Source organism: Rattus norvegicus, chromosome 19 (genome assembly GCF_021556685.1).
Source record: "Rattus norvegicus strain SHRSP/BbbUtx chromosome 19, alternate assembly SHRSP_T2T, whole genome shotgun sequence".
In the NCBI taxonomy this organism is placed as follows: domain Eukaryota; kingdom Metazoa; phylum Chordata; class Mammalia; order Rodentia; family Muridae; genus Rattus; species Rattus norvegicus.
Window position 1 is genome coordinate 65,453,721 of NC_141552.1, and position 60,948 is coordinate 65,514,668.

At 56.4% G+C, this 60,948-nt stretch overlaps 1 protein-coding gene and 1 long non-coding RNA gene across 4 annotated transcripts; one reads left to right on the top strand and one right to left on the bottom strand.

Moving 5' to 3' along the window:
- Positions 1-4,420: 4,420 nt before the first annotated feature.
- Zfpm1 (zinc finger protein, multitype 1) lies at positions 4,421-60,653 on the top strand. Of its 3 annotated transcripts, none has more exons than XM_087595215.1 (10): positions 4,421-4,815; positions 28,656-28,778; positions 31,037-31,186; positions 47,534-47,667; positions 55,685-55,784; positions 57,159-57,365; positions 57,822-58,052; positions 58,327-58,422; positions 58,508-58,654; positions 58,907-60,650. In XM_087595215.1, the coding sequence occupies exons 1-10, from the start codon at positions 4,776-4,778 to the stop codon at positions 60,589-60,591; spliced, it is 2,913 nt and encodes a 970-aa protein (XP_087451341.1). In that variant the 5' UTR covers positions 4,421-4,775; the 3' UTR covers positions 60,592-60,650. The 3 variants fall into 3 exon arrangements, with proteins under 3 accessions (XP_087451341.1, NP_001229556.1, XP_087451342.1); NM_001242627.1 differs by having other exon boundaries at positions 4,744-4,815; positions 58,826-60,653; XM_087595216.1 differs by lacking the exons at positions 4,421-4,815; positions 28,656-28,778 and having other exon boundaries at positions 31,091-31,186; positions 58,785-60,650.
- On the bottom strand, positions 31,184-35,922 carry LOC120098606 (uncharacterized). The gene is made up of 3 exons (XR_015644237.1): positions 35,624-35,922; positions 34,166-34,285; positions 31,184-33,578 (listed from the first exon to the last, which is right to left on the bottom strand). It is a non-coding gene; the product is annotated as an uncharacterized LOC120098606 (long non-coding RNA).
- Positions 60,654-60,948: the final 295 nt, after the last annotated feature.

Here is a 60,948-nt window from a genome sequence, read left to right on the forward strand (position 1 = left end):
CTCATTATCCTCCATTGAAACAGGAAGTTAATTAAACCCTTCACAGAGCCGGCGCTGACAAATGTCAGCATGGCCCTTGGCAGGGCTGCCTGGTGTCTTCAGGGCCCCGGATGACTGACAGGAGAGGAAGAGAGAGAAGCCTGACCCAGGCAAGGGGTAGGGAAAGGCTTGAGCCTCTCCCCAAAAACAGCATTCAATATCCATTCTAAGGCAAAGTATGGGCATTTCTCCAGCTCTGCCCTTGCCTGCTGTGTGGCTCCAGGCAAGTGACTTCACCTCTCTGGGCCTCCGTTTATCCACCTGACAAAGGGTGATTGTATCCGTTCCTCCGTCAGAAAGCTGTTATGCTCAAGGCCTGGACAAGGCAGTGCTCAGCTGGAAGGCTGGTGCCACCATGATGCCACTGCCAGTGAGAGATGATGAGGCTCTTAGTGCTGAGGGACTGCCTCCAGCTGCCTTACAAGCTGGGGTGGAGAGGAACAGGGATTCCCTCAGGAAAGGTGAATAGGATGGGCCAGGCAATGGGAGGGTACCCACAGCACCGGGTAAGTAATACAAAGACCCGGTGGCCACAGGACTTTAGGACCCACATGCAGGACCTTTAGAAGTTAAGACAGGGCAAAAAAACCAATCAAACAAACAAACCCCTCCCCCCAAAAAGGGGGGATCTCACTCAAGGCAATACATGAACTCATGGCAATCCTCCTGCCTCAGCCTCCCCAGCAATGAAATTACAGACGTGTCCCACATCACTCAGCTAAAACAAGTGTTTGTGTCTCTTGGGGAGGTCCCACTGGCTTCAGCCTCTCATGGGGATATGAGTGGCTGTAGGGACCAGCTGGAGCCAGGGATAGCGGTCAGGATGATAGTAAAGGAAGTCAGGAGGAGACGTGGTGAAGGTCAAGTCGCAGAGTCTGAGCCACTGGTTGTTGTCGACACTGAGGCTAGGTGGCTGCAGGAGTAAGCGAGGTTTGGAAAGGACAGGGGACCAGTGCATCCTGGAGTCCTGCCATCTGGCCCACAGCCTCGTGCCCCACATCTATTTTGGAGTCAGACAGTAAAAGCCACATGCTCACGCCTCCCAGCTTCTGTACCAGACCGTCTCCCTGTACTCCAGTCTGAGAGTCCTCTTTCTCCAAAGGTCTAGCAGACGTTTCTAAAATGCACTTTGAATCCAAAACCCAGCGCAGGGAGGTGAATCATCACAGAACCTGCCCACCAAGCAATGAACCATCCAAGGCAGAGGAGCCATAGCCAGACAAGACAGAAACCTGGAGCCCCTGGGGAGGGGGACTGAGGTCTGAGGAGCCCTGGGTGACTGGAATCTGCTTCCAGCACCAGTTGCTGAGGAGGAAGCTAAAGTCCTTCCCAGGGTTCCCCGCTTCAAAACCACAGAGGGGGATCCAGGGCAGTTGGACCTGTGCCTAGAACCACCCTGCTGCTTTCTGCCTGGAAGATACCCACTTCGTAGTATAACCCTTTGAGACCTACTCAGGCTCCCAGGAGAAAACCCGAGACAGCTCTGAAGGGGGCTCAGAAAGTGGTAAAGCCTTCATCCATCCTGTGTGCCCAGAGTGGGTGCTGGCAGCCTTGATACCTCTCAGCAAAACTTCGGTCCCTGCAACCACAGTAGGGCTTCCCTGCCCTGAGCAGAGTCCTCCTGCTCCACAAAGAATCGACTACAAGGCCCTTGGCTGAAGCCATCCTGTTTCCCTGCTGACTCTGGTCGTGAACTTGCCTCTCCCAGTAGAGAGAAGCAGGAGAAATTGGGGCCCACAGTGGGAGCCGGTGGAAGACAGAGGAGGGGAGGAAGCCCAGACAGTGGCAGGACCTTCTGCTAGGCACAGAATCCTGGATGACACATCCCCGGATGGGAGGCTGTATGCTGTCATCATGCTGGACTCGTTTTTAAACGGGGTCCCATATTTTCACTTTGCTTCGGGCCCCACAAAGGATGTAGCTTGTCCTGGCCGGCAGGCTCCATGTTGCTGACTGAGATAAGTATGTCCTTCTGTCCTAACCTGGGCTCTGTATACATAGCATCATACAAGTAAATCAGGTCAGGCAAAGAAAGGCCCAAAGAGATCCCATCTCATCCTCCTGCATCCCAGGCAGACATTACTAATCAAAAAAAAAAAAAAAAAAACCACAGTTTTCTCTCATGACTCTCAAATTTCCACCCAATACAGATCTTATCCAGCACTTCCAGCCTGGGTGCTACTTACTGAGTACCCAGATTCTCACCCTACCCTACATGGCAGCCTCTAACCATCTAACCACCTCCCAGGACTCCCAGCTCCTAAGCCCCATCCCCTGTAGAGTGCCCTTCCCTTAAGAAGATACAGTGTCCAAGGAAAACAGACCAAAGTATGCCTTGTCCAGTTCATAAGCATCTTGGGGCCTCTAGACTGAGAAGACCCAGCAAATACAGGGTCCCAGCTCTAGAAGGATGTCTCCTCTGAGAAGATCCTGGCCTTGGTGTTTTCTGTATGACCAACAGAGGGGGCAGCATTCTGTCCCACTTGCCAGTCCTGCACAGTGGCCTTTGCTGAGTAGACATACATGGTCACAGGGAAGAGACAGCCACCTCTCTCTTCTTTGCAAAGACCTCAGTGTCAGAAGCCGGAAGGAAACAGGTCTCATACCCAGAATGCCCGGTAGCTAGCATCTGGCAAACTTCCAAGGGGACGGGGATGGTGACAGTTGTACCAACCAAAGACTGTCCACCTCTTTGGGTGGGGCCGTGTGTCTTCTCTGTGGAGACTTTCTGTATCCCTGTGTGCTATGAAGAGAGGCAGTAGACATCACTGATGCCATTTGGTCGTTTCATTTAGATGAGGACATAACCCCATCCCCAGCTGTGTGATCTTGTGCATGTCTCGAGTTTCAATATCCTCAAAGAACAAGTGGTGCATTCTTGACCTGGGTCTGGAGTACACTGTGTGGGCACTGGGAACCTGCCCTTAGCGCAGGGAAAGCTCAGGGTGTTGAGGGGGACACCTCCTTGGCAGATGTTCACTGTGGCCCCGGCTGTGGTTAAGCAACCAAATGACCTCTGGCTCCTCCTGGATTTCTGGGCAGTTCTGAGTTCAAGAGGGGAAAACTTGAGGTCCCTCCCCCACCCAATTAGGCACAAGACTGAACTACTTGAGGCCACAGCCATCGGAAGTTGCAAGTCTCATACTGAAGCCTTCCTTCTAGACCAGAGCCTCTGTCACATTCCAAGTCCAGCTCCAATTCTGTGTCCAGGCCTCGGGCATCTGGATCCCACTGCTGGCTGCCTGAAAGGCACAGCTTCAAGGGACAGCACAACTTAAACCATGGGGGCGGAGCTCCAGAAAGGAGGGCCAGAGTCAGACAAGCCAGGGGCCTGTGCTGCGGGGCTGCTGGGCAGAACAGGTCTCCAAGTCCTAAACAGGTCTGCAGACATAGCCTCAGGAAACTGGAACTAGCGAAGGAGGTTAGAGGTCTACCTAGAACCGAGGGTGGGAATTCGGGGCAAGGCCAGCGCGGCCCGGGGCCAGCCGGGAGGATTGGACAGACGTGGGCAAGGCCTGGGTGGGAGGCGGGGAAGGCCTGTGCACAGGACTACAGAGCAGAGGCGGGGCCAGGGAGAAGGGCGGGGCGAAAGCAAAGAAGGAGGTGGCGTGGGCGGGGCCAGCACAGAGGAGGGGTTGTAGGCGTGGCCAGCTGGGGGAGGAAATGCTGGGGCGGGCCCGTGGGAAGGAGGAGTAAGGGGGCGGGGTCAATTTGAGGACAGCTGAGACTGTGTTCTTGTGAAGAGGACGAGCAAAGGGGCGGAGTCCACATGAGAGTGTAGCTAAGGGGCAGGGGCAATGCAAACAGGTCAGAATGAGGGACAGGGTCAATGTGAGGAGGGCCGCCTGAGACGGGGTCAATATGAGCTGAACGGCTGCGGAGCAAGAGCAAATGTGAGGGCGGATCAGGGGCAGAGGCAATGTAGGGAGTACGACTGATAGGCGGGATCAGTGTGATAGTGGCTGAGGGACAGGGTCGACAGGAGGAGGATGGCTGAGGACCGGGTCAATGTGAGGAGGACGAGCTGAGGGGCGGGGTCAACGTGAGGAGGGACGCCTGAGGGGCGGGACCAATGCGAAGAGGATAGGCTGAGGGGCGGGGTCAGAGCGAGGAGGATACGCTAAGGGGCGGAGTCCGCACGAGGAGGACGGATGAGGGGTGGAGCCAGCGCGAGGAAAGAAGGCCCGGCCCAGCCTGGGTGAGAACGCGGAAGCGGGTGCAAGGAGAGAAAAGATGAGCAATAGTTTAGGGCGGGGCCAGCGGGAAGGGCGGTCTGGGGGGCGGGGCCAGCGGGGTGAGAAGACGCGGCCACAGAGGACGGACGGGGCGGGGCGAGGGGCGGGGCCGCCGCCAACTACGCGAAAGCCCCGCCCGCCTGGCCAGCCTGCGGGGAGCGCCCTGGCGGCGGCCGCCCGTTCGCCGCTCGCGGCTCGCAGGTTCCATTGAGAAAAGCTGAGCGGCGGCGGCGGCGTCTGCGCCGAAGCAGAGAAGCCGCCACCAGCCCGCCGCCCGCCGGGCAGTCCGCGCGCCCGAGCGCAGGGCCGTGGCCTCGGGCCTCCGCGGCGGCGCCGGCGGCCCACGCGCGGCGCGGCGGGCTGGGGGCGCGGGCCAAGGCAGCCGTGGAGCCCACGGGCCGGGGGCATGAGCCGCCCCGCCACCCCGCCGCGCCCCTGCCGCCCGCCGCCGCCCGCCAGGGGCTAGAGGCGGCCGCCGCGAGGGCGCACGGCGCCGGAGACATGTCCAGGAGGAAACAGAGCAATCCCCGGCAGATCAAGCGTGAGTCAAACTTTGCCCGCGGTGCCCGCCAGACCCCCGCTGGCGCACAGCCGCCCTGCGCCGCCCCTGTTCCGCCGCCCAGCCCCGCTGCGTCCGCGACCTTCACCCCGCGCCGCGCCCCCCGCGCCGAGTGCCAAGCGCGCCGTAATCTAATCTCTGCTGGCGGGCAGGGCCCCCGCGTCTCGGCATGGGCACCCAGGGGGTCCGGTCCCCGAAGAGGGTGGCGGGTCCCGAGAGCCGGAAGGAGAGTGGCTGGGGGCGCGGCTCCGGCAGAGCCCGGCCACCTCGCGGCCTGCACCTCCCCCGCATCAGAGATGGTGCGGCGATAGGGCGGCCCCGATCTGGGCTCAGATAAAGTTTAAAATATTCCATTCTGCAAGTCCCATCCTGATAAGATCGCTCTGTCGGGACGGGCTGAAATTGTGATCTTATCTGGCGCGCTTGACTCTCCCAGGCTTTGTTTGTATCTAGAGGCAGAAGGAGAAAGACCTGGGAGTAAGGGGGACTTGGGGCTGCGGGGACCGGCGGGCGCCCACCGCAGCGCTTTGGCTGCAGAGTGACAAGGCAGCGGGATAGGTAGTGGAGATTGCTGCAACCCAGGCGCTGGGTACTGGCTGACCAAACCCCCTTTATCCGCTCCGGCTCTGGAGTTTTCAATCAGACCTCTGCCTGCTGGGAGACATGTGTCCGACCCACCAACTGCCCCTAACAACGCTACACGGGCAAATGATGTATGCCCATGGGCATCTCTCTCTCCACCCCCGCATCCGAGGGGTTATTCGGAACCATCCTGGGACCTCCAGGACTCAAACGTTGTTCCCAAGAGAGTCCAAGTTTCTCGCAGGTCCTCCGTTGGGCATTTCCCCCGAGCAGGGCAGGCCCTATCCTCCTACATAACCCGTACCCCTACAGTAAGAGCCTCTTGAGCTCTGAGCCACCAGGTTGCGGGGCCTCTTGGCTGCTCTAGGAGCGAGTAAGCACACAGGAAGAGCTCCTCCCCACGCCACACCAATAATAACTTCGCGCCTCTCCCGGCAGGGCGCGGGGCTTCCTCCCTGGAGCTTCCCTTTGGCGAGAGCGACAGGTCATCTGGGCTGCCCAGGAGGTGACGGGAGGGGGGCTGGGCATCCGGCTTCCCAGCTCCAGGCGCCTGAGCTGCCCACATGACACTGCCACCAGGACCCAATGTACATTTTAGCTTGTGAGCGTACCCCTACTACTCAAGTCTGGAGCGGGGGATGGGGGTAGACGCAGGGAGGAATCTGGGTTCTGGTAACCCGACTCCCCAAATGCGAGCTGGACCTGTTTTCCGAAAGTCTCCTTCTATCATGTCAACTGAAGTATTAAAGCCACCCACAGGTCCGGATCTGTGCTGGTTCTCTGGTTTCTTTTTCCCTTCCTCGCCTGTGCGCCTCTGCCGGGTTCTGTTCTCGCGTGTATGTGTGTGTGCGTGAGCGTGTGTGTGTTTCAGTTTGATGAGAAATGAAGATAGCTAGGGCAGGGAGATCTCTGGTTGGGAACGGATCGCCAGCGCTGATAAGCCCCCGGGAGCCCAAGAGAGTCCAACCCACTTCGGTCAGCGAAACCCCGCACTCTGAGATCCAGGACGGAGACTGTGCAGGAGAGCCCCTCTGATCCCCTCACAGTGCCCCACGACTCAAGCAGAAGAGGCGAGCAGGCCTGGGGGGCGGGGCCCTGAGCCCTCTGTGCAACTCGTGGCCGGGGCCCCTCCTCCCATAGCAGATCTAAACGCGTTAAGATGCGAATGTTGATTGTCACCAAGCGGAGGCGTCTGCTCGCGGGCTCTCTACCCAAGGCCGTGCGTGAGGCCCTCACAGCTGCGCGCCTGCTGCCCTGGCCTCACCTGTGGCGGGTCTCAGGCTGCGGAGGGGAAGCAGGCTGAGCTCTAGGGGCCGACGCCCTCCACGCCCCCACCAAAGCCGGGTTGCAGCTGCCCGCGCCTCTGTACGCCTTTTGTTCTGCGCAAAGATAGATGTGCCGTGCCGATAAGGCTTGCAACCGATGGCAGCCGCGATAGCGCTTCCATTTATTAACTTCAAACGTGGGAGAGGGGGGAGGGCGAGGCAAGAGCGCGGCCTTAGCCAGCCAGATGGCTGACACGATAGGCCAGGCCCCTGGAGGGGACGAGGGGCAGGGTACAGCTCGGGACCCTCGATGCCCCGGCCCACCAGCTTTCCTCTTGCCCAGTCGATGTAAGCTCTGATAAGTGGGGGCCTAAGCGTGGGCCAGTCCGCCCAATGGCGATTGCCAAGAGTGATAAGAGGCCTTATCTACGGCCACCAGGCCCCGCTGAGTTCGAGGCAACAGCAGTGTGGGGGCGTCCGGCGGCAGCAGGGGGCCTGGGCAGCAAACGAGGGAACAACGTGGGGTGGGGGCGTCCATCTGGGACACTTTCCCCAAACATACTTAATTGGCAAGAAGTTGATCTTCCCCCTGCGGCCAGTGGTACAGTCCATCAAAATGAAAGAAAACTGACTTCTGCTGCCTGAGAGGAGGGGAGAGAGTGAGCGGACACTCCACCCCTCATTCCAACTAGGTGGCACTCAGAGGCTAGGGGCGGTTTGTCACCTGCGAAAGGTGATTTCCCCTGAATCATGCTGGGTTGCTCTTGGTTCCTGGTAAGTCTTAGGTGTGACCCGTGTGGAGTTATTGAAGAAAAACTCAAGGTGGTTTCCACCAACCTGGCTGCTTTTGCGAAGCCCGGGAGGTGCATGTCGGAAGAGATCTGTAGAGATCTCCCTGAGCAAACAGTTACTGAGAGCTTGTTGTGTGCTGTGTGTGCAGTGGAGTGTTTATTATACTCCTGCTGTATGCAGTTCTTTACTTATTAAGTACCTGCTGTATGCAAGCACTGACTCAGTTCTACCCACAGTATGAGCAAAGGAGCGGAGCCAGAGGTACAAGCAGGCCAGTCAGGGTCGCTTCTCAGCAGCCTCTAGACTATCAAGAAAAGGCCAGCTAGGGGTGTACTTCCATGGACAGTAAACCGGCCTCAGTTTCCTGCTTTGGAAAATTGAGCTGTTTGCGAATATGATGTGATGAGCTGAAAGACAAGATGGTGGTGGGCACCAAATCAGGAAGGTTTCGACATGCAGGGCTGGCCTCAGTTTCCCCCTTTGAAATAAAATCAGCTGAGATAAGCATTCAGGGCTACAGGGAGCCCCCCAGCTCAGGCAGGAGTTACTGATCCCAGATCCTAAAAGATGCAGGTCAGCAGACACAGGTTTGGAGGAGGAGTCTAGGACTTACCACATCCCACCTGGTGCAGCCGCCCTTGCCTCTGAGCAGATATTTTCACACATTCTTACAGTTCAGTTAAGCAAATTAGTGGTAGCCACAGGATGACTAATTCACTCCAGGCCCAGAAGCCATCTGCCAGCCCCTTCTAATACCTAACACCCACCCACAGGGCTGGTGGTGTTGACAGCAGGGGACAGCCCCATTCCCAGGAGAGCTAGGGTGAAGCCCCAGTAGCAGCCGGATAGTGTTTTAGCTATATTTTATGGTCACAGGAGGACAGTTTACAGAGAGCAGTCCCCACTCCCCTTTGTAAGTATAGGACATCCATCCCTGGGGTCAGGTCCCTCAAGGGCTTTGGTGGGTGACATCTCCTGGAGATTACTCTGTCTCCCTGTCTTGCTTTCCTGACTGTGTCTGCCATCTTAGAGAGTGAGAGTGGGGGACTAAGAACTGCTCCCCTGCAGCCCTGCAGACCATTAGCATCGGTCTGGTACTTGACATAATAGTCCTCTACCGTACCAGAGTGGTACTCTCTGCAGAGGGGCCGAGGCAGGAAGCACCGTGGTGAATGAACCGTTCCCTGACTCTGCAGCCCACATGGTCTCCTGCCAGTGGCGTTCCAACCTTCCTGGAGCCCGAGAGGACATTAGATAGACGTAGTAGAGGCAAAGGCAGCAGTATCACGGTCATGGATAGTAACCAAGTTCCTGCCCCGTACTGGGCCTGGCTGAACCTATGCAGGCCCGGTGTTCACACCATTGTACCTCCAGGAAAACGAGTGCTAAAAATTAACCTGTGCCCCAGAAAGTAGTGAAGCCAGAGATGGATGCGTAAAGTGGACGCTGCCCTTGCTGTTGGGACCAGGAACCTCGTCTAAGTGTCTCACCACGCTCTGGCTCCTGCCTGCTCTCGGTCATAGTCCTCAATTTTCACATCTGTACAGTGGGCCTATGGGAGGGCTGAGGGGCTCTGCTGTCCTTTCCCAGCTGCCTTGCCGTCCTAGTGTTCCTCTCTGAGATGCTTTAACTCAAGCTGAGCAGCTGGGGAAGCCCTACCCAGCCCTACCCTGGCCTGAGCCTGGGACCCAGTCCCAATGGCCCAGGCCCCTCCCTGGAGGTCACAGGAACCCAGTATGGCACCGATTTAAGTGGGTCAGTTGGGGAGAAAGGAGGAGGAATGTGATGCCATTAATTGTGCCCCTTATCTCCAGTTTCTATGCCAACCAGACGGTCCCGGGGCTTGACGGCTCGTGAATAATACTCCAGGCCGGCCTATCTGCCATCGACAGGCCTCACGAAGGCAGCTGTTGCCTCCTGATTGTTATCGAAAACCCATGAACCCAGCCCACATGGAGCTGCCTGGCCATACTCAGGCCCTGCTGACTCCTGCCCACCTGCCCACCATCCCTTTGAGGCCACCTGGAGGTACTTATGGTCCTTGTTCCCATTTCACAGATGGGGAAATTAAGGCCATAGCCACACATTGCCTTGCAGACCTCTTCTGGCTGAAGGTATGGCAAAGGAAGGGCAGCAGCGCTTTCAGGAATCATATCATACATACCCCATCCTGTCCCCTCTGTCAAGCCATGTGACCTTGGGGATAGAGATAGCCCAGTCAGGGCTTGTGCTCCAGTAGAGACATTAAGGGCTCTGTTCAGGCATCTTCAGCCTGGGTGCTTTTACAGGTCTTCTCCTGGGACAAGTTTGCTGACACCCAGCTCCTCTGGCTTCTGAGGAAGAGCCTGACTCAGCTGTGCCCCACTCCTTGGGACCACCAGAGCCAGATACTTGCTGGAAGTTCTTATTGCCTGTAGAGCCGTGGGCAGGCGTGTCATGAGAGCAAGAGCCTTGCTTTCCCACCCACAGTATGGGTGATGCCTGTCTCCAGAAGCAGCTGTACCCCTGCTCTGTTGCCCCTTTCCTCCCCTTCTCTCCATGACCCTGTCCAGCTCCTCTGAGATGGGACATCCCTGTCCCAAGATCTTCCCCATGAGATCTCAATGTGTCACCTGCAGGGCCCTGCCCGTGGCCCACAGATGTGCCATAAATGTGAGGTCCCTGTTCCTGGCCAGCCTCTCCCTCCTGCATAGTCATGCTGACTTGCTAAGGGAGCCTCTGGACTGTGCAGCCATGATGTGTTGCTGGCCTTATGTGATCTTCCTTCAGACCCCTCCGCCCTCTTCTCCCCTCTGTGCTCTCTAGTGGTGTGGATCCAGGCCCCAGGAGCCCCTTGGATCTCCCAGATTAGTGCCCATTCTACAGCCGGTAGGCTAGTGAGAGAGAGGCTTGGGCAGAATGGGAGCATGGGACATGGGCACCAGTGTGGGGAAGACCAAGGAGCGTCCGTGGCATGTAGAGTTGCCTGAACAGAATCCTCCTGCCTCAGCTGGAACACAAGCCCCAAGAAGCATGGGCTGCTTCTACCCCACTGAGGTAGATGGACACACTTGTTACCTGCAGGAAGTTAAGCTCTTACCTGAGGGCTGGCTCTCTCACTAATGTGAGCATGGTGATGGGGCTCGCCAAGGTCACATGACCTGACCGGAAAAGACCCCTGTCCAACTTCACATAAGGTTGTCTAGGCTCAGGAGCCCAGCTGGCCCCGACCAGGGCCCAGAAAACCACAGGGGCTGTTGAGACTCTGAGCAAAAGAAGCAACCCCACAATGGAGTCTGGTGATGCCAGTTATGCTGGCTAGAGCAGTCCCCATGCCAGCCCTGCGAAGTCTATGACTGAGAGGCCAGGGCCTCCCCTTCCCTCTTCCCATTCAGGTGAGCTTTCATCTCTAGCATATGGTCCTAACTTTAGGGTCCTCAGCTCCTAGCCCCAGTTTTTCCCCAGGGGCCTCAGTCAATCTTATCCTGGTTCTCAGCCAGCTTGAGTTCTCTCACACACCGAGGGGGAACAGCAGGTCCTAGCCTGGAGAGTGGTGTTCACCAATTAAGAGTGGTCTACAGGGGTTGGGGATTTAGCTCACTAGGTTCAGTCCCCAGCTCCGGAAAAAAAAGGAAAAAAAGAAAAAAGAAAAAAAAGGAGTGGTCTACAATAGGTACTAAAGGAACATCAGCTATTCAGAGTAGACTCCATCAAAGAGGCCCTTGGTGGCATGACCCCCTTTGCCTATGAACTCTGGGCTACAAGCCTAGCCCTTGCTTAGAGCCAGCAACCGCAGAGGAGGCCCCATGGAGAATGGCTCAGTCTGGCTTCTCTGGACACCTGTGTGTAAGTGGCCCTTCCACCTTATAGGGTAGGAGCTAGCAAGAACATCTCCCTTTTAGGGCCATACAGAGAGCATGGGAGGTGTGCACTGAAGTATGGGTGACTTGATACTAGGTGGACACTGCCGGTCTTGCTGGCTTTTGGTGTTGGTAAATGCCTGGTGGTCTTTCCCCACTCTTGTTATGGGTGAAAACATCAAAGCACTCTGAGGCCAACTACCCCAGGAGCCAGGGTGGAGTCTTTGAACAGAAATCTGCAGCCCACGGGCTCAGCCCCACCATCCTGTGTGTCTCTGGAGCCTCTCTGGAGGCCGACTTTTCCCCTCCTTCCTCAGCAGCCCTCTGAACAAGAATATGGCAACTTATGCAGAGTTGGCCAGGCATAGCAGCAGCAGAAGCAGCACCCCCACACACACATCCGCTGGGCTGCTGTCACTGCTGCCACCACCTCATGCACCTCAAGTCCCTTACCTGCTCCAACTGGCTGTGGCCTTGGCTTTTCCATCTGTGCAGTGAATGGTGGCTGCACTCTCTGACCAGTGAGGTATAGGCTGGTTCCCAGGTCTTGATCAAGGTCTACAGTAGACCGTGGTAGTGCTCCCCATCACTGCGAGTGCTCCTGTCTACTGAGTGCTCGCCCCGCATTCCTAAGCACCTCTCTCTCTAGGTGCTTTCTTAGGTTGGGGTTCCCCTTTTATGCAGAAGAATTAGGAGATTGGAGTTCTTTTCTTGCCCCACAAGGATTTGGAGTATCAAAGAGGCCATTCTAGAGTCTCACGGCTATGCGTGAGAGTCTCTTTATGGAAACAGCCTGCCTGGGTTGGGGTGTGCAGCCCTCTCCGCTCCCACCATACAGGGCCTCTTGGGCCTCCTGTGAGTCCAGCCTTCTGAGCTTCTCCCTACCACACATGGCACTGTGATACCTACCTGTCAGGAGACAAGGGTTAAAGAGAACTGGCAGGGGACACGTGGCCAGCTAGAGCCAGGGAAGAGGGAAACGGGCCTTTGTCCTCTTCCCCTTGTCGCTGATGGCCAGCTCTCGGTGTCTGCAATTCTGTCTCCCTGAGATAGCTTCTTGCCAGTTCCTCCTGATATCTGACTTTTAGCCCTATAGCTTTCTCATCGTCCCCTTAGCTTACCCTTGTCGCAGTTGCCTATTCTCTCACCCTAGGAGGAAGGAAGGGGGGCAGGGCTAAGGTTCTCAGTCCTTCCTGCAAAAGTCATTGCTGTTCAGGGACAAGGTATCCATCCCCACCTTGTTGGAGTGGCCTCCAGTGAGGGCCAGGATCTGCAACTATCCCTCCAGGACCCCTCTGGCTTCTGGTACACAGATTTGTGATGGGAGGGGAAACTGAGGCTCAGAGCACTGGTGTGGGTGACCTTACCCAGTCTCCCTGCATTCAGCTCTACTTCCCTGTATGACCACAAGCACTTGCCGAGTGGGTCCCAGCCCAGGTTTGTGTCTGCTCCCCACCAGCCTGAACAACCTGGGTTCAAGGCCCAGATGGAGAAACCAAGGCTTAGAAAGTTCAAAGATCAGATCCGTGGGAGAGTCACCATGTGGATGTTTGGAGTGAGAGAGAGCAATGGCCATTGATGGCTGGGGGCTGAAGTGGGAAGGGGAACAGCCACACCCTCTTTGAAGCCCAAGGTCTGAGGCTTTCAAGTGGGTCTCAACCACGGCCGGTTCTGGTCTCAATACTGCTCCCAAGGTTTTAGCAAAGATCAGAGCTGCAGGAGACTGGCTGGATTTCACTCTTCTGCTGCCTTTGTGCCGTCTGTTTTCCTCCCCGTTTCCTGGGCCACCACACCACCTCTCCCCTATCGAGTCCCACACGCTGCTTGACCAAACCTAGTTGCCTAGGGACAGGGCATCCAGACTCGCCAGGCAGCCTGGACAGTCCACAGGCACCAGGCCTTCTTCACCTAGTTGGCCAGTCAAGCCCTCTCTTGGAGCAGCTGCAACCTGGTCCTCCCTGCACTGTCTCCGGTCCCGGCCTCCTCCGGCGCAGGTTTCAGCTCCTGTGATAACTCGGAAAGTTGAACTGGCCCCATTACTGCACCGAGATGGTTGGCAAGATACAGCTCGATAATGGAGGAGATACCCACGTCTCGGTGGCCAGCAGCCTGGGCTCCCGCCCATTAACATTCCCCACCAGCGATCCGCGCTATCTCCTCTCCTTCCACTCCTCCCGCAGATAAGAATGGAAATTCTGACTTCATAGCTCACTGATTAAAGTGTCTGGATTTCTTGATAATACACAGATAAATTATGTTTTTGAAAAGGAAGGTAGGGAGGAGGGTGGAGAAAAGGGGGCCCTAGAGGGGAGCCCTTGGCTGACTCTCAGGAGATGGCCCTCCCAGCCTCTAGTCTAGGCTGGTAGCCACCAAATGTCCAGCCCCCGAAACTGCAGTCAGACCCAGTTAAGCCCAGCAGGCCCCACTCAGAGCAGATTCTGGTACAGGGACTCCCAGGCCTCCAGAACTGATGGCTGCCCCACAGCACACGCGCGCACACACACACACACCCTTGGGCAGATCTCTGTAACAACATGGCCTTGTTTGCACAGTAGACATGGTGCCTTTGCAACCTCACCAGGCAGCTTTGCCTGTGTGCCCTGCTGCCCTGCAGTGCCTGGTTAGACCATAGGTGGTTCAGTAAGTGTCAGTGTGACCATGCAAAGCCACGCCCACCAGCTATGAGGGCCCCCAACACTCAGAAGCCCAATGGGCCCCAAGCCTGTCCTCAACCATTGTGCCTCCCAGCTCAGCCCAGCTGCCGCTCATGACAGACGGTGCCCGGATGAGACTCAGGTGCATTGCGAGCTTGTCTGGATAAAGCTGCCTCCTTCAGCTGATCCATCCAAGATCCTCGCTGATGGTGTGATGCGCTGAGATTAGAGCTGCGCCAGGCTAATCCTCCTGCTGAGGGACAGGTAAGGCAGCTGTGGGGGCCTGAGGCACCTGCTGTGTGAGAAGAGAAACCAGAGGCTGTCAGCCCCAAACACCCCTTACGATGGTGGCCAGGGGACGCTGGTCTGGGCACTCTAGACACACTGGCAGGAGCCCCTTCACAAACCCTCCTGGACCCAGCAGGGTGGGGGCACTCCACTCTTTTCCCTGCTGTGTAGATATAAAATCATTCCTGAGAACTGAAACTCAGGAATCCCAGAGATAGGGAGGCCCAAGGAGGGCAAGAACTTCCTGTGTGGTCCTGGGTCTTCCAGGTATGATGGCCCCAATGCAGGCCCAATAGCTGAGGATAGCTGTTTGACTGAATTATATATGTACTCTTGGGCTCATTCTGCTTCTGACACCGAGTCCTCCCATTGTCCCTCATTTCTCTTCTGATGACTCAAGTTCACACAGCATAGGAGGCACTCTGACCTAGAGGCTCTGTCCAGATCTGAGCCTCCACCTACCTATAGGTTCTGAGGTCTTTGCAGTTACAACCCCGCCTCTATAAAGAGTCCTGGTCTCCCCACTTTAAAGGGAAGGCATGGGCCCAGAAGGGCAATGCTTAGGATTACCCAGCCCTACCTCCCGATGGACGCAGATTGGTCTCAAGGGCCTGGAATTCAGAGACCCTCCTGTCTCTGCCTCCCAGTGCAGAGAGGGAAGAGTGCACCATCACAGCCGGCTAAATGGGTGTGCTTAGTCTTGCTTATTGCTTGTAGAAATTTCCTTTGCCCCCACAAAAGAGGCTCCTTTGGTGAGAAAGTTGGTTTGAAGGGACAGAGAGACAACCGGATAGTAAGTGCTCTCCATGAAAGCCGGAGGACCTGAGTTCCCATCACCAGCCCCCATATCAAGAACCAAGCCAGGTAGTGTGAGCCTGCAGCCCCAGTGCTGAGGACACTGAGACATGTCGCCTCTGGGCGCTACTGTTTCCCTCTAGGGCAAACAGTTCCCACAGGACTTCTGGATGAGGTGTCAGGCTCAGGGTGTCTGACCACCGCCACCTGGATGATTTTAGAATGTTTGTCTTTGTCATTCTGGGTCACTATCCCCACCCCCTCCTGACTAATCACCAGAATTTCATCCCTGGACTGTCAGAGGAATCACATTATGGCCCATCGAGCTCAAGAATAGAAGAGGGGGTTGGGGTCCAGCCTACCCATCACCCTGAGGTTCCCTGTTCTGAGCCTCGGTTTCCATATCGGTAAAACGGGGCTAGAGATGCAAAGATTGCCCTGCTGTCCTGGTCCTGTTCCCCAGAACCTCTAGCTAGAACCTCTAGTATTCTCTGGCCACCCCATTGACCCCATGCCTCCAAACTGTGCCCACCAAATCCAGACTGCTAGGCTCAGATCCGTCTGGCCTGGCTATGTAACCTTGGGCCAAGCACTTCCTTTACTGGGCCTGGCTACCTCAGACAGCAAACAAGGCAGGGAGTGTCCTTGCAGGTCCTTGAGAGGCACTGAGGAGACAGCTGGGAACCCTGGAATCCTGGCAGACAGGTGGGACCCCCACCCCACCCGCCCAGGTCCTTCTCTGGGCCTGTCCCCCTTCCTGGCTGGTGCCTGAAAGAGAGGCCTCCTCCTTAAGCTCCACGGGTGTGGGAGGGAATAGGGTGGGTGTGTTCCGCCCTCTCAGGCCCCCAACCAAAAGAAGAAAGAAAGGGAACCTTGATAAAAAGAGCGATAGGGCGCCATGCGTGGAGGAGCCGCTATCACCCCATCTATCTGCCTGCTCACTCGCGGTTCTTTCTCCTTATCTCACCCCTCCAAATGCCAGGAACAAAAGCGCTGCAGACTTACACATATTGCCAAGCCCATGGCCCAACTCAGGGCTGCCAGGAGAGATGGCCCTGAACTCTAAAAGGAAAGTTGAGGCCCCTCACCCTCGTCATTTTGGAAAAGGAAGACCCCAATGGCCCATTCTTCTACATGGCCACTGGGATGGAATTGTCCAGGAGTGGATGGCTAGAGGAAGGGGATGTCTCCACAGCACCCCTCGCATATTGGCTGTGTGACCTCGGGTCAGTCTCTTCCCCCTGAGGCACCCAGGGTGGATTTAAGTTCCCAAGAATAGGTTTAGCCGGGCCTGAGTGGGACGAGTCTTTCCCCATAAAGCTCTTTCCTACCTAAATCTTCCTCAAGTCAACCAGAATCTAACAGTTTCCAGAACACCCCCAAGATCCAGTCCCACCTATGTCTCTCTCCTGAAAACTCCAAAGCCCTGTGGATTGTCTTAGAAACTTCCTGGGCTCCCCAGAGCAGAGCCGTGGTGCCCTGGCCCCCAGGTCCTACTTTCCTCCCACCGCTGTCCAGCCCCTGCTAGCAGCCAATGAAAATAGAGTGTGCAAATGAGCAGACTTGAGGCTCAGAGATTGGCTACAGTTCCATGGAGGGGTGGGGCCTTTTCTTAAACAGAGAGTGTGTACCTGTCTGGCCTAGGCCCACTGGGTGGAAGTCCTTCCCGGCTTCTGAACCTTCTTACCGAACCTGTGTTTGCCTTGGACAGGCCAGCCTTTGAGTAAGCTTTGCTGACCTCAGCCTAAGCCACACCCTTGAGCACTAGGACCTGGGCATTCCACAAACACTACAGTCAGCTCCTGTGCCCAAAGAGAATGGGGAAGTGAGAAGTGGAGCCGGGACAGGCAGCAGAGGCTGGCAGCTCCCTCCCTCCTTCCCTCCCCCCAGACCCTCCTCCTGTTATTGGCCCCATCCCCTGCTGCGTCTGCCTGCCCGGTGACTCACTAGGAATGTTGCTGACCAGGCCTATGTGGCCCTAGGCTCCTAGGAGGATAGGGATCTCCATTTGTCACACCTCAGTTTCCTAATCTGTAAAATGGAAAGGAACCTAGTCCCTCAGCCTGCCAGGATGGTTTGGAACCTCAACCCTGCCCCAGGCCTCAGTTTCCCTACCCACATCATGGGGTCATTCTAGAGTTGCCCATTCCACATTCTTTTTCAGAGCTGCTGAGATGGGAACCTGATCCCACCCTCCAGCCTCTCCGCTCCTCAGGGTACTGTATTGCAGAACTGGACCCATAGTTACAGCAGTGGGCGGCGCCCCTGACTCCCGCAGGCCCCTCAAGCCTCTGACCTAACAGCCAGGGGCATGGGTGTTCTTTTAAATGTGTAAGTGCAAATCGGTGGAACAAGGTCCACTGGAAAACTCAGGCTGAGACCTCAGGGAGGGAGAGTCCAAGTGACCTCATGGCCCCCACACTCTGGTCTGTCACCTGTTTGTATAAACTATGTGTGAAGGTACACTATCCCATCCCATGGCCTTCCAGGTGGCCTCTCAGTCCCTGCTCCAGCTTCCCTTGGAAGCGCAGGGCTGGATAAAAGCCGCCTGCTTGCTTCTAGATCAGTCTTGCTGTCTTGGGAAGAAAAGGAAGGAGGAAAAGAACAGGGTCAAGTCAGTCTGAGAAGCTGGCATTACCACAGACAGAGGAGCCTGAGGAATCCTGAGGGACCAAGTGCTCTGAAACAGAGACAGGGAAGGGACCATGGCTGAGGCACTGATGATGCGGAAGCCCCACGGTGTTGAGTCAGAGACAAAGGGCAGAGCTGAGTGGGGTTGGGGTGGTGTGGACAGTGGATCCTGCTGGTGTTGGTGAGGATGTGAAAGACACAGCACAGGGCCTCATGTGTAAGCAGGGCAGGCAGAGGATGGGATACCCACAGTGTGGGAGGGGATGGGGTACCCACAATGTAGGAGAGGATGGGGTACCCACAGTGTGGGAGGGGATGGGTACCCACAGTGTAGGAGAGGATGGGGTACCACAGTGTGGGAGGGGATGGGTACCCACAGTGTGGGAGAGGATGGGGTACCCACAGTGTGGGAGAGGATGGAGTACCCACAGTGTGGGAGAGGATGGGGTACCCACAGTGTGGGAGAGGATGGGGTACCCACAGTGTGGGAGGGGATGGGTACCCACAGTGTGGGAGAGGATGGGGTACCCACAGTGTGGGAGAGGATGGAGTACCCACAGTGTGGGAGAGGATGGGGTACCACAGTGTGGGAGGGGATGGGTACCCACAGTGTAGGAGAGGATGGGGTACCACAGTGTGGGAGGGGATGGGTACCCACAGTGTGGGAGAGGATGGGGTACCCACAGTGTGGGAGAGGATGGGGTACCACAGTGTGGGAGAGGATGGGGTACCCACAGTGTGGGAGAGGATGGGGTACCACAGTGTGGGAGGGGATGGGTACCCACAGTGTGGGAGAGGATGGGGTACCCACAGTGTGGGAGGGGATGGGTACCCACAGTGTGGGAGAGGATGGGGCACCCACAGTGTGGGAGAGGATGGAGTACCCACAGTGTGGGAGAGGATGGGGTACCACAGTGTGGGAGAGGATGGGGTACCACAGTGTGGGAGAGGATGGGGTACCACAGTGTGGGAGAGGATGGGGTACCACAGTGTGGGAGAGGATGGGGTACCACAGTGTGGGAGGGGATGGGTACCCACAGTGTGGGAGAGGATGGGGTACCACAGTGTGGGAGAGGATGGGGTACCCACAGTGTGGGAGAGGATGGGGTACCCACAGTGTGGGAGAGGATGGGGTACCACAGTGTGGGAGGGGATGGGTACCCACAGTGTGGGAGAGGATGGGGTACCACAGTGTGGGAGAGGATGGGGTACCACAGTGTGGGAGAGGATGGGGTACCACAGTGTGGGAGGGGATGGGTACCCACAGTGTGGGAGAGGATGGGGTACCCACAGTGTGGGAGGGGATGGGGTACCACAGTGTGGGAGAGGATGGGTACCCACAGTGTGGGAGAGGATGGGGTACCCACAGTGTGGGAGGGGATGGGTACCCACAGTGTGGGAGGGGATGCGTACCCACAGTGTGGGAGAGGATGGGGTACCCACAGTGTGGGAGAGGATGGGGTACCCACAGTGTGGGAGGGGATGGGGTACCCACAGTGTGGGAGGGGATGGGTACCCACAGTGTGGGAGGGGATGGGGTACCCACAGTGTGGGAGGGGATGGGGTACCCACAGTGTGGGAGAGGATGGGTACCCACAGTGTGGGAGGGGATGGGTACCCACAGTGTGGGAGGGGATGGGTACCCACAGTGTGGGAGGGGATGGGTACCCACAGTGTGGGAGGGGATGGGTACCCACAGTGTGGGAGGGGATGGGGTACCCACAGTGTGGGAGGGGATGGGGTACCCACAGTGTGGGAGAGGATGGGGTACCCACAGTGGGTTTGGGTAAGTGCTCAGAGCACTGTGCTTTTCCAGGTGGGCAGCCCAGCCTGCTGAGTGGAGGGCTTGCCACACAGGAGCCATCCCCTCCTGAGCAGCCATCTGCCTCTCTCCCTCTGACCCATGCCAGGCAGCGCCGGCTCCATTAGTGAGGCCTGCCCCCATTGCTCAGTTCTTATCACCCATTTAGAGAAAGGATCACTCCAGCCTCAGCGCCCATCTCCACCGTGCTGCTTCCTCCTCTTTGCTTCAGGCCCTGAGCTGTGGCCTCAGTTGCCCCTGCCTAGCACTTGGCCTCAACAGCCTCAGGCCCCATCCTAACGCAGGACCCCAGGGCACTGACCATCCTCAGGAAGCACAACAGCTCCGGCCTCTGAGATATCCCTGGCCCTCCCCCATGCATCCCCTCCCCCAAAGCACAGGCCATGGCTTCCCGGAGTGAAACAATCTTGTGTAATCTATCAGTGGCTATCAGGCCCATCGAGGGGAGGGATGGGAGTGGCTGGGCCTAGAGATGGCGCCAACCTTTAGCGTTGATAAAGTTTCCGAGTTCAGCTGTGATGAATGTTGAGTAAGCGCAGGCCGCAGATAGGATGTGGACTTGGCAGGCCCTAGGCTCCGGCTGAAACCAATCTCTCTCTATCAGCCAGGCTGGGCTTTCTCAGGCCCCCGGCCCTTTTCCCTCCTCCTAGCCTCCCTTTCTCTCAGCCTTGCCCCACCCAGGCCCCTGCCCCTGGGGACAGGGTAAAGGACCAGCTTAGTGACTGGATCTGTCCTGAGAGAGGAAGCAGGCTCAAGCCAAAGGGAAGACACTAAGGGAGCTCACAGAGGTAGCTGTTGAAACCTCAGGGAGCCAGGGCCCAGGTCACCCCACCTCCACAGGTCCTGCCTCTTCAGGCCTCGCACTTGGTAATGCTGCTCACTGTACTCGATTAAACCTCCGCTCCCTCCAGGGCCTTTAGACCTAGTTCTCAGTTTTGATTAAATGCCACCTCCTCTGAGAAGCTCCAGCCCCCCACCCTTACCCCATCTCATGCAGACTGAGGTACATAGGCCCACATCTGTCTCCACCCAACACTGAATCCCGTCCCTTGTCTGCACAGTCAGTCAGTCAGTCAGTCCCCAGCTAGGGATGGATGCTGCCTGGAACTTCCTGTCCCTCCAGAGCCTCTCTATCGGCCCTTCATCAGATGTAAGGTCAGATGTGGGTCCCTGAACCCTTGCAGCCCAGTAGGTCTCCATTATGTATGTCCCTGAAGAGCAGGCCAGGTGGCGGCTAGGATGGCTGCCTTCCACCTTGGTTTCCACATGGGTTTGTAGAGTCCACATTCCTGCACGGTGGTGTGATGGTCAGGCTCTGAAGGACTCCAGTGAGCCATTGAGGACAGTGTGCATGTGTCTGCAGGGAGCTGTAGATTCTAAAGACTGCAGGTACACCAGGAGGGGGCAGGGGTCACCCCCACAAAACAGACGGGTGTCCTGACTCCAACTGTGCCAGGAGCAGCTAGCAGAGCTCAGGTTGTTTCCAGGAGCAGACCTAGGAACCCGGGGTGGATGGAAGCAGAGGTGGGAAGGGATGGGGGATGAGGGAGGGAACAGCAGGACCTTAGTTCTCATCTCCTGTGAACCAGGACTGGAGAAGGCAGGACCCTGAGTGCCTTGCTGATCTACCGATAGTGAGAGCCTGTTACTCTCTGCCTCAGTTTCCCAGAGTAGCCCCAAATCGGAGAGCTCACAAGTGTCATGTGCTGTTAGAATTGGTCAGCCCAAGGGCTGAGGTGTGTCTCTGGCTACTGTTACAGTGTGAAACCATGTGAAGCCCTCAGCTGGGGTGTCGGGGTCCTCAGAGGCTTCCCGAGGCCCCACAGCTACACACAGACTAGCCAGAAGAGCAACAGAACAGCTCAGGGCAGCGAAGCCACCGCCACATTCTGCCCATTAAGTTGGAGTTGGCTTCTGTGTGAGAGTTGGAAACAGGAGGGGGATAAATTTCCAGGAGGGGAGAGCTCTGGGCTGCCCATCTGGGCTGCTAGCATCCCAGCTGTGTGAAGCCCTGGGCCCTCTGGGGATAGGCAAGGGAAGGTGACTGTGTCAGAGATTTTCAGTGACTCCTTTTAAAGCTTCTGGAACCAATTTGACCTCAGGTCGCCAGCGTGTGTTTCTTTTCATGAGACAGCGTCGTGCAGAGCTCTGCATTTTATCTGGGCTGCATGTCACCCACACACACCTTTTTCCCAGTAAAGATCCATGTCTTTAAACCTCAAGCAGCAGGAAAAGCCTGCATTTTATTGTGTGTGAATCATATCTCAATAGGATCTTTTTAGTGTTTGAATGCTGAGGTCTGTATAGGCCCATGTTTACTAGAATGTGGGTCCTGACTCTGTTAGACCCCTGCTTGGTCCTCTACTGTGACATTGCCCAGTGACGGAGGAAGGTGTGTATCACCTTCTAGGATGTCCTGAGCTCCAGATCCATGCAACTGGGGTGGCCCCTCATGATGCTCACAGCCAGGCACAGAAGCCGTCACAGGTCAGCCACCCAAGACCACACATGGTATAGAGGATCAGGCAAGACGTAGAAGGTCGTAGGGCTCAAGACTCCTCGGAAAGGGAAGTGAGCTCCCTGCCCCAGGGTCTGTGTGGACACCCTCTGTGACACACACTTGGTGAGAAACAAATTCTACAGTCCCATCCTGCATCGTTCAGCCCCTGTGCCACCCATGCTGTGAACAGGTCACAGACTCAAAGATGGTGGCCCCTGGCTACTGCCCCAGCTCGACGCGACTGTCATTATTGGGAGCTCCAGGGGGCAGACACACTTCTCCTTCTAGGGCAGGACATGTGCTCAAGTGAACAAGCAATGCTATATGGCCAGCTCTACACGGCCTGCCTGGTGTGGGCCGTATCCCTTCTGGGCTCTGTGTGACCGTGTCGCTCCAGTAGTATCCTCATCTCTACTGCCAGTTTGCCTGTCTCTTCAGCGCCTCCCCAGTAGCACCCCAAGTTGACATTGAGGTTGAGGTCAAGGTTGAGACCAACACACTGAACACCTGCCAAGTCTTGAGGACCACAAAGGTCTCTGAACTTGTAGTGTGCGACCGTGATAAGGTGGTGGTCCCAGAGGACCACATTGAGTGTGGGGACCCTGAAGGAGGAGAGTTCTTAAGTAGACTGAAGGGGTGCAATAAGCATTCAGCAGCCACTTGAGGACAGGTTTGGGCACTGGTGACAGGCGGCCTGCATAGAAAGCATGTAACTGGACATATACTGAGGGGCCTGGCCCTCCCCTCACTGGCAAGACACCGTGGGCTATGTCCAAGGCGTATGGCCGGAGGTGAAGGGGACTCTGCCCAGAGAGCCCTGCCTAGCAGTGTACAGAGTGTGGCCTGAGATGACCTTGTAGCACTAGGGTCAGAGTTGTCCCCAAGGCTACTCAGCATGTCCGTCAGTGCTTTTTGACTCAGGGATCAGTGATTAGAACTGAAAGTGAAGGCAAGTCTGAGGCTTGAACCGTGCACTGGGCTGCAGCTCTGGGATGTGAGCCTGTTTCCATTCCTTAGCATTGGTTCGAGCAGAATCCTTGCTTAGATGGGGCCTGGATTCCACCTAGTCCTGCTGACCAGGACTTATTGTCAGTCAGAGTTCACGGTGTCGGTGTCCTTAGCCATAGTCCCCACTGGGCTGAGTACTGTGATGCTAAACTCCCTAAATTCAGCCCCTCAGGGAGGGCAAGCTATCTTGCCTGTCTGTTCCCGCCATGGCCCTCGATGCCTGCTGCCCAGCGGTGGGCGGGAAAGTCTGTATCTGTTGCTGTTTTCTCTCTGCTGTCATGCTGGTCCTGCTGGAGGCCAGGGTCTCCCTCCTGACAGTGCCAAGCCATTCCATTGAAGTGAGGAAACTCTACCAAGCAAGGTAGGGGCTTCCTATTGCCCCTGATAGCCTTCCCCAGCCCTACAAGAAGCAGCAGTTGTCCCAGTAGCCCAGGCAGAGCTCCCAGCCACTCTTGCATATGGCCGTGTGGACTCCAGCCTCCACAAGAGGCTGCCCTGAGTTTCTGTGAGGGAATAGTTCTACCTTGCCTGGTGTGCACTGTACCCCTATCCCACTACTTTTTCCTGGCCCCACTGGCAGGTGCCTCCTTTGTCATCAGTCGGAAGCCTCCCCTCAACACCTCTCCCTCTTGGCCGTTCGCATAGGCACTTGTGCTCCTTTGGGGAGAAGTTTAGTTGCCCTGTGCCTCCAGCTCCTGGTCCTGAGTCTGGCACTGGGCATGGGGAAGGTTTGAGGAGTTTCTAAGCAGATGAAACAACTGTGGCTGGGGATGAGGCTGCCTGTCCTCTGGGCTCTCCCTGGAATCCGTCTGTGAGATCTGCGGCCCTCAGATGGGCAGGCAGCTTTGCTGATCACCTTTGTCCCTTCCATTATAGGAATCTCTGGGTGACCCTAAAGGAAGGGTCCTGGGCCAGGCAGGCTCCAGCGGGCCTTGGCCTGGTGACAAGGGTTTGGAAAGGTGGATGCTGCTCTGGGTGGGGTTCCCATCTCCATGTGGTAGTCTATAGGGGGCTCACCCATGACAGAATCCTGCCTAGACCAAGGACACCCCTCCATGCTGCCTGGGTGACACAGACTGGAGAATTTAGTCCCCCTTCCAGGGCCTGCAGTGACCTCCGTGTGGTAGTTTCTGAATGACCACCACCAGCCTTCATTGCCACTCCTCAAAGCCCGGAGAGGGCTGCACTCATCCTCACATACAAGGACTTGGAAGGCAGTGGGCATCAGCCTGCTGCACGGAGCCCGTCTCCATAATTCAGTTTTAAAGCATGAAAAAGGGAGTTGATGAAATTCCGCTATCAGCTCTGAGCCAATATGCAAAATATCTCACCCCCAATCAAATAGCTATTATGTTTTCATTCCCAAGCGGCGTCCGGCTTAATGAGCAGGAGACGGATGGGCGCTTGGGCGTCTGCTCCCTGTGATAACCAAGGGGCTCGGGGCACTGTGGGGGCTGCTCCCAGTGCTGCCCTGGCTGTGGGTGACCACCATGGTGGCCTGTGGCTGCCGCTGAGAAATGGAGTCTTGTACTCAGACCTCTCCAACCTGAGCAGTAGCCAGGCAACGGGGCCAGCATCTGTCTCACTATGGGTAATGGGGGGTATGGTTAGAGACTGTACTGAGGAGGGAACAGCCTGTCTGGTCAGGTATGAATGTGGTCCAAGTGCCTTTCTCTGCTTGCAGCATCCTCTGCCTTTCCTTGAGGATCATAGGCAAGCCGTTCTGCCTTAGTTGAATGGGCCTCAGTTTACCTATCCATAAAGTGGGTGTAGCCCAGACTTCCCTCTTGAGGGAGGAGGTAATGACTGGCTGCTTATGGAAATGGGATTTAGATAGGAATGGCCTCAGGTTCACTTACTTTTCTATGCCCCCACTCCATGGCATCCAGTCTGACTCACAATTCTGTATGACCCCTACATACCAACATCTAACCTAGCATGAACTCTCTGTGCCTTAGGTTCCCCACTGAGACAGGACTGGAAGATGACCTCACTAGGCTATGTTAGTGGGAGGGGTTAAGGAAGGACATTTGAGAAGTGCTGTGCTGAGACTTCTTCTTTTTTTTTTTTTTTTGGAGCTGGGGACTGAACCCAGGGCCTTGCAATTGCTAGGCAAGCACTCTACCACTGAGCTAAATCCCCAACCCCAGAGACTTCTTATATACAGTTTGTGCTTAATAACCACTTCCCTCATCACCTGGCCCTGGTCGTTGGGTCATTGTTGGCAGGAACCGGTGACAGCTGGTGTTTGCAAAGCACTGGCTCCCAGCACCCTATGCTGCACCCTGACAGTGCCAGCCAGCAGCCCTGGGAGGCAGCAGCTGTGATAGTTTCCATTTGTAGCTCAGGAGAAGGAATGCAGAGAGGTAGAGGCGCTTGTCCAAGGTCACACAGCAAGGACACAGTTTTTATCTGTCATTCTACCTGGTTGAGAACAGTGAGGTACCCCAAAGGGACCCTAGCATAGGGTATCCTGCGAAGGGACAGTGTCCAGCCAAGGTTCGCAGATACCTGTGACCTACAGGGCCAAGTTCCCCCTTTCTATTCTCCACAGTCTTCACGGGTCTAGGTGTACCAGGCCCAGTGCCAGCTTAGGCTCCACTGGAGCCAACCGAGGGCTCAGAAAGCCATAGTGGCCCCAGGCAGGAATGCCACATCCCATCTGTGGGCTCACGCTGTTTGCCAGTGGTAATTGTCTCCTGCATTATCAGAGCCATTTTAATTGTTCTGGAACTGAATTAACAACATCAGAATGAGCCGTTTGCAGCCGGGCTTCTTTCTCCACGCTCATCCACAAGGCTTTGTGAGGAGCGCTAGCCTTTGTTCTTGTACATGGAGGAACATCGCAGCTCCAGGCGCCTGGGTGTGGGAGACCCACCTGGGTGGGCACCAGGTTGGACTCCGTGACATCACTGAGGAAGGATGCTTCAGCTTGTGCCCCTCATTGGCCCAGCTCAGTGCCAGCCTCAGTGTTCCTGAGGACAGGCTTAATCCCATTTACTGGAATAGGTAACAGACTCCAGGTACTTCCCAGCCCCTGGAGAGGCCTGGAGTTCCAACAGAGGGACAGGTTCTGCGCCGAGGCAGAACAGTCTCCAGCATCCTGAAGGGTGGCTCTGCTCAGGGTGGGCCTCCATCGCAGCACTGTTTTCCAGCCCTGATACAAGGTCATAAGGGTCAACAGGGGTGTCCAGACTGCATCGAGTCTGCCACTGTGAGCCTTAGCCCTGTTGCTGGAAGGCTTGAGTCCTGCCTGCCACCCTCCTATAGCAATGGAGCTGGAATAGATTTGGGGAGGCTGGGTCTAGAACTAGAACCCACAGAACTGCAGCCAGGAAACCTTCTTCATTTCCCCTCCCTGGGAACTTGTGTCGGTACCCCAGTGACCCAGGCTGAAGACATATTCCCTCCTTTGCAGACCTCAGAGGCCAGTGTAGTGGGGTTCTGCTTGGGAGCTTTCACTCACACCCACTACACAGCATTGCTGGCACAGATTCCGTCTCCCACAGGTCACAGTCAGTCCCACCCCCTGCTCTCGCCCATGTTCCTGGCTTAGGAACCACTGTGGTGGGGGTCTTACCACCTCCAGCAGCCACATGCAATGTCCAGTGACATGAGATCCCCACACCTTAGAATGATGTCCGGCCAGTGTAAGCAGGATAGCACCGACCCTGATAATCTGGTTGGGATTACGCACCCCATCTACAAGACTGCTCTGAAATCCTGGTCCCAGCCTGTGTCTCTCCCATCCCCATGGGTCTCCGTGCTGTTGACATAACCAACAATATGGATCCCACAGTAGCTTCAGAATTGGGTGTAGGCTGACCTGTGTTGCTATTGATGGTCATATCACGGGCCTGTGGGTCTCCCACAGAACCTCCATTCCTTCTGAGAAGGCGCAGCCTGTGCCACGATTCTGGGGAGAGGCAAGCCACGAGTCCACCGCCTGCCTGCAGACACTGGGTTCCAGAAATGGCTCTGAAGTGGCGAGCCTTGCTGCTCGGTTGGTACAGAGAGCCCTGGGCTTGATCCCCACACTGTATACACCAGGTGAGCTGGTGTGAGCCTGGAGACCCCGCACTCAGGCGATGGAGGAGGAACCTCTACCACACAGTTCCAGTTCTCAACCTTCCAAATGCTGTGATCCTGTAATACAGTTCCTCATGTTGTGGTGACCCCAACCAGAAAATGATTTTCCTTCTACTTCATCCATGTAATTTTGCTACTGTTACAAATTGTAATGTAAATCTCTGTGTTTTATGATGGTCTTAGGAGACCACTATGGAAGGGTCGTTCAACCCCCAAAGAGATTGGGACTCACAGTTGAGAACCATTGACATAATACATTCACTGCCAACCAAGAATGCATGAGACCCTGTCTGAAAAGAAAAAACAACAACAAAAACCCAAAGATGGCTCTTGCATGCCCTGTCCTCCACCCTGGGGCAGACACCTCAGCCTTAGGTGTCCTCAGCCACTCTGACACATTGAAGCCTTTTGGTTTATTTTCTTTAGTCCCCTGAGGCCTCACTGCTTTGAGACTCAAGGCTCCTCCCATGCCAGTGGGTGTGCCTGAGACTCAAGCTCTTCCCCTCCTCAGTGACCACAAAATGACAGGGCAGGAGTCCCCTGGAAGCTTTGGCAAAAGAGCAGGAACTGGGGGCAGGGCTATGGCTAAAGAGCACGAACTGGGGGCGGGGCTGTGGTAAAGAGCACGAACTGGGGGCGGAGCTATGGCAAATGAGCACGAACTAGGGGCGGGGCTATGGCAAATGAGCACGAACTGGGGGCAGGGTCATGGCTAAAGAACGTGAGCTGGGAGCCGGGCTAGGTGAGGATTTCAGTAGGGCCTTGGTTCTCTGTTCCTTTGGTTCTCTCTTCCTGTCGTTGGCCATACCTTAGGGCGACCTCGTAGATTGTATCCTCTAGGTCCCCTGGTAGTCACCGTGAAATCATGGAGACTTATTCCATCCTGCCATCTCCACTGCAAGGCGGAGGCCCCCTACTGATCTGGAGGGAGGGGGAGGAAAGATTCCCAGCCCCCACTGTGAAGGACACCTGCATTCTGAGCCGGATCATGCATCTGCCATGTTTGCACCCATCATGGTTTTGCTCAATGTAATAAGCACAAGAACTTGTCCTTGAAGAGCCTTGGGCCAAACCCCAAGGACAGGGTGGCTTGACAGAGGAGTCCTGCAGGAAGCCATAAGAGACAGCAGGTGTGTCTCCCCTGTGTGGGCCTATGAGTCTCCATGTGGCCTGTGAGGCAGGAAGGCCTGCAGGGCCCTTCTGAGCCCAGAAAGATCCCGTGTTGGTTTCTGTTGGTAGTGTGTGGTTAGGGCTCTTGTGCTGGCAAGAAGGGTGTCCATTTCTGGGGAGGGACAGACACAGGGAGGGCAAGGACAGAACATGCAGAAAGTGACCCCAAAGCTTAGGAATTGCTGTGGGCTGGGAGTACATGGTGTGGAGTTCATATGCTTGGTGCCAGGGGACCCAGAGCCTTTTCACCTTTGTGGGTAGCTGGCCCTGGCCCCATCCTGTTACCCACTTTACCCAGGCACCAAAGCTCAGCCTGTGTGGCCAGTAGGAAGCCAGGGTGGCCTTATTCAGAAACACCTCACGATTTGCTGGGACTCATGTCCACAGGTTCCCTCAGAGACATGGAGGCCGGAGAAGAAGCCAAGGGCATGGACATCAGCCCCATGGAACAGGAAGCCACAGCCCCAGAGGCCCCAGCCATAGAGGAGCCCCCAAGTCCACCCAGAGAAGGTGAGTGTGCAGATCAGCAGGCCCAGAGAGGTTAAGAGGTTTGTTTGGGGTCACACAGCCCACATCCCAACAAGGATCTGACCTAGGTCTGGGTTTAGACTCATCCCAATATCATTCTGCCCCTTTGTCCCATGACCTCCTCAGGACAGACCATGGAAGGAAGCTCCACAGACCCCCACACTACCCAAACTCTAGGAGGACAGTTCAGGCCAGGTCTGCATGTAAAGCAGTGAGACTTCAGGAGCCCCTGAAGGCCTGGGAAGAGGGGCCTCACAGGGGCAGAGTACTTGGGCCACCGAGCTCAGGAGAGATGGTAGCAAGCTCTGGAGTATCTAAGGGGCACATGCATCCTGACCCAGGTATTCTGGACTCTACCTGGTTGTGAGTCTAGATCCCTGCCCGCCTCTCCTCAGCTCTGAGCTTCAGGAGCACTTCTCTCCTTACCCATAAGCCTTTCTTCCTCCTGCAGCTCCCAGCTGCAAGAGAGGGTAGATGGGGACAGCAAGGGGGGACAAAAAAAAAAAAGGCCTGGGGGAGCGGCTCAGTCAGTAACGATTGACTTGCCACCCAGGCTCTTGGGGACCTGAATTTGAGTCTCAGCACCTCTGTAAAACCCAGACGTGTGCTGCAGGCTCATTGACACTGGGAAGTAGACACAGAGCAGCCCCGGGGCTCACTAGCAGGCCTGGCCCGATTGGTCGAACCTCAAAAAACAAGGTAGAGGGCTGGAAAGATGGCTCAGCAGTTAAGAGCACTGACTGCTCTTCCAGAGGTCAATTCCCAGCAACCACATGGTGGCTCACAACCATCTGTAGTAAGATCCGATGCCCTCCTCTGGTGTGTCTGAAGACAGCGACAGTGTACTCATATATAATAAATAAATATTTTTTAAAAAAACAAGGTAGAGAGTGACTAAGAAAGGAGTTCCAAGATTGTTCTTCAGCCATCACACATGGAGCGTAACACACACACGCTCAGGCACACACATGGAGGTGGGGAGGGGGCGAGAAGGAGGTAACTGTGATGGCAGGACTACAGAGAAGACACAAAGGGAATGATGGAGAAGCCAGAAGGTGACATCAGAGAGTCTTCAGAGCCCAAATGGGGAGTTGATATTCTACACAGGCTCCCATCCCTGGACACTCCTCACCGTGCACACCACCAGTATATCAGGGTCCCTGAGTGAGTGGGTACAGGCCGGGGACCCTCTCCTTCCCCTTTTCATCCCAAGCCCAGCCCCCAGCCTAAGGTTCTGGCCTTTCCTTGGCAACAACCCCAGGAGGGTTATGGCCTGACTCCCCTCACCCCCAGCTCCCAGGAACCCCTGCCTCAAGAGTGAGAGGGAAAGGGCCAGGCCTGGCACACAGTCCTGAGAGGCGAAGCGATGGCTGCCTCAGTTTCTCCTGATGGCCTCCAGAAGAGCAGGTGCCATGCTCAGAGCTGCACCTTATCTCCTTCATCAGAGCTACCATCAGGAGCTGCACTGGTGCAGCCGTGGCCGAGCTGCCAAAGGGCAAGTGGGCTGGCGGTGGCTGGACTTTGACCCATGGCTTCCCGGGGAGCCAGCCTTTATCTGATTGGGGAGCTGGGGCTGCTGAGGGGGGTAGGCGGGTGGGGCCAGGAAGGATCTGGGACAAACAGCCAGGCCTGCACCTGGCACCGGCGGCCGTGATAACACAGTGATGGGCGCGATAACGGTGCTAGAGCATATCTGACGTTCAGGCGGGTCCAGCGAGGCTCCTCTCGGTGGTGGCTGGAGCTCAGATGCCAGCCACTTTGATTTATAGCCAAAAATAATAGGACTTTTATACCACGGGATTGATTTATTTGATGTTAATCACAGCCCTTATCGCGGTATTAATAATCTGCTGGTCCCATGACGTCACCCAAGGGGCTTTGCAGGAGCTCATCGATCGGGGGCCACACTGGTTATCTGGCCCGCCAGGAAGGCAAACATGCCCTTTGGGCTAGAATTGGGTGCGGGGCTGGTGGAGGGGCCTAGCTGTTGCAGAGACCAGAGAGCCAGAAGGAAGCCATAGGCCCTGGTGCACTGGGTGGGCACTGGGCTACGACAGACAGTAGCTAAAGAACAATTATTATTGGTATAAACAGCAGGGGTTGAGCTTGACATGACCAAGAGGAAGCCTGGAGTGCTAGAGAAGGCCAAGGGGCAGGTGACTGTGTGCCCCGAGGCCTCAGTTTCCCTCCTGGTCATAGGCTAGCACAGCGAGGATGTGACAATGCTTTCCTCTCTACAGATGTGAGCCTACCTACAGTGTCGGCACCCCCTGAGTCTCCAGACGATCCTGAGGATGTGGAGGGACAAGAGTTGGAGATGAGGCCCCAGGATGAGAAGAAAGAGGAAAAGGAAGAAGAGTCAGCCATGGCTAGTCCCTGGAGTGGCCCAGGTAACCAGTCTGACTAACCCTGTATAGTAGTGAAGTGACCCCGGCCGCCTTGCTACCGGCTTCTGGGCTAGCTGAGGATTCCGCTGTCCTGGGACCTTGGGTCCCTGGGGACCACGAGTGCCCAGGTCTGTGTTGCTGGCCCAAGCAATGTGGTCTGAGATGATCTCGAAGATGCCCACACCCAGAGCCTGTGCTCCAGGCCTTTGGAGGGTCTGGTGTGACTGGCCATGGGGCCTGAGAGATGACAGCAGGGCCAAGAGCTTGGAGGGGCCGTAGATGGATGTGTGTGGAGCTGCTGAGCTGAGGCTTCCCGGCAGGCAGCAGATGCTTGGGACGCTGAGCTGGCTGGTGCCAGGTGGGCCTGGGCTTGTGCGAGGACAGCTGCTCTTCGTGGGGGCCACAGCCCATCCAAGGTTCCTGGTTACCGTCTGCCCCACAAGCCAGTCAGGCCAGTACCTTTGCATAGACAGTGAGTGCTGCTAGTGACTCTGGCAGCTGGAGCTCAGACCTCACAGGTCCCCGAGTAGCATGGCAGTCATGGGACTCTTGCTTCTGATAAACAGACATCATGGGGGAACCATGGGCATCAGTGATTTCCAGGGCTCTTATTGAGCTCTGAGAGCCAACATGCAGGGCAAGTGGTGTGTGGTCCTCAACAAGGGAACACGGCGGTGGGCGGCATATGTGTGCACAGTTATTGCCAGCTGTGTATGAACATGCAGGTGTAACACAGCCAGACTCCTGTCTGTGGGTAGAAGGCATGAGAAAGGGATCAGAGAAGGCTTTTCCAGGGCAGAGACTCCGCCCCTCCTCTGGGAAACTTGGGAACTAATTTGGGAAGGGGTAGAAATGAACTCTTAACTGAACATGCAGTTGTTTCGGTGGGGTCCCAAGGCATTGGAAGAGTGCAGGAGTCGATTGGTGATGTCTGCTGCCAGTGACAGAGAACGGCAGGTGTGGCTGGAGCTGCACCATGGGGCATCAACCTGAGGCCATGGAGGGAGGGCTGACCTAGGAGGCCACAGCCAGAATGGGGACCTGCACCCTTGGGGAAATCGGGTCCAGCCATAGACTGTCCCATACCTAGTTATCCCAGAGCACTGCCCTCTGCCACATGTACACAGATGCTTGGTACAGCCCTCAGGGCTCTAGGTGACCCGGCAGGGGTGTATGGTGAAGATGTCCACTTGTTCTGGAGTGCCTGGTGGGAGCTGGCACTGACCTCAGATCTCAGTACCATGGTGGGAGTAATTGCACCCAATTGTGGGGGTGCCAGACCCTCTCCCACTCACAGGTCAGTGACTCAGCACCAGGAGCCCCAAAGGGCCTTGTTCCACATCTACGAGCGGCAAGTGAACAATGCTCGTGGGGCTGGCAGAGTCCCCGTGTGTCTGTGGACTTCAGTACTAAACAGGGTGCAGGCATGAATGCTCCTCACGTCAGCCCCCTACGGCCAGCACAGTGTCATACCACATCACTGGCTGAGAACTGTGTCTTGCTACAGAGGCCCAGATGTGAAGTCCCCGACAACAGTGTGGAACATTGCCCACTGTCCCCGTCCTTAGAAGGGTTATTCCTTCTCTTCTTAGATGGAGAAGTGAGGCCTTCTTTAGCCTGCAGCCTACACTGCCTGCCCACTGTGAAGGCCATGCTCCAGGGGCTGTGGTTTGGGGTCAGGGTGCACCCCAGCTTCCCGAGTTATTTGCATCCTTGGGGGCCAGGCGGTGCACTATCGGCTCCCACAGATAGGAATTTCTGCGCAGTGGGCAGCGATGAGGTTGATAAGCGGCTGCCGGCCAACCGCCGTGGTAGCCATTGCCTATCTGCTCCCGCACAGGCTGTGCTTATCACCCGGTGGGGAAGCTGCAGGAGAGGCCCAGGGGCCTCTTATCTCCAGGGCCGCCCAAGCCTGGGCTGGGGTTGTAGGGTTAAGGCCTGAAGGCAGTGCCCAGTCTGGGGACAGACCAAGTGCCACTTTTACCTTGCGGGTTGCCTGTGACTCTTGCTGGCCTCTGGACCATAGCTCCCTCCTGGCAGGTCTCAGGGACCCTGCCTGAGAGGTCTTTCATTGTTCCTCTCTAGAGAGAAGCTGGCTTGGGCCCTGAGTCTCCCTCCAGCTCTGTCTGGCTCAGGGAGATGCCTGGGCCTGATGTTCTCATCCGCTCCCCTGAGGGATGATGCTCACAGGACCCACGACAGAGCTGAGAGCCCAGGGCTGGGATCTCCATACTGGACATCCCGTCTCTAACTATCATGGGGGGCACTCATCAAACTCCTCTCTAGATGAGACATGACTTAAACGGGCCCCAGAAAGTGTCTGTCGTAAGGCGTGGTCTTATTCTTCATAGCTGCTGTACACACACGAGACGGCTCAGCTCTCGATGATCCAGGCCTAGAGCAGATGAAGAAAAATCCTTTGAGAAGGGCCGCAAAGTGGCTTAGTGATTTAAGTGTTTGCCACCTAAGCACATCGATTGGTGTTTCAGATAAATGCCAGGTGGACATCGCAGCCCACCAGTGTTCCAGGCAGACAGAGGATTCCCAATGCCATCTCGTTAGCAGTACCGGACATATTGATGACCTCTGCCTGCTTGAGAGACCCCCACCTCAGTGAATAAGATGGATGACTTCCAGCAACAACCTTGGGCCTGCACACTTGCACACCATGCATGCACTCTCAAAATGGGAAAAAGAGAAAAAGACACCCCCCCCAAGAAACCCCCACTTGGTCCCCCAGTTCCCATGCTGCAGACATGCCCAAGGAGAAAGTGAGTTTACTGCTGCAGACCTAACTATAGTCTCACTTGCTTTGCAAACACTGGAGTGCAGCCCCAAGGTTGTGAGAAACACCATCACCATCATGACTTCCTATCCTCTCCTGCTTCCTTCTCTGCCCCTGGCTCCCTCCTGCCCCTGCCTGGCACTCAGTGACGGTAGCGCTTCACCGTCTTGGTCGTGCACAGTGAGGTTTTCACCCACCGTCAAGAGGTCTATGTCCTGTCAGGCCACTCTTCAGTGCTGCTGCTGTGAGAGGCGGGAGCCCAGCTTTGTCAAGTGTCTAGGGATGGGCTGCTGACCTCAGGACCTTGGTTTCATGTTCTGTAAAGTAGAGATGGGGAGAGTCATCGTGGCCCTCCAACGTGTCACCCACCAGACGGCCTGCTTTTCCCCACATGAAGGTACAAGCGGCTCATAAACCCCCGAGCAGCTGACTGTTACGTTTACCTCAGAGCAGTGGGCAGCAATGCCTTGTCTACAGGTCTGATGGCCACACCCTGCCCAGGGTCCTGCTTTGCAGTGACCCCACAGTGTGGACTCAGTGTACCCTCTTCAGGCCAGTAGGAATGCTGTAGCCCCATGTAGATTATAAAAGATGCCAGGAAAGTGTCTTCAGAGCACATGGGACAAAAGCCCGTAAGTGCACAAAACAGGCAGTCCTACTCAGTGCTCTGTGGGCTGAGAGTGACCGAGATAGTCCTTCCAAGGCTCACTGAGGGGTTTGGAGATGCCAGAGAGGGGAGGTACAAGAAAAGAATACATGCAAAGGTCTAGAGGACCTGGAGCCTGAACAGTCTGTGAGCCAAGGGAGACGGGAGTGGACAGGTGGCCACCTGGGGCCTGCGGCTTTGGGTGAGCCCAACAGGTGAGGGGGAAATCGGAGGGATAGGGCAGGAGGGCTTATGTCCCCCTGAGGCACAGCAGGGATACACCCTGGGCCTGCTGGGCCACAGACCACTCTGTGGGTCCAGAGCTCTGGGAAGTTGTGTGCAGGGACTGAACTCTGTACACAACTTCCCGGAAGCTGAGCCCCAAGCCTGCCTTCCCTTGGCTCTTGGCTGAATTCTCTAACGGGAGGAAGAATAGAGAAGGAGAGAGTCTGAGCTGTTGTCTTCGAAATGACTTTGTTTGCAGGAGCGATGGCTGTTTCAAATCCGGCTATGCAGATGGCCTGGAAGCAGAACTGTAACCTTGCACAGCCACCTCGCTATGGGATGTGGAGACTTGTCCCTGGAGCTTGCTGCCCCCAATGTCATACTCCTCCTATTACCAGCCTTGAAGTCAGGAGACTTGCAAACACACCAGCCCTGTCAGGATACAGCTCCCATCCAACCCTGTTAGCCCTTCCCCCCACCCCTGACACCCCTCTGTCCCCTGTGTCCCCTGGCCTCCCTGGCATGGTCTTGAGCAAGTGACTCAAAAGAGCAGAAGTAAACAGGCCTGGAGGCTGCTGTCAGTCAGGTATCACAGTGTGGGTCCTTTTCTTAGGGATTCCTCCAGAGCCAGCTTCAGCAAAGGAATTGATAGACCACCCAGTTCCTTCCAAAAGACTACATAGAACTCGGGGGTTGGGGGTGGGACACAGAGGGACAATGACCTCCCCATGTCCCCCCAAAGGCTGCATGTAAGCCATCAGTACACCAGCTGAGTACTGTTTACCTGTGCCAGCAGAATGCATTCCATCTGTAATGAGTCTCTCTCCAGCCCCCTGAGGGTCTGTCTGGTAGGGCAAACTGAGTCACTAAGGTGGCCCCAAACCATCCCTGGGGTGTGCTTTCCTGTAAAGCAAGTGCAGAGGCCCAGAGAGTTCCACCAGCAGCCAATATGAATGCCCCACAGCTAGCAGTGGGGGCAGAGATCAACAGGACTTCAGCAGTGTTCTGCCCGGTGGGTGTCTTGACTGGGAGCTTATCCTGGTCACCGCTGTCTGAGAGGAGGATCCAGGGGTAGAGCCTGAACTTGAAGCAGAAAATAAAGGGGGGAAGGGGACAAGAGGACATCAGAGTGACTAGGGAAGGCTACCCTGAGTATGTTAGCACCATATGAACATGCTAGGAGATCCAAGACCACCCATTCCCAGGCAGGACCCAGTTCTCAGTTCTAGAATCCCCTGGAATGAAGGAAGCATCAGGAGAGCCACCTGAACCCCTACGGGCTCACTACCCTGAATCCATGCGAGGATATACTGTGGGCTAGATGAACAGCCCCGGCCTGGCCTTCTGGGAGGGTCTACACAGACAGACAGGCCTTCAGGCATAGGGGCCAGGGACAGAGAGAATAGACGGGCGTGCCGTGGGAGTGTCTAGGGGCTGGGTAGGGATCTGGCAGCATCCTGAGGCCTGGGGAGGATGTGGACAGGAGGACACTGGCTAGAAGTGGGGCAGCGCCTTCCCGTGCAGTTTTGGAAAAGATGTGACTGGAGCGCACAGTCCTTAGGAAGAGTTAGGATCTGTAAATCTGCTACCTCCCAGCTCAGAGACAAAGTAGAGCAGGGAAGGGAGCCCTGTGGCTCCTGACAGCTGACACTGAGCATCCTGGCTGACCCCACAGTTCTGGTCTGAGGGAGCCCAGCTGTGTGCAGAGGCCTCGAGCCAGGCTGCCCAACTAGGGCAGGAAGGACTGTGCCTCTTCCGCCCAGGAGTTTCTTGGAGCCCAGAACTCTTTCCAGGAGCTGCTATGATCTGAGTGGGAGCCAGTCAGCCCATCCCAGCTCCTGGAGGCAGGGCCAAGAAGGCTGGCCCTGTATCAGGCCAGTGTGTCCCTGAACAATGTCAGTCAGCACAGGGGGTGCCTGAGTGTCAAGGCCAAGTGGGAGAGAGCGCAGGGGGCAGCACTGGAGAAGGACCCCATCTCTAGGCTGATGACTGAAAGGCACACGAGGATGGAGGAGCTGGATGTGTAGAGGTCCTAAGGCATTGGGGTCATGGCGTGATGGAGCCTTGGGGCTATGGCGAGCTCAGGGGTGAAGAGCGGAGGGCCCAGATGGGTGGGACAGGGATCAGGATATAAGCCACAGAATTTGTGACAGTCCTCACTCACAACCTTGTCTTGTGGAGCTAAGGATGGAATCCTAGCTCTCAAAAACACTAGGAAAGCACTTCACCTCTGAACCACACCCTGTCCCAGAATTCTTGGCCGGACAGCGGAGATGCTGAAAGGCATTGGGCAGCATTTGATCACTTGCCTAGGAGAACAGATCCGTGTTAGGCATCCCAGGGTCTCAGGGTGGAAGGGGCTGCTGCTAGGGCCACAGGGGGTGGTGCTGGCTATTTCCTGTTGGAGGTCCCAGCCAGATATCCTGCCCAGGGTCCCAGGGAGCAGGAGACAGGACCCCTCCCTCCCATGGAGCGGTAGCTTGTTATCTAGACTGTGTCCGGCCGACTAATCTTGCAGGCCTGGGGTTTCTGTGTGAACCTCAAGGCCTGTTATCTGGCGGCTGAGGCAGGACGGCTCGTCCTGATGGACAGCCTGGGAGATGGGCCGATAGCTGGCTATGCTCCCCTCCCCACGACCTACTGGCTGGCATGTGTGGGTGGGAAAAATCATCCCAGCTATGTTGCGTTATCACGGGGCCTGGCGTGGCGGCTGATAGGCCTATTTGTCTAAGATTAGTCAGCGGGGGAGGGGGCATGGTAGATGATAGGGGTCACCCTGGGGTCAGCTTCAGAGCCCAGCCCACCAGCTTGGAGCCCCTTTGAAGACTCGTGTTTTTCCGATTGCTATGAACAATCCGAAGCTAGGTGGGTGCAAAGACCTAAGGATCTTTACTGTCGGGCATATTCTTCCTGAATAGTCACCGAGTTCTCCAGCAGGCAGGCATCCTCAGGGGCTGGAAAGACAGAAGGACGGCCTTGCCCTCCTGGAACGTATGGGAAACACCACTGCCCTTCAAGCCCAGAGATGATTCTAGACGGTGTTGGAGTGGGGCTTCCTGAGCCGCCACACTACCAGCCACCCAGGAATAGTCGGAGCAGAAGACAGCAGGAAGGGCCTAAGCTGAGTATACTCAGGGGTAGGGGACCCCATCAAGGGGGACTGTGGGCTAAGCAGGTGATTGTTCTAGAAACAAAGGTCAGAGGTCATAGCCTAGGGTCAGCATGGGCCATGGGAGGATGACTGACAGGTGGGATGGGCACCCTGGCTGCCTGCTGGCCCTGTCCACATGAGTCCTAGACTAGCCATGACAACTGTTCTTGAGTCTTGGGCCCCAGAAGCTGCAGAAGAGGGGGACTCTCCCAACTCCCAAACTGTCCCCGTCCCCATGCTGTTTCCCATCCGCCTTTCTTCTTGTACACTGAGCATCTAGTACATGACAGTCTGCTACAGATCTTGGGGTTGGGGACCCCATCTGAGCAGCAGCTGCAACGGCAGCCAATGACCAAGGGACAGAAAGGTGGCTGAGCGTGGGGACGTGGGTGTGCAGTCCAGTGCCCAGATTCTCACAGAGTTCCTCCTGACTCCTGATAAATGGGCCTAAGGCACAGCAGGTGTCATGGCATCAGAAGTAGGGGCCAGGCATGCCAGGCAGGTCTGCTCTGAGAGCAATCCCATTGGCTGTCATGTGCCCTGAGGACATCTTAAAAGAGTACACTCTCCAGGCAGCAGGAGGCACTGTGGTACCCCATTACAGAGGTTGAAACTGAGGCAGACAAGATGGACAGCTCTGAGGAAGACCATTACCTACCACAAAGTCTCAGCCCAAGGAGCTCTCAGTAGACACTGTAGGCAGAGGGTAAGTGGACAGACAACAGGACATCCAGTGGGAAGTGCAGATGGAGCCCTAGAGGGGGCCCCAGGCCTGGCTGCCCACCATGTGTGGCCTACTGACCTCACCCCCTTCCGGACCTGCTGTCTGTGGCTAGGGCAGGCTATCTTGGTGGCGGCACTAATCAAGTGGCTTCCTTCTCCGCCCTCCCACCGGCTTCCTGCCCAGCTAGCAGCCCCACAGCCAGCCCAGACATCATCAGCCAGGCAGGTCCCAGCCTTGCCAGGGGAGCTACAGGCATTGTCTTCCAGCAATTTCCCTCCTGTCCCCTCCCCAGTTATAAGGTCTACATGCCATTTCAACCACAAGAGTCGTGATCTCAGAATGGAGACCACGGGTCTGCCTGCCTTGCATCATGTGTGTGGTAAGGGACAGCTGTTGTTACTGGTGTCATGGTTAATAATGCCACCTGCATGGTTAGTGCTGCTGCTCTGCGCCCCAGCATTGTGACTGTCTAACGCTGCCACTGGCTAATCAGCCACAGTTACCCTAATTAGCAGAGCCCCTAACCAACTGTGGCCATCACTGGTAAATTGCTCTTGGCTAGCAACATCACCACAGGAGAGAGAGCCAGCTCTGACCGCCACTTCACTCGCTCTTCCCTCTGGTGTCATGCCCTGTCCTGGCTGGAGTCGTGTCTGCCCCAGCCATTTCTATCATGACCAGAGTAGAAATAAGTTGTGGTGGCCCTGGCTTCCGTCCCATTCCTCTCATTTTGACTGGCAGCTGTGACAGCCTCATCCAGAGAGCTGCCCTTTCTCCAGGGGATATGGACAGGACAAGGTGGCTGCTGTAAGGCAAAGCAGCCAAAGTGGGCCGATTTGCCCCTCCCCATGCCCATGACTGCGTTCCACACAGGTCCAGGGTCCAGCCACAGTACTGAGAGCACAGGTACTAGGACACGCTTCCTCCTGTCTCCTGGTCTTACCGTGCCCCAGAAGGGAAACTGAGGCAGCTCTGCTTAGTTGTGGGTAGCACTGCCCTCGTGTGAGCAGCGTTTGTGAGACGCTCCCTGCCAGCCCTGTGATATTGCTGTTCTCTGAGAGGCACCCCTTCCCCATAGCCACAATGGCTTCTTACTTATTTATTTATTTATTACCTCTCTATCTCTGTGCGTAACTTTTGATTTCCTCGGTGCGTTTTTTTCCATTATGGAGGCAGTGGACGCAACCGATAAGATCGGTCCCCAGAGATGGGACAAAGGGGCCGCCGTCGGCTCGAGGGCTGGTCATATCCTGCACGCAAGGGCCCAGCGCGGCCTGAGATGAGGCGAGATGCTATCGTACCTTATTGTGTCTCATGGGGGCTCTGCCCACTGGCCCTGCCCCCAGCTGGGCTATCCGGGTCCTCTGGAATCACCACAGGCCTTGGATCCATCCTTCAAGCCATTGAGCCTCCCTGTCCTCCTCATATGTGTGGTGCTATGGGGTGACTTGGGGACCACTAGCCAAAGCCTCTTATTTGCTGCCTAAGCAGGGACTTAAGGGAGCCCTGGGAACTTACCCAGAAAGTCACAAGTGTGGACAGCCATTGTAATGAAGCCAGAGGACACTTTTGACCTTTAAAAAACCTCTATTAGAGCTGAGCAGGGGTGGCACACACCTTTAGTCCCAGCACTTAGGAGGCTAAGGCAGGTGGATCTCTGAGGTAGAGGCCAGCCTGGTCTACAGAGTGAGTTCCAGGACATCCAGAGCTGCACAGAGAAACCTGATCTTGGGGGTAGAAAGTTATAGAAGAGAGCAGAAATCCTTCTGACAGACGCAGACTCCACAGGAGTCTGACAGGCTTGACCGACATGCTCCACTGACACAAGCGACCAAGTGGCATCGTCTCCCACCCCTGCCTTTGATTAGTTCTGCCCAACTTCCCACCCCACCCCCAGGTCACGATATAGTCTAGATCACTTGTAGATTGTGGGAAGGTGGAACAGGTCCCCAGGACAAGCTCCAATGCCCAGCCACGAAGGCTACCCAATTCCAGGTCAGCAGGGAGCTGCAGCAGGAGACATGTGTGTGTAGGGCAGGACCAGCCTGCTGTGTGCTCCCTTTTCCTGAAGGCACACTAGTCCCTCACCGTGTCATTCTCCACTCCCTTTCCCTGTTAGGGAGCCTGAGGATAGGCAGAGCCAGGCCAGAGGCTTGGGTTTGAACTGCCAGCATCCTGATGTGACTCCAGCCTCCAGGTTCGAGATGAAGTTGACAGAAGCCTTGAAGGCAGAGGCTGTCATAGAGGGCTCTGAGGGAAAGCTAACAAGTCCTAGACCTCTTTGTCTCCCAACCCCCACAGTGCCTGACTCACCGTGGGGCAGAGACTTAACACACTCAAGAGTGTCTGGGAGCCCTGTGCACCTTCGCCTGCGTAGGGGCCTCTGGTCAGTGTGCTCTAAGTGGTAGCTGTGTCCTGACACGCTGGCTCCATAGCACCTGCCTCATTGTCACTATTGGCCGTAGGATGTGAGTGCCTGTAGGCAAGGCAGACAGCTGTCACTCCAGGTAGAAGTGACAACAACCCTTTTCACCCTTGGATAAACCGCTTCCCAGACCCTCACATGCCCTCATACCCACCCTGACCACTCAGACCAGAAGCTGTGGCACCAGAGGGCAAGGAAATAAAGACAAGGTGGGTGGACACACTGAGCCAGAGCCAGTGGGAGCCGAACTCTGGGCAAGACCAGGATGTCTGTGCCATTGAGGCGGAGAGTGTGGAGGCTCAAAGCTGACAGGACTTCCTCTGTTCCTATCCTGGGGGAAGGTGGTGGAGCATATGGCATGGAGCTCTTGGAGAAGCCCAGCAAAGATCTGTGCTTCAGTGAAGTCTGGAAACCAGGACCCTCAGCCTCCCTGTGGCTGTGGGGTGTAGGAAAGAGCTCTCGCCTACGCATGGTACACAACCCATCAAGGGATCTGTGTCCTCTGAGGGGTCAATGGGTGCACGGGCCACTGTGGCTATGGTTCTTCCTGTTAGTCTGGCTGCTTTGGCTATGCCCTGAAGGGACAAAGGTAGTGTCCCTCTCCAAGAAGCCCTGTCTCCAGGTTCAGTAGGGGTGGTCAGACCTAGAATCCTGGCTCTGTGCCATACAGGGGCCATACAGGAGAAGCAAGGGATGACTTCTACCTGCTATTCCCTTGATCTATTACACTGTAGATGCACCTTCTGTGAGGGCCAACCCTTCCCCAGAACTAGCTCAATTATGCCAGGTGGAGAGAGGCCCCCACAGATCCCTGGAAGGAAGAGAGAGCCCCACCCGCCCTAGCCTGTTCTTCCCAGATGGACCCAGATCCGCCATTAGTCAGGGCCAGGGTTCAGCCGATAAAGGCTGGCTGTTGCTCCATGTCAAAAAATCAATACTCGGCAAGCACAGTCCCAGAGAGCAGGGAGGGGCTGTGGACTAGCTGGAAGGGGCAGGGCTTCAGAACCCAAGACCAGCATTCCTCTACCCGGCACCAATGTTTGGGGTTCCCAAGGACCCACCCCTAGGCCAAACTGACCACACACACACATACCTGCTTCCTGTAAGCTTGAAGTTGACTTCTTCCTCCCAAGGGCCACCAGAGTGGTGGCTGGTCCTGAGGAGGAGGGGGCTGGATAAGTAGGAAAAGAAGTGGGTTAGAGAACAGAAGCAGGGGTGCTCTCCCCCCTCTGGGACCAGCTGCCCCTTCTGGCAGGCACAATACCCTCCTGGGTCTGGGGCATGTGATAGCCAGAATATCCTTCAGGGTTAGGTGTCTAGGAAGCTAGACTCTTTCCTCTGAGATTTGAGCACCAGGACAGTGAGGTGTGAGGGAGCGGACTGAGTGAGCACAGAGAGGAGAGGACCTAACCTGTCGTGGACACTGCTCTGCAGCTGCGTGTTCCAGCATCTTTGCTGCCTTCCCAAGAGAGGGCTGCCCCTGGGATGAGTGGATCACATCCTGAGAGGACTTGAGCCCAGCTTTCTGGTGGCCTCTGGTCACCCAGCTTACTGATCCCATTTTCCTAGTGGCTGGCACTATAGGCACTCTGCAAAGTCAGAATATACCTCCCAAGGGGCAGGGCAGGGCCCCAGCCCTGGTGCCTCTGCTTCTGAAGGTGGTGCTCAAGTCTGTCACTCTGCAGCTTATCTGCCTGGTGCCATCTCTCCCTCTGCAGGATGCCTGGCAGGAAGCACTCCCATCTTGGCTGTGTCAGTGGCCACAGGCTTGAGAGCCCCTGCTCAGTTCCCTGAAAGTAAGCACGGGGCCCATGCTGGGCTGTCGGGCTCAGTCTCCCCTATTGCTGCTCACACTCCTGTCTGTAAAGGGGAAATGCTGGGGTTGAGGTCTGGCATACCCCACTGCCTACCACAGGGGGGTTGCTCTGAGTGAGCCAGCACCACCTGCGTTGGAGTCATGAGTCTGGGGTCAGTGAGAGCTGGCCATGCAACCTCTGGAAAGCTCGCTTTCAATGTCCCCCACCCCACCTTCCCTGCAAATTGTTTAGCAGACAGAGACAGAGCAAGGGCAGCCATAATACACAAGGCCCCTTTACAGCCCGATTTGTCTTTCAGTGTGGCTTGGCCCAGAGACACATCCCGGCTGCTCTCTGACCCTCCGTCCTCTGCTGTGTGACTCGGGGGAGCCATTTGCCCTTCCTGGCCTTTGTTTTGTTTTTTTTGGGGGTTTTTTTTTTGTTTTGTTTTGTTTTCGGAGCTGGGGACCGAACCCAGGGCCTTCCGCTTGCTAGGCAAGCGCTCTACCACTGAGCTAAATCCCCAACCCCCTGGCCTTTGGTTTTAGTGGGAGCTGATGTCCTCTGGGCCATACAGTTTGCCTACGCTGTCACACCTGCAGAATTTTCTAGACGCCACCAGACTGGGGCTTCCCTCCCTCCCTCCTCCCTCCCCATTCATGTCTTTTTCTTTCCTTTACTGTGACTTTTATCAAAAGCAAACAGGGTGATCCTTGCGATAGGGGCCTCGCCCCAGCTGCCCTGTGGGAGCCACAGGGCGGGTTGGCGGGAACGATGGGCTGATTAGATAAGTGGGTGCTGGTGGTGAGCCGGTGGGCACCCACATGCCAACCACAGACCCCACAGGGCATGGTGGGGGCTTTGGGTGGTTGACTTGGTGCTTCAGAGGCACTGGCCTTTGGCACAAGGGGTCTGGCCCCATTTGAGCTGTGGGAGCCTCTTGCTGACGTCCCTACACACCACAGACTCCTGCTTTAGGTTTGCGAGCCAGCCACTACTCACGTGGGAAAGCCGGAGTGACTCGTGCCCTATCAGAAGGGCACTCTGAGGGCATGGCTGAGGAGAGGCCCTACTTAGCCAGGTGGTGGGAACGCATGCCTTTAGTCCCAGCCCTTGGGAGGTAGAAGCAGACAGATGTCAGTAAGTATAAATCCAGCCTGGTCTACAGAGCAAGTTCCAGCACAGCCGAGGCTACACAAAGAGACCCTGTCTCAGGAAACCTAAAGAGAAAGAGAGAGGGCAGCAGGCCGTACTTGGGGAGTAGGAGGGGTGGCTCAGTGGTTAAGAGCACTTAATTACTTTTCTGGAGAATCCAAGTTTGGTTCTCAGCCCTCATGTCAGGAAGCTCCAGTGCCAAGGGATCTGACACCGTCTTCTGTTCTCTGTGGACACCTAGATGCACAGATGGCATATATATGTGCATACACATGCACTCTAGGTAAAATGTTTTAAAAGGAGTGGCCTCCCTCGGGCATGGGACCTTAGGGATTTGCCTAAGATCTCTGGGCTTCCTCCGCCTTCATAGAGAGGCGGCCAACACCAGCACTTAGGCTGCTGATGGGAAACACTTCAAGGTAGAGCTAGGTTAGGGGGCCTCAAGTTAGGTCTGAGGGGCTCCCAAGGCAGGGGCACCACCTGTGAGGCCAGTCTCGGCACTGTGGTAAACACAGACCTTTAGCCAGCAGACGCACGCCTCTTCCACAGCACAGTAAACAGGCTCTGATGGGACAGGAACACAGACACTAGGGTAGTGGCAGGACTTGGTAGTTTGGACACCAGTGCTGCTGCCCAGAGCACCCCAACAATGGCCAGACCCACCCCCACCCCAGCCAGGCTCCAGCCAAGGAAGTAGACCCTGGGCTTCTGTTCTGGGAAGGGGGGTGGTGGTGGTGGTGAATACCTCGAGGGCCATGCGTGACTGACATTGTAAACAGATAAATATGCATCAGGTTCCTTGAAGACGCTTCTAGGGAATGCAATTAAGTCCCAGCACGTGTTCTGGGAAGCAATGCAGACAGTTGTTTACCTGAATGAAGTAGCCCTTGACCCAGTGCTGGACCTGGAGTGACAGCCCAGTTCCTGTCAAAGGTTCACCACAGAGCATAGGGAAGTGCAGGCCAAAGCCAAAATATTTCAGGCCTGGAAGAAGGCGGCTGCTCCCTCCCACCCTCCCTCAGACGGGTACTAAGGTTGTTAAGTGAGTCACGACTCCTCCACGAGCACTTCAGACGCTGCTCACTGAGCCTCAGCTTCCCAAGTATGCTTGGAGGAGTCCTGCAAGTCGTGTCTGGTGCTGGGCTGACACAGAAATGGGGCCAGGGTTCACGTTAGGATGGTGAGTTTTAAGAGATAAAGGCATATTCTCTATTCTCCAGCTGAGGGAACAGGTGGCCAGGGCCTGGATGAGGTTGGAAGCCACCATGACCGCCCGCCATGGAGCTGCCTGTGCCCATGAGAGCCATCTGGACATTTACTTTGTTCCTAGATAGAGGCTGTGGCCCCAGTCCCTGCCCCCAGATACCCTCCAAACTCTGTGACAGTAATTGTGTGCCACAAACCCAGAGACTAGATCATGCCACACCAGCCTAGGTTTTCTGTGACCACCGTCGTCGCACCCCAGTGGCATCCCATCACTAAGCCCTAGGCTCTCTCCCGTGCAGTCAGGTCCTTGGTAAAAACCAGCTTCTTCAGACCACACTTCTCTCGTGCTGGTTTACTTGCTAGGAGCGAGTCTGCTGGGTGCTGGCTGTCTTTCGGCTGCAAGTGGTTGGGGCAGGAACTAGGTTATGTAAGTAGCTGTCGAACATCGCCAGAGCTGCTGGGCACAAGGTGCCGAGGATGAGGTCAGCTGCCCTCCCATAACCAATCTGCCTCAAGAGGCAGCCTCAGACTGGCTGACCTGGACCCTGAACAGACAAGTGTGTTACCATAGTAATTGTTGTACATCGCCACCTCTCCCAGGCTTTCCAGTCCCTGAGTGCAGACGTGGTGCTTCCCCCCTGGGAGAGGGACCACAGCCCTTATCAGCAACCAGCCCTCTCTGGCAGAGCGTGATACCCAGAGGATGGGATGGCTGCCGTGGGAAATGCCAGGCATGTCTTATCTGGAAGACTGGGCTGCGGCCGTGAACTCTGATTAGGGTGCGGGGCCGTTTGCTGGTGGGTAAGCGAGGGGTGGCACCGACCTCCTCCTTCCCCAGGGGGGCTGGAAGCAAGCTGGAGCCCAGGCTGTCTAAGAGGCTCTGGCTGCCAGGGTAGCATCATGGACAGGTATGTCTGTGGGACGGCCTGTGTCATACCACACCCTCAGGGTAACCTGCATGGACTGCCTCCCTTCCTTGTACCCCAATTTAGGAGGACACAGCCTCAGATGAAGGTATCCTTGTAACAGGGAGTTCCTGCAAGGGGCCAGGCCCCATCCCCTGAGGAATGTTCTACACACAGAGTGGAAGTGGGGCTAGGTAACCTAACTGTCTGTTTAAGGTCCAGGGACACCCGTCCCCTTGTCCCCTGACACCTGGGTAGGACTCCTGGTGGCTAAGCTGTAAGCATAGACTCTCCGGAGAACTCTCTAATTCTAGAAGGGGAGGGGAGGGAGCCAGTGGGACAGCCCTGCACCAGGACAGTGTCCTGGGTGAGCTGCAGAGGACTGTTAGCTTTTAGGAAGTGTAGAGCTTGCCTTTTGGCCTTTCAGCCCCTCTCCCACTCCCAGGCTGATAAAGGGGTGCAGGCCTCCTTGGCCTCCAGTCCTGGTCCACTGCCATCTTATCAGCCCCGGGAAGACAAAGGCCCAGTTACAGCTCTCCACGGGGCCTCCTGCCGTATTTACACCTTATCTCCACCATTAGCTGGCCAGTTATCTGATGATCGCGCCCATTAAGACCACAGCCTGCCTGATGGGCTCCAGGAAGTGGGGCCGCCACAGCACTCTGGCCAGGGGACCAGGCCAGGCCATGTGAGGCCTCCACAGGCTGGCAGCCTAGGGAGCAGGCAGACAGGGCAGAGGCTGTGTGCCCTGGGGAAGCACCACCCTTTGAGGACATGACCATGCCCCCACATCCTTTAAAGAAAATGGAGGCTCAAGTAGGGCTGGTGGCTGGCCAGGTGTCCGTGTGTCCCACAACTAACACCCGTCAGTCACCAAGGAGCTCCTCCTCCCTGCCTCAGTGTTCTGCCACAGCCGACCAAAAGTTCTAAAAGCCTCAGCCGGCACAGAACCTTCTGGTTCTGCCTTATCCATCCACTCGTCTTAGGGACACCATCTTTTATTTAGAATACCTGCTAATCCAGGGTGATCTGATCTCATGATCTTTAATCTAGTGGTGTCTGAAGACTTTGTCCCACATGCAAGGAACATTCACAGTCATGGGTGATGTCTTGTGAAGGGCTGCCAGTCAGCCTAGCACACAGTAATGGCTCACACACAGGTGCTGCAGACTGTGACCAAGGCCATGGTGTGGCCTGCCCGTCCATGTCTTCGTGGTGTTTCTACAACCCCGCATGTTCTCAAAAAGGGCAAAGGTCTGGCCCTAGAACCAGGCCGGAAGCGGGGACTTGGGGGTCACCTAGCAGCTACCTCACCCATTTGTTTCCTTTCAGAGGAGCTGGAACTGGCACTGCAGGACGGGCAGAGGTGTGTGCGGGCCCGACTGAGCCTCACTGAGGGTCTGTCCTGGGGCCCATTCTACGGGAGCATTCAGACCAGAGCTTTATCCCCTGAGAGAGAAGAACCGGTAAGAAGCTGAGCCCCGCGCTGGCCGACCAAACCTCTTGTCTTTCTGGCAGGGAACTTTGGTGGAACCCAAAGAGGCAAGGGTAAAAGGGAGGGACTTCCTGGGGAACCTCGGAAGGGGTAACACTGTGCTTTGGGGATCCATCCCAGGGGCACTTCCTACAGGAGCTGTAGTGGAGCCCAGCAGAGAAAAGGAAGGAGATCCAAAGCAGAAGGGAAGAAGTTCCTTCTGACGGGGAGCAGGTGCTGGGTGGGTGTGGCTTCCCAGCACTGCAGAAGCTTCCTCACCATCGCAACCCTGCCTGGCACAGAGTTCCTAAGGCAGCCTCCTTCCTGACACAGCCATGCTGCCTTTTGTCTTGGACTCGCTTCTGAGGCAGCTTCTGTTGTAGCAAGTCGGCCTGGCCTCCTCCTGCTGGGATGGCTGGGTTCCTTTCGAAATCATTTCAGATGGGAAAGGACACCAGGACACCGAGACCTGGGTGGGTACAACCTAGGGCAGCCGTGTAGGCAGCAAATGAGCAGGACTGGGCAGTGTCCACAGACACAAAATGGCAAAGGCCTCTTGACTAGTCCTGTCGGTCCTAAGATGAAGTACCCCCTCCCAGAGTACTGTGGTGCAGGCCCTGTTTCCTGATGTGGAATTAGAGTGTGGATCTATCCAAGGTATTCACCGGCTAGCCAGTGTCACATGCTTCTGGGGTCCTTGCTCTGAGAGCCCCAGGCTGCCTTCTTAGTGCCCTTTGTGGGGAAGGCTGAGACTCTAGGCTAGACTTCCCCAGCACCCGGAGGCCAGGACACTGCGCACATTCATGACGACGCAGGCTCGCGTCATAAATACCCAGGAGCACAGACGGGCACAGTGTCCACAGGCAGCGGGGAGCAGCAGACCACCACCGCTCAGAATCTGTGCTCACTGGGTTCAAATATACCATCTACTGGCCGCACAGTCTTCCAGCCACCAGGATAGGGCTCTTGTCCCAGACTGTCCAGTAAGAGTAGGAGCTAGCTCTGAACTGAGCGTGTCCACCGTAGGTTTCCTGCTTGCTGTATTCCAGGTAGATCCTTCCTGCTCAGAGTCAGTTTCCTCAGTCCTTGGGACCACAGGCAGGTCACCTGGAATCCAGGGGCTTCCTTTAGGCCTAGACCTGAAGAGAGGGTCAAGTCAGGCTGCACTGTGAGGTAGGAGTTGATCCCTTGCCTGCTGGCAGCGTGGTGGATTGAGAGAGTGGTCTGGAGTGAGTGGTACTTGACCCTGTACATACTTGGAAGAGCCTGAGGATGCAGGCGGCCCAAGGTCCAGGGAGGGATGTCACAGAGCAGCGGATTAAGGTCCAGGAGGAAGGAAGCCAGGGCTTTCTTTCAAAGTGGCTATGCAGGGTGGGTGTGTCATGTGTGCTGTGCACAGCAAGTGACTTGGAGACTGTTGGCACTGGTCAGTCAGAAAGGAGTCAGTATGCAAGCAGGACCTGGAACCCCCGTCTCCAGACTTCAGTCAGGAAAAGCCGCATGTAGCAACAGGAGCAAAGGCAGGTTTGCGAGGCAGGTCCTGGTGCTGTGCCTGTCTCCTCTGTATTCCTTGAGGATACAAAGCTATGACAAAATATGTCTCAGGCACACTCCACATGGCAACCTCCCCCAACCCTAGGAGGCAGGCCACTGTCCCCACTTTTTAAAATTCTGTCTCTGTCTGTCTCTCTCCCCACCTGTCCATCCATATATGCCCACACACACATGTAGAGCTCAGAGGACTACTTAGAGGAGTTGGTTTGTTCTTTCTACCTTGTGAGCCCAGGGATTGAACTCATACTGCCAGCCTTAGCGACAAGCCTCTTTACTCACTGAACCATGTCGTTAGCCCATGAAGTCCCCACTTCATAGATGACAAAGCTAGGACTCTGAGGCTCTGGCCAAGTCTCCGGGCTCCAGAGAGCTAAGGAAGAACTAGAACCCAGCCCCTGTGCTCAGACGTTTTACCTGCCACCTGCATGCCACCCCCTTTCTACAAGAGCCCCGGGCCTTGCCACCCTCTGCTCCTCGTGTGTCCTGGCGTGGCTCAGCCCGAGAAGGCTGGGAGGTAGAGTCTCCACTGAGGTGAAGAAGCTGTGGCCAGAGCAGCACAGTTCCTGCCTCTGAGGCACTCAGGGAGGGAGGAAGCTCCTCCCTCGCTCCCCTCTATCTCACAGAATTAAATCCTTGATTAACCCTTATCTCCCCAGTGAGGCACTATCTCTGCCTTGGCGCCAAGCGTCCAGACACACGGTACAGATGATTGATTTCTGAAAGATATGGCGCCTTTGCAATACTTCGCTTATTGTCTAAATATTTTTGCTAACATTCAGCGCGCTCTTATCGAGTTCGGCTGATGGGTCCCAGTTCTCCCTGCAGCCTAAGGAAGAAGTTGCCTCCTGCCCCATGGCCCTATCAGCCACCAGGCAGTTCCTCCTCTCCCCTTAGAGAAGGAGGAGGGGGCGCATGTAGATATGGGGTCGTTTCCCGGGCTTCTCTTAGGCTGGGGGGCTGCTCACCATGGGGACGAGTTGGAAGAGAACCCCCCCCCAACGCTCCTACCCACACCAGATATCAGGAAGGAAACTGAGTCACAGCTCCGAGTGGAGAGTTGGTAGTCTTGTCTTTATCGCTTGCTATGGTTTTCATGCCTGTAAGAGGACAGTTGAAAAGCCTCCTAGGTCACAGCTCACAACAGACAGCAATGAGAGAGGAGATGACGGTGCCAAAGTGGACGGACGGATGGACAGATGGGTGGGTGAACGGATGGGTGAATGAGTGGGTGAGCACATAGAGTCGGGTAAGTGAATGGAAGAGTGGATGGGTAAAGGATGGGTGGGTGGATGGAGAGTCAGACGGATAGATAGATGGACAGACAGGTGGGAGGGTGGGTGTTTGGTTAGGTGGATGGATGGACGAATAGATGGACAGACGGGTGGGTGGATGGGTGGGTATGGATGCGTAAATGTTATATGGATGGATGGAAAGATGAGTAGATGGATTTTAGGTGGGTGGGTGAATGAATAGTGGATAGGTTGATGGATAAGTGAATGGGTACTCATGTATTCATAAATGGGTACGTGCGTGGGTGGACAGGTGATCAGACAGAGGTAAGGGGGTGAGTGGACGGATAGACAAGTGATTAGATGGGTGGTAAATGGGTGGGTAAGCAGGTGGATGAATGGGTGGGTGGGAGGGTAGATGGATGGTGAGCGCATGGCCCTGCACCCCAGCCTGGCCATGCTGGTCTGCCTGCTCAGCTTGCTTCCTTTGGCAGGAGCTCACCGTAGCATCAGTGAGACCAGGAGAGCGCCCTGACTGTTGAGCGGGGTGGCGGTGATGCATTAAGAAAAGATGCTAGGGGTTGGGGATTTAGCTCAGTGGTAGAGCGCTTGCCTAGGAAGCACAAGGCCCTGGGTTCAGTCCCCAGCTCCGGAAAAAAGAACCAAAAAAAAAAAAAAAGATGCTAGAAAGATTGAGTGGGACGATGTGGGCCCAGACTTAAGTGTGGAATGGCCAACCCCTAATGGCCTGGGTCCTCTCACCTGGGGATGGAGTGAGGGCGCCTAGGCTAGCATGGCAAAGCCCAGACTCACCTTACGGGACTTCAGAGGGTGCTGGGTTTTTGGTCTTTTTTTTTTTTTTTTTTTTTTTTTTGAGCTGGGGACTGAACCCAGGGCCTTGCCCCCGGGTGCTGGGTTTTCACTCAAGTCTGTAACAGGAAGGGGAGGGTACCAGGAAAGGCATCTCCCCTCCAGGACATGCGGTCCAGCTGTGCCCACTGCTGTCCTACCCAGATGTGAGCGTACACTGTTTGAGCCCTGCTTTGCTGAAGCATTCCAAGCCCCACCTTAAAGAGACAGCAGCCCAGCCTGAGGAACCTCATCTGGAAAATGGCTGCCTGGCATATCCTGACAGCAGGCACAGACATGCCCTGAGTGCCACAACCTGTGTACTCTGTCATGGCTGAAGACAGAGACCACTGTCCTAAGGGGCAGGGTGGGTCTTGTGGTCTTTGAGGCAGACTCTGCCTAAGGCTTCTGGTGGCCCCAGGACCTTTGGCCCTCATGTGTCTCCATCTCCCTTGCCTCTTCTCTTTCTTACGTCACTTGTTATTGGGACAACCCTGTTCCAGGTAATTTTATATTTTCATAGGAGACTCTGAACTCAGATATGCAAAGTCCTTTTCTCTAAATGAGGTCACGCTCACAATTCTGGTGACATCTGTGAAGCCACCATTCTGCCCAGTCCACAGAGACTGGTATAGTCAGCAGTAACATTTGGCTCATCCATCAGACCCCGTCTAGGTCTGCTGCTGGCCTTGTGGTGGCCTGAGCACCCTTCTTCTCCGTGTTTCGTTTCCCTGGCTGCCATGGTAGGAGTTTAGGAAATATGTCAGGCTCCTCTATCTGCTCCTGAGCTGTAGCAACTATGGCCTCAGACCTGCCTGCAGCTAGCTCCATCCTCGGGCCCCAAAGCCAGCCTGAGATAAAAGGTTGGGGACCAGGAGGTGAGCAGCAGTGCCCACCCCACACAGAGGGGTGGCTGGCAAGGATGGCATGACCAGTGACACTCCCACAGGTGACGTCTTCCCTCATTGCTCTGCCTGTGACAGCCAAGCATCATCCGTGGCTCTTCTCGCAACACGAAATGCAGTTGACAGTGAGCCCAGGCCTGACGTTTGCTGGTCCCTTGTCTCCTACTGTCCCTGCCCCTTGATAGGCCCAGGTGGCCTTCAGGGACTGAGGGACGAGTGCATGGATGAGCAATGACTGGGATGAGGCAGAACTTCTCAGACTTTGGTTCTAACCCCGTGTACACAGTGTGTAGTCTCGGTGGGCCTCAACCCTACACCCATGAGGTGGGCGGTGGGCACCCGGGAAAAAGCAAGGAGCCATAGGTGCCATCGCTGTGAATGAAGGGTGGGTCAGTAGGAGAGAGGTCCTAATCAGTCACCCTCTGGCCACAGGCCTCAGCACTGGTTCTCTAACATAAGGGGGCCTGAAGTCCAGAGCGCAGTGTGGGATACCATTTCTGGGCCAAGCCGCCCACCCGAGAGGACCCACCTTCCCTAAAAATGGCTTTATGAACAGCAAGGTTTGGGAAGAGCCTCAGATAGAACTGTCACAGCCGATGGCGCTCAGATATGGGTTCTGATGGCTATCAGCCCACAGAGTCGAACACTGACCTCTTTGTTGGGGGAACAGGAGCAGGCTCAGATCCACAGGAGAATTTAAAGTGGCTGATGTCATCCTAGGCTGGGGGCAGGGGGAGTTGGAGCCAGGAGGGAGAGACAAATGACGGCTCAAGGGGCAGCAAGTGGGACAAGTGCCAGGGCTCTTCTCTGACCCAGACACACCTGAACAGACGAAGAGGAGCTTGGGGCTGAGTCCCTCCTGCGGATCCTAAGAGACCCAGACAGGGAGAAGAGTGAATGCAAAACCATGTCCCAAACCCCAACTGTCCCGATGCAGGGCAGTGACAGCCCAGGGAGCACAGGGGACCCTGCAAGGAGGTCCAGGATCTCACGAGCTGTTTCCCTGGGGACTTGATGTGATTATGAACAGCAGCCACTAGTTCCCTCCTAGCTCTGCTCCCCAAGGTTGCACCCATGCCACTGTGCTGCTGGGGGTGCGGTATGCTGTCCCCTGCACTGGGACCTCCACAGAAGGAGCGGCTTGTGCAGCGTCAGCAAAGTGGCGCGCGCGTGGTTTTATCATGCGGTGAACATGCTGCTCCGGGGAGCGATAAGCGTTAAACCGACCGCGAGGCTGTCAGTCTCAGTTTGAGGGTTTAGAAATATTGGGACGAATAATTAGATTTCATATCGTTACCACAGCACCCATCAGAGGATCAGGCAGATTAATTTTCTCACCCTCTGCTCATTAATATTCATTAGAGACCTGGAAGGCTGAGGCAGGGAGGGCCGGACCCAGCCACCTCACCGACAGCCATCCGCTCAGGCCAGGAACAGCTAGGCTGTGAGAGTCAGAGGTCCCCAATGTGGCTGCCCACACCCCATCTGCTGCATCATCCTGGGGTTTACTCCCTATCCACCCATGACCTTGAAGCTCCCCTATTCCCTGCATCCCTGGGAGTCCACAAGTTACCCACCAAGAATCAGGAGTCACCCTCCTGAGCCAGCAGACCTGAAGCAGGCTCTTGGGTAGAATGCACTCCCTCAGTGGACGTGTGGCAGTTGCCAGCAAGGTCCAGGATGCAAGGCTCGTACCTGGGTCCAGAGATGCCTTCCTGTTCCTGTCATCGATCAAGCAAAGCATACATAAGCAGCCATGGCCACTGTGCAGCTCTGAGGGCTTCCTGTGTGCTCCCAATCACCTGTGCCAGGGCAGAAAGGACCAGAGAGGGAGTGGCCTGCCTGGCCCACAGCCCTCCCCACGCACACCCCATAAATGGTGGCAGGACAAGGAAGGGGGTTCCCTCCTCCTATCGTGACAGCAACTTTGTCATGTGGGCCTCACCTTGCTAGTATATAGGAAACTGAGGCCAGAGATGCAGGTGTCACCTGCTGGGACTCAGAGCCAGCTTATCTCCACATGACAAGCCACGTGGCAGCAAGCAGGTGACGTGGAAGCCACCTGGCTGGGCTGTCATGACCTCATGGTACATGGCCACTGGGAGTGTCCAGCTGGCTGGGCTGTCATGACCTCATGGCCACCGGGAGTTCCCAGCTAGCAGGCCTTATCTTGCTGGCTCTGTGTATGCCATGTGAGCGGGGTCTGTGAAGAGTTGGTCCACAGGGGTCACAGGGGAAAGGTCAAACCTGAGCTAGACCCTGATGTTTGGCCCCAGAGCCTATGTGGGCACCACACAGGAGGAACTCAGGAATGCCAAGTACTGGGCTGGCAGTGACCATACAATTAGCAGCCTGTTTCTCCTCCTATCCCAGCAGTTGTTTGTCTTTCCTACCCAGTGAGCTGATGGCCATGAACATGCAGGGGTTCCTAAGAGCCTGGAGTGAGCAATGGCTCTGGGCCTCGGCTAAAAGTTCTTGAGGTGCAGGTTTCTGGTTGAAAGGCATTATTTGAATAAAGCAGCAAATGACAGACAGAATGATACACGGGCGTGCTCTCCTTTCACACGTAGTGCCCAAATGGCTGGGAACAGCCCCACAGGCGGGGAGCTGCCCTGGGGGGCAGTAGTAGTCACCCACCCTCCAAGGACAAACAGGACTGGGCCTCTGCTGTCCCTGCCTGCCACCGGCCGTATCTCATCCTCCAAGTGAGACCAAATCACAGCCTTCCAGCCTTCCAGCCTTCCAGCCTTCCAGCCTTCCAGCCTGGGCTGCACAGAGACACGGCCACGTGCGCTTCCTCTGCTGCTGGGCCGACAGCCAGGGTATGGGGGCAGGAAACAAGCAGCTTTGGTGGCCCTGGGGGGCTGAGCCCAGAGCGCTTTCCTTCCAGGTTCAGACTGAGCTGCAGAGGAAGTGTGCACAGCTTCTACCCCGGCCCCTACCCTTCCCCCTGCCTCAGCTTCCTGGCCAATAGGATGGCGAGGAGGGCAGACAGCCTCAGCTACCCACCACCCCTCAGTCCCCAGCAACACAGATGGTCTGGGTTGGGGCAGCCAAACCCAGGGAAAGGCCAGTGCTTTCAGTGAATGGATGGGGTAAAAGTACTATACGAAGATAGTCTCTGTGTCTGTCTGTCTGCCTATCTGCAGGCATCCGGCAGTTGTGTGACATGGGCCATGCCCTTGGTGCCAGCAGCCCTGTGCTGTGGCAGGAAGGGAACACACATCTGCAGGCGCTAGATGCACAAGATCCCCCCTCAGTTATCCCTGCCAGTTCCATGCTGGATCTCTCTGGAGCTTTGCCCCCAGAGGAGACTAGTACCTAGCCTTGAAAGCACAGCTCCCCGCCATGCCTCCAGACATCAGTGTTTGAACTGCACAGGTCCTGCTGCTAAGCCACCACTGCACAACACAGCCAAGCCCATGACACACTCCTGCATAGGCTGATCCTTCCCTGCCCCTCTCTTCCCTAGGGCCCGGCACTGACCCTGATGGTGGATGAGAGCTGCTGGCTAAGGATGCTGCCCCAGGCCCTAACTGAAGAAGAAGCTAACTCCGAGATCTACAGGAAGGGTCTGTGTCTCATGTGCCTACCTCCCTCCCTCCCGTCTAAGGTCTTTCAGAAGTCAGGGTCACTTGACTCTGTCTGATGCAGATCTTAAAAGGACACCAGCTTATCTGGGTGACAGTGACAGTCAGACTGCTTGAGCGAGCGCCCTGAACCCCATCTGAGAGGATGGTGGACAATCTTAGGAGCTGCAGTCCCAGGTGCATCACATCCACTGACACGAGAGCTAGTTGTGGGACTTGGGCGAGTCCCTTGCCTTCCAGTTTGTTGCTCCATATAGGAAATGGGGAAGAGGCTGTGGCCAAATGATTTCATCCTATTTGACACGTCGCCCCCACCGTCCAACCTTCTAAGAGTTAGGGTGCAAAAGGGGTCTTCCCTCAGCTCATTCTGTTTGCTAAAATAAATGTTCTGGAAGTTTTGTCCTTGAAGTCAGCTCCTGAGTAGCCCCTCAGCGGAAGCAGAAGGTATTGAGGGTTGAAGTCAGGTTCATGGCACCTTGGCCAACACTGCAGGGCACAGGGGTCATGTTCCCAGTCCTACCAATGGATGCTCTAGGGACCAGAGACAGCAGCCAGAAGGCAGCCTGCGATAGGAAGGAACACTCCCCGACACCAGATTGGATATGGGCAAGCAATCTGCCCTGTGCACAGTTCTGCCCAAGCAGGCTGACCACAAAAGACAGAGGTTCTTATAGGGCTGATGCTGATAAAGGTGGCATGACCTGGGTGTGGTCTGCAGACAGGGTCATAGTGACCACAGAAATCTTGTGGACATTGATGGGTGGTTTTTCCTGTATCACTTGCCCCAGAATGGGACTTACACAGGCTCTACACTACAGCCCAGCTCCTACTGCCACCTTAGGACACGCATACTCTCCTTTCTTTTCCCACCTTCTGCTGGGAGTGGCCACTGGCTTGGGACTGAGGCCAGCAGCCTCAGGGTTCCAGGCCACAAAGCAGAACTGCTGGCCCAGGTCACCTGGGTTTTGTTGATTGATGCTGCCTTCTACAGGCCACTATGGGAACAGCACCTGGCCCATTCCCAACAGGTTGAAAGCCTGCTTGTTCTGGAGGCCCCTGTGTTGGGACAGCCCTCCACCCCAACCAAGTGGTTACACAAGATCCCCCTCAGTTATCCCTGCCAGTTCCATATCTACCCTTTTACTGGATATGGGAGCTTGCCTCAGACACAGGCTAGCACTCCACAAATCCAGCCAGCCATGACTGTGAACCTGAATGCAGCCACCTCCTGCCCTTTGCCTGGCTTCACCCATCCCTGGCAATATGGTGGGGCCCCAGTATGGGAGATAAAGGGAAGGACCCCATTATAGGGCCAGAATCACTGGAGCCAGCATCATAAATGCCTGTACCCTACAGATGATGCCCTCTGGTGCAGGGTTACCAAAGCAGTGCCTTCTGGTGGACTACTACACGTGCTCCTTGTGGCCGAGCCCCACGGTACTCCCAAACACCCTGTGCAGGAGCCAGAGGAAGCTGGAAGCTCAGGTCCAGTGCACACCGACATCCAGCTGCTGCCCCAGCAGGCTGGTATGGCGTCCATCCTTGCTACTGCAGTCATCAACAGTGAGTATGCGACTCCCTGGGGCAGACTTTGGGTGACACTGAGTCAGAGGGCAGGGCAGGTCCTAGGTGTCAGCATTCAAGAGGTCCAGTTTACACACACACACACTCTGCAGATGAATTCTGCTCCAGTCAGACACTGAACTGAAGGGCAGCACCCAGCTAAGGCAGGTGACCTGAGTGCTAGAAGATTGCACATGGCCTGCTACCACAGGGAGGGTGCAGGCCAGATGAGGAACATGCAGCAGAAAGAGAAGGTGGCGGCGGGTTTTGGGTAATGCATGCCCAAAGGCAGCAGCAGGAGCTGAGTCCCCACGGCCCCTGTGCAGGCACAGGGGAATCCCCAGAGCCTGGTGAGTCCTACAACAAGACAGGGCCTTCAGGGACACAATGAGAAGTCAGTACCTCAGCCTGGGGCTATCAAGGTACCTCATGCCCATGTGTACCCTGCCCTACCAGAGGACGTCTTCCCCTGCAAAGACTGCGGGATCTGGTACCGCAGTGAGCGGAACCTGCAAGCCCACCTGCTCTACTACTGTGCCAGCCGCCAGCGGGCCAGCTCCCCTGTCTCAGCGACTGAAGAGAAGCCCAAGGAAACCTACCCCAACGAGCGCATCTGCCCCTTCCCCCAGTGCCGGAAGAGCTGCCCCAGCGCCAGCTCGCTGGAGATCCACATGCGCAGTCACAGCGGTGAGTGCCTGTGCCTGCTCCTGGCCTCGCTGCCCTGGCAGATCCAAGCTGTGCACCACGCTGGTGCTCAGGAACGCTTATTCTGCCACTCACGCCACGCAGCTCCCCTGTCCCTCTCTACAGCCTAGCACAAGGCTTACCTGTGGCTACATGCACACTTAATAAAGGGCTGGGTGTGTGCCTGGACCCTGGGAAGCATGTGGCTGATGTGAAACAAGAAGGGCCAGGGCCCAGTGTTCCTTCCTTGTCACTGGGACCCATCTCTATGTTCCAGGAGAGCGCCCCTTCGTGTGCCTCATCTGCCTGTCAGCCTTCACCACCAAGGCCAACTGTGAACGCCATCTCAAGGTGCACACGGACACACTCAGCGGTAGGTGGGCTGGAGAGGGCTGGGATGGGGTCTCTGGGGCTATACTTCAGCCTCAGGAACCTGATCACAACAGCGTGGCCTACAGGTGTCTGTCACAACTGTGGCTTCATATCCACCACAAGGGACATCCTCTACAGCCACCTGGTGACCAACCACATGGTGTGCCAGCCAGGCTCCAAGGGTGAGATCTACTCACCAGGGGCTGGACACCCAGCAGCCAAACTTCCTTCAGGTAAGCAGCCATACTGGGGCCTCACTGCCCCTCTGATAAGTGGGAGGGGAGGGGGCTTGTCCATAGGCAATACATGGTGTCCTTGTCAACCCTGGTCCTAAATCCCTTCTGCCTACCACATCCTACCTAGGGCCTGCCCTGGGCCTGACATGCAGCCCTGTGTTCTTATAGACAGCCTGACAGGCTTCCAACAGCATTCGCTGAGGCACAGTCCCCTGGTTCCCGCTGACAAGGCACCCACCCCATCCTCAGGACTGGACAGTAAAGCCTTGGCCGAAGTCACCAACGGAGAGACCAGAGTGCCCCCCCAAAATGGGGGCAGCAGCGAGTCCCCTGCAGCCCCCAGGACCATCAAAGTGGAAGCTGCAGAGGAACCTGAAGCCGCCCGTGCCTCAGGTCCGGGAGAGCCAGGTCCCCAGGCTCCGTCTCGGACGCCTTCACCACATAGCCCCAATCCAGTCAGGGTGAAGGCAGAACTGTCCAGCCCCACGCCTGGCTCTAGCCCTGGGCCGGGAGAACTAACAATGGCCGGGACGCTCTTCCTGCCACAATATGTGTTCGGTCCGGACGCGGGCACAACCACTGTCCCTGCAGCACCACAGGCTTCGGAGATCCTGGCCAAGATGTCTGAGTTGGTACACAACCGGCTACAGCAGGGCGCAGGGAGCTCCGGAGTGGCGGGAACGCCCACAGGCCTCTTCCCGGGGACTAAGGGCGCCACGTGCTTTGAATGCGAGATCACCTTTAACAATATCAACAACTTCTATGTGCACAAGCGTCTCTACTGCTCGGGCCGCCGCGCGCCCGAGGACCCGCCCGCTGTGCGCAGACCCAAAGCAGCCACAGGCTCGGCCCGCGCGCCTGCAGGTGTCGCTGCAGAGCCAGACCCGCCACGCTCATCGCCCGGGCCCGGGCCACGAGAGGAAGAGGCGAGTGGCGCGACCACTCCTGAGGCCGAGACTGCGGGCCGGGGCAGCGAGGGCAGCCAGAGCCCGGGCAGCTCGGTAGACGATGCAGAGGACGATCCCAGCCGCACGCTGTGCGAGGCCTGCAACATCCGGTTTAGCCGCCACGAAACCTACACTGTGCACAAGCGCTACTACTGCGCCTCACGCCACGACCCTCCGCCGCGCCGGCCACCCGTACCCACGCCGGCTCCGGGACCCGCGGCTCCCGCGCTGACAGCTCCGCCCGTGCGCACGCGCCGGCGTCGCAAACTGTACGAGCTGCCCGCAGCCGGTGCCCCGCCCCCAGCAGCAGGGCCGGCCCCGGTGCCGGTTGTATCCTCCCCTACGGCGGAGCTGCCCTCTTCTCCCAGACCCGCGAGCGCGAGCGCTGGCCCAGCCCCCACGCCCTCTCCGGGCCCAGTCCCCGACGGCCCCATTGACCTGAGCAAGCGGCCGCGTCGCCAGACCCCGGATACACCTACTGCTCTGCCCGCGCTGGCCGACTACCACGAGTGTACCGCGTGTCGCGTAAGCTTCCACAGCCTCGAAGCTTACCTGGCTCATAAGAAGTACTCGTGCCCCGCCGCACCTTTGCGCACCACCGCCCTCTGCCCCTACTGCCCGCCCAACGGGCGCGTTCGCGGCGACCTGGTCGAGCATTTGCGCCAGGCACACGGCCTGCAGGTGGCCAAGCCCGCGGCCAGCCCAGGCGCTGAGCCCCGCACAGCTGCGGAGCGTGCTCCGCGCGACAGCCCAGACGGCCGCGCACCGCGCTCTCCTTCCCCTGCTCCCGAGAACACGCCTTCTGACCAGGCCGATCAAGGCGCTCGGACATCCTGCAAGGGCCCGCCTGCGCCCGCTCCTGCACCGGGTGGTGGTGGCGGCCACCGCTACTGCCGCCTGTGCAACATCAGGTTCAGCAGTCTGTCCACCTTCATCGCACACAAGAAGTATTACTGCTCTTCTCACGCTGCCGAGCACGTAAAGTGAGACTGTGGGGCCGCACCACCGGGACCCTTGACACTTAATAAAGACGTTCAGTGTGCTAAGTTCGCTGGCGGGCCGCCCTGTTGTCTTAGATCTAGTGGGCTTCATTCCATACCCCAGCTTGTGCACCCCACCGTTTATTTCCTCCAGGACCTAGCCCATTCCAGGGGCTCAACCGCCCTATGTAGAGTTCTTTCTCTCTGCTTCTAGCTCACCCGTAGCCCTGCCACTATGCTGGCCAGCTGTTGGCATGTTTGGCAGAACCCAACCAACGGCAGTCTAGCCATTGCTTTGCCACTTTGCTTGGTCCCCTGAAAAAGTAAAAATGCCTGTTCTCCAACTCTGTAACTCTTAACCAGA

Excerpts from the sequence above, each read along its gene's own strand:
- Zfpm1 (NM_001242627.1), top strand. The coding sequence starts at position 4,776 with ATGTCCAGGAGGAAACAGAGCAATCCCCGGCAGATCAAGC. Across the intron at positions 47,668-55,684 it reads CCCCTGAGAGAGAAGAACCG|GGCCCGGCACTGACCCTGAT; the intron begins GTAAGAAGCTGA and ends TCTCTTCCCTAG. Across the intron at positions 58,423-58,507 it reads GCACACGGACACACTCAGCG|GTGTCTGTCACAACTGTGGC; the intron begins GTAGGTGGGCTG and ends CGTGGCCTACAG.